The sequence below is a fragment of the Scyliorhinus canicula genome, chromosome 16 (assembly GCF_902713615.1).
Source record: "Scyliorhinus canicula chromosome 16, sScyCan1.1, whole genome shotgun sequence".
Taxonomy (NCBI): Eukaryota; Metazoa; Chordata; class Chondrichthyes; order Carcharhiniformes; family Scyliorhinidae; genus Scyliorhinus; species Scyliorhinus canicula.
The window spans coordinates 120,153,364-120,225,452 of NC_052161.1; the positions used below are offsets into that span (position 1 = coordinate 120,153,364).

General features: G+C 45.6%; 2 protein-coding genes across 5 annotated transcripts in view; both read right to left on the reverse strand.

Moving 5' to 3' along the window:
* Nucleotides 1-6,304: 6,304 nt before the first annotated feature.
* On the reverse strand, nucleotides 6,305-49,458 carry aldh4a1 (aldehyde dehydrogenase 4 family, member A1). Its single transcript, XM_038822288.1, has 15 exons — nucleotides 49,210-49,458; nucleotides 46,793-46,886; nucleotides 40,556-40,648; nucleotides 39,029-39,076; nucleotides 37,999-38,154; nucleotides 36,628-36,777; nucleotides 35,848-35,922; nucleotides 32,889-33,076; nucleotides 29,334-29,407; nucleotides 27,478-27,674; nucleotides 14,880-14,927; nucleotides 14,596-14,748; nucleotides 12,613-12,734; nucleotides 8,344-8,462; nucleotides 6,305-7,576 (listed from the first exon to the last, which is right to left on the reverse strand). The coding sequence occupies exons 1-15, from the start codon at nucleotides 49,248-49,250 to the stop codon at nucleotides 7,464-7,466; spliced, it is 1,671 nt and encodes a 556-aa protein (XP_038678216.1). The 5' UTR covers nucleotides 49,251-49,458; the 3' UTR covers nucleotides 6,305-7,463.
* Nucleotides 49,459-64,742: 15,284 nt separating this feature from the next.
* Nucleotides 64,743-72,089, reverse strand: part of iffo2b (intermediate filament family orphan 2b) — a 64,966-nt gene continuing 57,619 nt past the window's right edge. For 3 of the 4 annotated variants that reach the window (XM_038822287.1, XM_038822285.1, XM_038822286.1), the window contains exons 6-9: nucleotides 70,480-70,600; nucleotides 68,829-68,918; nucleotides 68,536-68,666; nucleotides 65,577-65,795 (exon numbers count right to left, since the gene is read on the reverse strand). In XM_038822287.1, the coding sequence (XP_038678215.1) occupies nucleotides 65,690-65,795; nucleotides 68,536-68,666; nucleotides 68,829-68,918; nucleotides 70,480-70,600 (448 nt within the window). In that variant the 3' untranslated portion in view covers nucleotides 65,577-65,689. Of the gene's footprint in view, nucleotides 65,796-68,535; nucleotides 68,667-68,828; nucleotides 68,919-70,479; nucleotides 70,601-72,089 lie in introns of all 4 variants that reach the window. The other variant, XM_038822284.1, reaches the window with a different exon arrangement.

Here is a 72,089-nt window from a genome sequence, read left to right on the forward strand (position 1 = left end):
TCGATTCCCAACTTGGGTCACTGTGCGGAGTCTGCACATTCTCCCAGTGTCTGTGTGGGTTTCCTCTGGGTGCTCCAGTTTTCCCACAAGTCCCAAAAGACGTGTTGTTAGGTGAATTGGACATTCTGAATTCTCCCTCAGTGTACAGACACCTGAATTTTCACAGTAATATCATTACAGTGTTAATGTAAGCCTACTTGTGCCAATAATAAAGATTATTATTACACGGTGGAGGAGGCTCATAGAACATAGAACAGTACAGCACAGAACAGGCCCTTCGGCCCTCGATGTTGTGCCGAGCAATGATCACCCTACTTAAACCCACATACCCGTAACCCAACAATCCCCCCATTAACCTTACACTACGGGCAATTTAGCATGGCCAATCCACCTAACCCGCACATCTTTGGACTGTGGGAGGAAACCGGAGCACCCGGAGGAAACCCACGCACACACGGGGAGGACGTGCAGACTCCACACAGACAGTGACCCAGCCTGGAATCGAACCTGTGACCTGGAGCTGTGAAGCATTGATGCTAACCACCATGCTACCGTGAGGCTCAGCGGGTCAAAGTACCATCCTCTTGTTTCTAATATGGTCTTTGGATACATGGAGACCATTGACTTTTGCTGGAACTGTCAGTGCCTCCCTCCTCCACCTTAGCATTCTCAAACTTCTAACCATGTTGTATCTTTAGGGCAGCATGATAGCACAGTGGTTAGCACTGTTGCTTCACAGCACCAGGGACACGGGTTTGATCCCCGGCTTGGGTCTCTGTGTGGAGTATGCATGTTCTCACCGTGTTTCCTCCGGGCGCTCTGGTTTCTTCCCACAAGTCCCGAAGAAAAATGAAAAATGAAATGAAATGAAAAACGCTTATTGTCACAAGTAGGTTTCAATGAAGTTACTGTGAAAAGCCCCTAGTCGCCTAATTCTGGCGCCTGTTCGGGGAGGCTGGTAAGGGAATTGAACCGTGCTGCTGGCCTGCCTTGGTCTGCTTTAAAAGCCAACGATTTAGCCCAGTGTGCTAAACCAGCCCCTGGTGCTTGTTCGGTGACTTGGATATTCTGAATTCTCCCTCAGTGTACCTGAACAGGCGCTGGAGTGTGGCGACTAGGGGACTTTCACAGTAACTTCACTGCATTGTTAATGTAAGTCTACTTGTGACACTAATAAAGATTATTATTATTGTCCTGAACTCTGAAAGAATGCTGCACTGTTGGAGCTGTTAGCTTTTGGATGAGACATTAAATTGAGGCCCCCTCTCATGTGGCCTAAAAGATTCCATGGCACTATTAAAAATTACAGCAGCAAATTACTTGGGCGTCCTGGTCAGTATTTATCCCTCGGTCAACTTCACTAAGACAAGTATCTGGCCATTATCATATTACTGTTTGTGGATCGTTCTGTGCATACATTGGCTGATGTATCCTGCACCAGTAACACTTTTAGCAAGTACTTGGCTATGAAGAGATACTTTGGGGTGCTCCGGTGCAGAAGGATCTGGTGTCCTCGTGCAGGAGTTGGAGAAAACTAGCATGCAGGTACAGCAGGTAATGAAGAAAGCAAATGGAATATCAGTATTTAAAGCTAAAGTAAAGAGTATAAAGGTAAGGAAGTATTTACAACTGTACAAGACATTGGTGAGACTGCACCTGGAGTATTGTGAACAGTTTTGGTCCCCTTGTTTGAGGAAAGATATAGAGGCATTGGAGGCAGTTCAGAGGAGGTTCACTAGATTGATTCCGGAGATGCGAGGTTTGATTCCAGAGATGATCAGTTTAAGCCTATACTGTCCAAAACTTCCCTTTGCTGTCCAATGATGTACTTGCATGCCAAACAACATTAAAAAGCTCTGCCTATCACTTGCTGTTTAAAAGAAAATCATTTTTCCAATTAAGGGGCAACTTAGCATGGCCAATCCAACTACCCTTTTGGGTTGTGGGGTGAGACCCACGTAGACACGGGGAGAATGTGCAAAACTCCACATGGACAGTGACCCGGGATCGAACCTGGGTCTTCAGCGCCGTGAGGCAACAGTGCTAACACTGCGCCATCATGCCGCCCGTAATAGAGAGCTAAGCGATCCCACAACCAACAGATCAGATCTACACTCTGCAATCCTGCCACATCAAGTTGTGAATGGTGGTGAACAATCAAACAAATGAGTGGAGGGGGAGGCTCCACAAATCCTTAATGATGGAGGGGCCCACCACATTAGTGCAAAAGGCAAGGCTGAAGCATTCACAATTATCTTCAGCCAGAAGTGTTGAGTGGATGATCCATCTCGGTCTCCTCCAGAGGGCCCCAGCATCACAGATGCCAGTCTTCAGCCAATTCGATTCATTCCACGTGATATCTAGAAACAGCTGAAGGCACTGGATACCGCAAAGGCTATGGGCCCTGACATTCTTCCGGCAATAGTACTGAAGACATGTGCTCCAGAACTTGCCGCACCCCTAGCCAAGCTGTTCCAGTACAGCTACAACACTGGCATCTACCCAGCAATGTGGAAAATTGTCCAGGTATGTCCTGTACTCAAAAATCTGGACAAATTAAACCTGGCCAATTACCATCCTATCAGTGTACTCTCAATCAGCAGTCAAATGATGGAATGGGTCATCAACCGTGTTTCAAGCAGCACTTAGTAATAGCCTGCTCACTGCCGCTCAGTTTGAGTTCTGCCAGGGTCAGTCAGCACCTGACCACATTACAGCCTTGAGAAAACTCTCCACTGGTTGGAGTCATACCTGGTACAAAAGAAGATGGTTATGGTTGTTGGAAGTCAGTCAACTCAGTCGCGGGACATCACTGCAGGAGTTCCTCAGGGTAATGTCCTGGGAATGACAATCCTCAGCTGCTTCATCAATGACCTACCTTCCAACATAAGGTCAGATGTGGGGATGTTTGATGATGATTGCACAATGATAGCATCATTCCTGATCCCTGACACTGAAGCAGTCCATGGCAAATGCAGCGCAACCTGGACAATATCCAGGCTTGGGCTGACAAGTGGCAAGTAACATTCAGGCCACACAAGTGCCGGGCAATGATCATCTCCAATAAGAGAGAGTCCAATCATCGCCCCATGACATGCAATGGCATTAGCATCATTGAATCCCCCTCTAACATCCATTGGCCAGAAACTGGACTGGACTAGCCATATAAATACTGTGGCTACCAGAGCAGGTGAGGAGCTAGGAATCCCACAGCAAGTAACTCACTTCCTGAATCCCAAAGCCGGTCCACCACCTACAAGGCACAAATCAGGAATGTCATGGAATACTCTCTACTTGCCTGGATGTTGTGCAGCTCCAGTAACACTCAAGAGTCTCGATACCATTCAGGACAAAGAAGCCTGCCTTTCCACAAACATTCATTCCCTGCACCACTGATGCAAAACAGCAGCATGGTGTACCATCCACAAGTTTCACTGGAGGAACTCGCCAAGGTTCTTTAGACAGCACCTCCCAAACTCACAACCACTACCACCTTGAGGGACAAGGGCAGCAGATACCTGGTAACACCACCACCTGGATGTTCCCCTCGAGTCACTCACCACCCTGAATTGGAAATATATCGCCGTTCTTCACTGTTGCTGGGTCACAATCCTGGAACTCCCTCTCTAATAGCATAGTGGGTGTACCTACACCACATGGATTGCAGCGGTTCAAGAAGGCAGCTCACCACTACCTTCTCAAGGGCAATTAGAGATGGGCAACAAATGCTGGCCTAGCCAGCGGAGCCCACATCCCACAAAAGTGAATTCGAAAAAAATAGATCAGTCGGTGGGTGTCACCAACCTCTGTAATGGGAGTAATCCTACGTCTTCAGATGATATCACTATGGGACAGGATGAGGAAGAGCCCAAGGCTACAATCCAGGGTAACAGTGCAGGGGTTGGAAGAGAAGTAATTGTTGGAGACCATCCTCTGGCTTTGATTGGATAAATGGAACCAGGCAAAGGCCGTCACACCCAGTTGGTCAATTGAGAGGTATTCAAAGATGATATCATTCACCACATCAAAGACTACAGAGAAGAATGTTGAGAGATAATGCATCAGCCACAGGGAACCTGCTCCTGGCCAAACTTGCCATAAATAGGTCTAGGCAGTGGGCGACCCAAGGGGGTTGCCCGACCTGTCTGCCCCTCAACCCGGCTACATTCATGGCCAGGTATTCCTATGCTTGTCAACTGGCAATGTCTAGGCTGTGTCTGATGGGCCTTATTGGACCTCTTAATCATGTTTTGGTTTGATGTTTTTAAGTTTCATTTATGATTTGGTTTTTGCTCCAAGCAATATCCTTTTAAAGGGCTGCCCCTTTCAGTTGTCCATCAGTTTGTTTGGTATAGTTTAATTGATTATCTGTTTCAACTCAAAATAGAATCATACAGCACAGAAGGAGGACTTCTCGGCCCATCGAGTCTGCACCGGCCCTTGGAAAGAGCACCCTCCTTAAGCCCATGCATCCATCCTATCCCTGAAACCCAGTAACCCTACTAAGGGGCAATTTAGCATGGCCAATCCACCTAACCTGCACATCTTTGGACTGTGGGAAGAAATCTGAGCACCCGGAGGAAACTAATGCAGACACGGGAAAAAAGTGCAAATTACACACAATCACCTGAGGCCAGAATTGAACCTGGGTCCCTGGAGCTGTGAGGCAGCAGTACTAACCAGTGTTGCCCATAGAAGTTAGTCAGAGGCTTTCATTTTTCTCGTTGACTAGGGATTTGTGTGCGGTGACAGGGCTGGCAACCTGGTTGCAAAGACTCAAACATGGGAATTGCCAGAAAAATGTGTCCAAATTTAGAGGTGACAGGTTTAAAGATGAGAGAAAATTGAAGTTGGAGATCATGAAATAGCTTGAAAGGAGATATGAAAGATGACATTGCAAGATGATTCTGAAGCAGTGAGCAGGGGAAAGCAGGTTCTGATTGTGTTTGATGTGCTCCAGCCAGACCTGGCAATGAATGGCTCAGAATTGTGCTTCTGATATGTTCCAAGTCTGAGTCCTTTGAACCACGAGTAAGATGGCCATACCAGGGAGAATGAGCCAGATGGGAGAGTCAGGGTTTTCCTGGTGTCAATATCATCATAGGTAAGGCCCTTTGAAGATGGTATACTATAGCACATAGTTGGTGGTGGAGAAAGTGAACTTTTTAAGGTGGTGGATGGAATGCCAATCAAGCAGGCTGCTTTGACCTGGATTGAGGTTCTAAAGTGTTGTTGGAACTACATTCATCCAGGCAAGTTGTGAGTATTCCATCAGACTCTTTTCTTGTGCTTAGTAGATGGTAGACAGGCTTTGGGGAGTCGGGCGAGTTACTGCAGAATTCCTAGCCTCTGAACTGCTCTTGGAGGCAGCAGTGCTAACCACTGTTTATCTGGCTGGTCCAGTCGAGTTCTGGTCAATGGTAACCCTCAGGATGTTGGAGGAATGTATTCCCATTGAATGTCACGGGGCGATGAATAGATTTTCTCCACTTGGAAATAATAAGACAGGCATTTTTGTTACACAAATATTATTTGGGATTTCTTAGTCCAAGCCTGGATATTATCCAGATCTTACTGTATCTGGGCACTGACTACTTCATTATCTGAGGATTTATGAAGGGAACTGAACACTGAATCAGTAGCAAATATCCCCACTTGACCTTATACAGAAAACAAACATTCTCCACGCGCCGGGTCAGAAAGTTCCCGCCACGCTGCTCCGAGTCCAGGCTGCGACTCTCCGGCAACCGGAGAATCGTCGCCAATCACGGCCACATGGTCGTGGGCTGCTGAAATAGGCCCGAACTTCCGCTGAGTCCCACCGGCGTGGCTCCAACCTGGTACCACCCGGCGGGAGCTCGGACCCGCAGCCGCGGTGAACATCCTGGTGGAGTGGGGGGGAAATCTGACTCCGGAGGGGGCCTCCACGGCAGGCGCGATCTGGAGGGGGCCTACCTCCTTTTGCACGGGCCCGCTGCAAGGTCCCTGACAGGTTGCTCCGCCCCGGCACGGAGACGGCAACCACACGCATGCTCGGAGACGGCCAGCGCGCGGACCCGTGCCGGCCAGGCTTTCGGCGCCAGAGCAGCGCGCAGCACTCCGGCGCCGTGCTAGACCCTGAAGACCGGTGAATTGCTGGGCCAGGAGGCCCATTGATGCTGGCGTACACCACTCCGGTGTTTATGCCGGCGTCAACACTTGGCCGGGATGTCGGAGAATCCCGGCCCTGGTATTTGCAGGAAATGGAAGCTGGAATTGAATTCTGTTCGATCATCAGCGACAAGAATGCAAGAGAAGCAGGAGATTACAATTCAGGTATTCTTCAAATTTATTCAGCAAAAAAGAACTCAGTTATCAGCTACTAATTCATAATGCAGTCAGTCACACATTCTTTCACATAAACAGCAAGTACTCCTCATTCTTTGTGTCTGAAATTCTTCATTCGTGAATATTTGTCTAGCACGTAACATTTTGAATCACACATTTGGCCCTATTACAAATGGGCCAATCTTTCAGCAGTTTAGCTTTCTATAGAGCTTTTAAGTTATTGCTAACAAGGCACGGCACTGTATCCCACGATAAGTTAAACCGGTTCCAAAATCACCCTCATATATTGTTCCTGCTTGAGAGATCGCAGAGATTGCTGGTCCGGTTACAGCATAAAATAATGAAATTCATTTAAAATAAAGACAGAAAGAGGCCAAACTATTCAGAACCAAAAAAAAAAGAAAATGTATAATTGAAAACAATTCACCATAGAAACAAAATTGATGAACATTCTGAAGTCAGTACATTCCTAGTTTTCCTTCAGTGCTCCGTTCCAGCAATTTACCATTAGTCCAACATTTCTGTTGATTCACTGGATGCTTAACAATTATTGCAAGTGTACTGAGTGCTTCCTACTGTGCAACTCGAGTTGAGATTTACATTAATGATTTTTTGCAGCTAGTGATTTGTCAAACAGTTATACAGTGGAGATAAGATTTTTTAAAAAACGTTTACATTTTCATATAAAAGCAAAATATGGAGGATAAAAGGAAATCATTAGTAAGCACCCATATATTTTTCGTCAGAGCATCAGTCAGATATTTAATTTTCAATGAGATAAAACCCTGCTGTGTCAATACTGTGAATTATACTGTTTAAACATACTCTGGAAAAAAATGCACAGAATATTATTAAAATTACACGCACAGTTACTAAAACGTGTCCTCGCTTAGTCTCCAGTCTTTTATTTTAAAACCCTGCTACTGACTTTGACCTGTGTTGAGCCAAACTTTTGAGAATTTAATCTTCTACACCACTCTGAAGTGACGGCGGACGGAAGCAGCATTTCCCAGATGCACAGCTGGATATGAAGTTCAGGTAGTGGCTTAACAGTCAAAGGTGTTTTAGTAAAAATGTTTCAGTATTAAATTGTAACAATGTTCGATTGGGGCACATTGGTGCTGCCAATCTTGTATCTATTCCATATAAGGATATTTCCATTTGGCCAAGGGGGTATGTGTCTCCTTCACAGATTGTGGTGATGTCCAACGGAGGATGTAGTGGGGACCTCCAGCCTTGTCATTCGTTCCTTGAAGAGAAGAAAAAAGCTACACTGTTAACGGTGACTCGATTTGTTTAATCATAATTGGGGTTTACTGCATTGTTAGGAAATCCTCTCCATTTTCCATGCGTCTGTGGAGAGTTGAAGCTCTTGTGAATTTAAAAAATATATATAAATTTAAAGTACCCAATTCTTTTTGTTCCAATTAAGGGGCAATGGGGGGGTGGGGGGGAACTCTTGTAATGCTCAAGTAACACTAGCGCAAAGTTTAATTTCTATTTTGCAGGACTTAAAAACATGTTATTTTCAAACCTTCAATGGTCGACAGGTCTTTAGGTATGTGTAGTTCCCTTGTACATGATTTTTTAAAAAAGGGAACTTTAACAAAAAACACCGGATGGTTTGGCAACAGGAAAGACCTTTGCAATAACAAGCAGGCAGGCCAAAAGTTTGAATTTTTCCCCCAGTATATAAATAAAAACAAGTACCTCTCACAATAAATTCAACTACCACCATTAACCCAGGTGCGATAACATTCAGGCTGGCAACTTTAGAGGATTCAGTGCCAAAGACACAATTAGCAACATAAAATTCATACTTTAAAAAACTATACATGTGCTAAAAATAAAACATTGTTTCGGGGATTCACGAACAGAGATTCACATCCTGAACGGTAAATGTGAGACTTGAAAGGAATTTGAAGTAAATGGATGTTGGCACTAAAAATATCCCAACAGAAATATGACTCTGTAATGTCATCAACACACAGACTGTTCTAAACCCGATCCACTCACCAGAGATACGAGATCCTCCAAATGGCTGCTGTGCCACAACCGACCCAGTTGACTTGTCATTGATGTAGAAGTTTCCAGCAGAATACCGTAGAACTTTACATGCTTCAGCTACAACATTTCTGAAATAAAGCAGGTTTTAAAATAAAATGAAAAGGTCAATTGAATGGGAAGGGGGTTCCTTTTAAATGAATGCGGATCTTTTTAAACCTTGGGTGATAGGGCAGCACGGTGGCCTAGTGGTTAGCACAACCGCCTCACGGCGCTGAGGTCCCAGGTTCGATCCCGGCTCTGGGTCACTGTCCGTGTGGAGTTTGCACATTCTCCCCGTGTCTGCGTGGGTTTCGCCCCCACAACCCAAAAATGTGCAGAGTAGGTGGATTGGCCACGCTAAATTGCCCCTTAATTGGAAAAAATAATTGGGTAATCTAAATTTTTTTAAAAAAAAATTTTTTATTTTAAAAAAACCTTGGGTGATAGCGTCAAACAGGCTTTAAACATCTCTCCTGATTGAAATTGATGCAAATTAAAATTGGGCCAGGTGTATAACTTGCGGTGGATATGATGTTGCCAGTTGCACCTTGTCACCAGAAGTTAAAGGTGTGTCAGCAGCCTGGAAATTTGGGATTGAGCAGTTGTGACGAACCCCATGAGGAAAACAAAATTGACCGTTTAAATCGGTAGTCAGAGTTCAGGAACTACAGTTCCCATCAGGGAACCCCTCAGAGATCCCGCCAGGGTTTCTGCGCCTGCGCTAGCTGGAAAATGGCCACATGTGTGCCGTTGGTCCATTTTCACTGCTTTCAGGCCAGTAAACAGCGCTGTGCACAAGCAGTTCAGTTTTGAATCTTTTCATACCGGAAAACCTGCTTTGCACTGAAGGAAAAAAAGACCAAGAGTGAAAACGGTCAAGAAACTTGGAACCGGAGTGCCATTCCAAGGAATGTCCTAAGGAGCAGGTCCCAAATAAACAAAAAGATCCCAAAACAGGGTGTGGGGCAGAAGACAATTTCAATTTAAGGAAGGAGGACAGGAATCAGAAATGGGTCCGAGGATCTGAGCAGGAACCGAAGGTTGGAAAAGGTGCCTTTTGGAGCAATAGTGTTCTGCTTGGCATAGCTAAATATCCGGGATTGTCATACTGTGGGGTCTCTTGTGGGATTAAAAACACTTGCACTTGGGAGCAGTGGTTAGCACTGCTGCCTACGGCACTGGGGACTGGGGTTCGATCCAGGCTCTGGGTCACTGTCTGTGTGGAGTTTGCACATTCTCCCTGTGTCTGCATGCTTTCACCCCCACAACACAAAAATGTGAATGTTAGGAGGATTGGCCGCACTAAATTTCCCCTTAATTGGAAAAAAAAAATTTGGGCTCTCTAAATTTTTATTTTTTAAAAACTTGAACTTAAATGGGATGGGTGAATCCTGTACAGAAATCAGTTTGTGGAAGTACTGGGCATTGGAACAGGACTACGTGAAATATGTTACAGAGGTTGGGATTTTAAAAATAGCTTTAATTGTTGCGAAGACTTTTCTGGGTATCATCTAAAATCTTTGACTACGGCTATACTTGGAGAGTTGGCAGATAAATCTAAGGTGGAAATATAAGCAGGATCTGCTAAAGTTGATATGATTAAAGTAGTTAGTAAAACTGTAGGAGTGGTACAGGGGTGTTCCCTCAGAAACTACTGGAAAGGGAGATTTGGCTCAGGATACCCTTTGGAGCAATGGTTTCCTGCTTGGCGCAGTCAAATATCTGAGAGCGTGTGGGCAAGGTGAAGCTCGAGTATCCAGGGGAATGGAGCATCGGAAGGAGAGTTTGAAACTCTAAGTGGGTCCTTGCTGAAGATGTCCAAGTGGAAGCTTTGTCTGGGAGAGAATTCCAAGGCAGGTTTTTAAGTGTGTGGAGATTAGAAGTCCTCATGAGAAAGAGAGAGAGAGAGAGAGAGAGAGAGAGAGCGACTTTCAGTGAGACCAGGTTGGCTCACGGTGCAACAGGATCTGGTGAGGGTTGATGAGAAATCAGTAGAATTGGTTTTGGTGGCCTCTGCCACTTGATTTGGAGTGTTCTGCCTGACCCAGTCGCCTATTAGTTAATATGTACCACAAACCTACCCTGAATAGTCAGTACAAAATACATTTTGCAAATTATGTTTTCTTTATGACTTTGTATGTATCTGTACAGATATAAGTGGGTGACTTGACTCCTATGTAGTGAAATTGTTTTTGCCTAGTGTACTATAGTTAATTCTTGATTAATCGATGTTTATTCTTTTGTTAAAAGCTCACCTATGAATCTGTTCAGTAACTGCCCACCACGATTTCTAAAAAGAATAGAAGTTAGGATCCATCAAGCCAGGTTCCATCTGGAATCCAACTTGTCCAGTAGTAACATCATCTGGGATCCTAACACAATGGAGTACATTTTCTGGTGCCATCTACTGTGGTAAGCATCGCAAGCAGGACATGAAAATCTGACCGACCATTGGAAGGTCCGTTGACCTCGGGTGGGAATTTCAGCCCAATGTCTTCCTATCGTCTCACTATTTATCAACATTGTAAATGACCCCCATCTTATAGAAATGCTGTTCTTAACCTTAATTAATAATCTTATAATAATCTTCATTTCACAAGTAGGCTTACATTAACATTATAATGAAGTTACTGTGAAAAGTCCCCAGCTGCCACATTCTGGTGCATGTTTGGGTACACAGAGGGAGAATTCAGAACATCCAATTCACCCAACAGCACGTCTTTCGGGGCTTATGGGAGGAAACCGGAGCAGCCGGAGGAAACCCACGCACAGAGTGAGAAGTACAGACAGTGACCCAAGCCAGGAATCGAACCTGTGACCCTGGTGCTGTGAAGCGGCAGTTCTAAACACTGTACTACCGTGCCGCTTCATATTGGAAATTAATTAATGTTCCTCGTCACTCAGGGTTGAGATGTTGAAGTAAAATATTTTAATTAGAGGGGCAGCACGGTGGCGCAGTGGATTAGCCCTGCTGCCTCAAGGCGCCGAGGTCCCAGGTTCGATCCTGGCTCTGGGTCACTGCCTGTGTGGAGTTTGCACATTCGCCCCGTGTCTGTGTGGGTCTCGCCCCCACAACCCAAAGATGTGCAGGGTAGGTGGACTGGCCTCGCTAAATTGCCCCTTAATTGGAAAAAATGAATTCAGTGCTCTAAATTAATTAGAATTTTGGAACATAGTAAGGGGTGAAAAGGGTAATAAATAAAACATCCGCATGAGTTCCAAATCACTAATTGCTACATTAGTTCTTTCTATATTAGACACCCAGTACAAAGACAGTCGCTGTATGAATTGTAAAGACGTTCTCAACAGTCTTGAAGTATCAGCTGAGATTATAAACAGCACTAATTAGCTATAGCAAGCTCAGAATCCCTCTCCCACACACCAGTGTTTAGCTCAATTCACTTAACAGCTTTGCAGTCCAGATTCAGTTTAATTTCAAAGAAATAAAAGACGGTATTGACCAAAGATATGGGGACAGATCTGGAACAGTCTGGTTAGAATTAAGAAACAGCACAGCAGCTATTACACTGCTGGATGTCAGTGTGTGCGAAGGCGATGGAGGAACTAATTTCAAAAAGCGTAAAAGGAATAGAGGAGTGTTAATGGTGGAAATCAATTATCCTAAAATAAAAACAAATTAGGGCAGCACGGTGGCACAGTGGTCACCGCTGCTGCCTCATAGTACCAGGGACCCGGGTTCAATTCCAGCCTCAGGTGACTGTCTGTGCGGAGTCTGCACGCTCTCCCCGTGTCCGTGTGGGTTCCCTCCAGGTGCTCCGGTTTCCTCCCACAGTCCAAAGATGCACAGGTTAGGTGGATTGGCCATGCCATGCTAAATTGCCCCATAGTGTCCAAAAGGTTAGGTGGGGTTACGGGGATAGGATGGGGTCATGGGCCTCGGTATGGTGCTCTTTTGGAGGGTTGGTGACTTGACGGGCCAAATGGCCTCCTTCTGCATTATAGGGATTCTATGATTCTGGGGAGAATCTTACGATCAGAAGAAAATGACTTTTTTTTTTGAAGTCTGCAAATGACAATGGCCGAAATGTGACAGATGCATTTCAAAATGTACGGATTGATCATTTTTAAATAAGAACTTTTGCCAGTGATTTTAAATACTGGTCTGAACAATGGAGACTGGCACAGGCTCCTTACTCTCTGTACAATGCACGGAACATTTACTACCACTAATCATAGTATCAGGATATGCTCTCCAGCACCCTGCTAACAAAAACTCACTTATCCTGTGCGAAGACAGCACCAGTGAGACCAAAGGGCGTGCTGGTGTCAATCAAGTGGAGAATTTCCTGATATTTGTTGTCAGGGTAAACATATATTGCAATGACTGGTCCAAAGATTTCCTGAAAGCAAAGAAAAATACAGTTAGATCATAATTCATGGTTATGCTCTTCTTGATAGCTCTATGACAGCAGCAGAGACATGAACCCCAGTTTTAACTTAGGCCATGCAGACGTGTGACAAGCTTTTTCACTGCATCGTCGAGAGGCCAGAGCCATTTTAACACCCTTGTGCTCGTCAAGATCTCCAGGGATTGAAGAGGAGACCGACAGTCAGGAGGGGGATTCTTGGCAGCTGGTAGCCACATTTTGGTACGTGAGGAATCAGCCTGCAGCAGCCAGGTAAATGGGTTGAGGGGAAGAAAACAAATTGGACAATGGTTATGGTTCTGGTGGGAACTAAGATCCTGCTCAACAAGAAAACAATAAATATAAACTTTTACCTGGGCTGCTTCTAGTTCTGGATCTATTTTGTGGCAGCTTTCCGTTGTGGGTCTGCACCGTGCAAGACTCACAGCCTGGCATTAAACTGGCACTGTCGTTCGGTCAGTGTCATTGTACCTCAACATTGGAATACTATTGAGGCTGGTACCTGTCTGCAAACCCTGGGAATTAAAACAGTAGACAGCAGCGCTGCACAACTAGGGAGGCAATAACTCTGCCCCCCATGCCAAACCCCTCCTTACACATGTACTGTTCTAGTTAAAAATCACAGCTTTACAGACTGCAGATCAATCACTCCCCCCAAACAATCACATCCAAAATAATATAGCTTTCCAATAAACAATATTTTGCAATTAACATGGGAGATTTAAGGGGTTAGACTGCAGATATTCTCAATATCTGAGCAGGATCAATTTCCTTGGATGTTCGTGCAAATGTTTCTAAAGCAAATTTTGATAACTCTAAAACATATTCAAAATGAACTCATCGCACGTGAGGGGCGGAAATATCCCATGTCCCTGTCGGCAGGTTCAATGGCGGGTGGTGGGAAAGAACTCATTGGGAGATGCAAAAATATCGGTTTCACTCTTGAATTGATTGTGGCATCTTTCGATACTGGTCACTATAGCCAGTGTGAAACAGATTTGCATCCCGCTAATGGGATGCAGATGAAGGCCCGACCCGAATTTCCCCCCCACACCTGCTTCTCCACAATGCCTGTGGGAAAATCACGCCAGTCCAAAATATGTCTGGACCAACATGGTATGCAAAAGTCAGGATTTAAGAATGCCTTGGGTAGCTCACGGAGATCCAAGGAGAAGATGGAGGCCTCCATGGTCTAGTAGCTGGAGCACCACGTAGAGCACTGGGTGGATGGAGCTTCATCCAGGTGGGCAGGGGCGGCCCAGTGCTGCAGTGGTTAGCACTGCTGCCTACGGCGTAGAGGACCCAGGTTCGATCCTGGCTCTGGGTCACTGTCTGTGTGGCGTTTGCGCGTTTTCCCCGTGTCTGCGTGGGTTTCACCCCCACAACCCAAAGATGTGCAGGGTAGGTGGATTGGCCACTCTAAATTGACCCTTAATTGGAAAAAAATAATTGGGTACTCTAAATTTAAATAAAATCCAGGTGGGCCATCCAGTCTGCCCCATTAGATGTCAGAAAATTCCTGACAGCATAATTAACAATGTCAGAGACACAAGATTCTGCGGAATTTCACATCTGTCTCTGCAGCAGGAAACACTCCCTGTCCCCTCCACAGGACTTAGTCTGGGATGGGAGAATTCCGCGCGAGGATATTGCTACAACATATTGATACAGATATATGTACTTATCACACTTGAGGAAATCACTGCATTTTGACAGGTATATGTGACTCTTCAAATCAGTCGATGTAATCTATTTAGAGAGGTTTTGCAATGTCAGCTACCTGACTTTCTTTTGAAAGTCAGATATTCCCTCATTAATTGGCAGAAATTCTTACCTCTTTCATGATGGGATCATGAGGATCCTTTGACTCGATAATTGATGGCTCCACATAATAACCAGTCTTGTCATCACACTTCCCACCTGCAATTATTGTTAGATTCGGGGATGACTGTGCATGTTCAATCCATTTCTTTATCCGAGCAAAGGACTGAGAGAGAATTTACAAAAAAAGAGAAAATCATCTCGCTGCAATACGTGGGACACATCCTTCGAAAACATGAAGGATGAAAACTTCTCTATTTGTCTTAGAATGAGGCATGTTGCAATAATGATCTTTACCTTGTCATCAATAACCGCTGAAAAGAACGTTTCAAAGTCATCCACTGGCTAAAAGAGACAAAATGTTATCGAAAAACAAATTAGTATTAGTGTGATTTGACTCGATGCTCAACTCACAGCTCAAAACCAATGCAAGAACCATACATAATATAATCAACATAATCCAGATATATTGCAGACTTGTAGAAAAAAAAATCACTTGCCAAATCTCAAACGTTGGGCTCTGTGTTTAGATCTAATTTCGACCAATTGAATTGTAGTCTCCTCCATTTGCCAACTGGAAGATTCCCAGATTATTTTAATTTTCACAGCCGTAATGTCATTTCCAGCACTGACAAGGCAAGATTACTAATGTGGACACTGGAAATGCAGCATTGGTGTAATAGATATTTTATAGAGGCTAACTGGGGCACACTATTACTATGACTGCAACTTGCATTTATATGGCCACTTCAGCACAATGTCCCAAACTGCTTTACAGTGGCCAAAGGCATAGGTGAAAGGCATTCCCAACGGGCCGAAAGCATACTTTGGGATGGGCTGCGAGGCTGGAGGAACAATGTTATGAAAGTATTTAAATACAAGAACCAGGATTTTCCATTTCAGGTGTTAGTAGACCGGGATCCATTGCAAATCAGAAATGATAAGTGTGAGGGGCTGTGTGTGGCGTGGGGTACAAGCGGCAACGTTTTAGATGAGTAGAAGTTTATGGAGGATATTAATCCAATGGTTTCCAGCCCAGCATTACGTCAGTCTGGATATCACAGAGGCATGGATGAGGGTTTCAACATCAGATGGACTGATATATGAGTGAAGATAAGAAATGTTACAAAGATGGAATTAGATGGTCTTTGTAATAGAAAGGACCGCACATATACAGGTGACTGGGAGAGCAGGGAGGTGAGCAGATGTTGAAGATTAAGGAGAAGTGGGAGGGGAGATAAACTGGGGAGTATGGAGTGAGGCGCTATGAGGGTAAATTTGACCTCCTCGTACGCAAGAATAAGCTTGATGCAGTTCAAGGTGGTACACAGGGTGCATATGTCTTGGGCAGGTATGTCCTATGCTGCCCCCCCTGCTGTTTGCATTGGCTGCAGAGCCTTTGGCCATCGTGCTAAGGAGCTGGGGGTTGTGGAAGGGGTAGTGAGGGAGTGGGTGGAGCATTGGGTATTCTCATATGCTAATGATCTGTAAATGTACATATCGGAACTGAGCACATCGGTGGAGAGTATAATGGAGCTGCTCCAAAGATTTGTGTCATTCTCAGGGTATAAACTGAAGCTAGGCAAGAGCAAGTATTTCATGGTCTCCCACCTGGGAGTAGTGGCGGGGGGTGAGTTGCCATTTTGTCTGGCGGCAACCCACTTTAGGTACTTGGGGGTGCAGGATTGGGGTGGGCTCTGAAGATATAATTTTACTAGTTTGGTGGGGAGGGTGGTGAAGGCCGATTTGGCAAGGTTTGACAACCTCCCTCTGTTACTGGCAGGCCGGGCGCAGGCAGTTAAAATGAATGCAATTTTTGTTCCGATTTCGACCAAAATCCTTCTTCACGGAGATGGATAAATTGATCAGTTTATTTTGGGGGGGGCGGCAGGATTAGGAAAGTGGTCTCGCAGAGAGGGTGACAGGCGCGCGCGGGGGGGGGGGGGGGGGGGGGGGGGGGGCTATGCATCCGAAATGTATACTGTTACTGGGCAGCGAATGGGTCCCAATAGGTTAAGATAGAGGCGGGCTCGTGTAGGGGTCAGGGTTGCGGGCGCTGACAACGGCGCCGTTCCCAATGGCACCAGGTACGTATTCGGTGAGTCTGGTGGTGGTGGCCACTTCCAAGATCTGGAGGCAGTTTAGGCAACATTTTAAGCTAGGGCCGATTAGGGGGAAATCATGGGTTCAAGTCGGGGAGGATAGATGTGAGATTTCAGAGATGGAATTAAAGGAAATTAAGGATCTGTTTCTTGGGGGACGATTCGCGAGCTTGGAGGAGTAGGGAGAGAAGTACAGATTGGCGCAGGGAGAAGGGTTCGAGATTTTGCAAGGAAGGTTTCCTGACCTTCCCGATAGCACTGGCCTCCTCGCTGTTGGGAGGTGGTACTGTCACCGGGGAGTTGAAGGGGGTTGTATCGGCAATGTATGGGAGGATCCTGGAGGATAGGGTGTCCATGGAAGGGGTGGGGTTAAGGTGAAGTGGGAGGAAAAGCTGGGGGGGGGGGGGGGGGGGGTTGGAAGAGCGACTGTAGTGTGAGGTGCTGCGAGGGGTGAATGCCTCAACCTCAAGCGAGAGGCTGGAGCTGATACCATTTAAGGTTGTGTATAGGGCACACCTCACAAAATCAAAGATGTTTGAGGGGATGGAGTGTGTCTGTGAGCGATGTGGGAGGGCCCCCACAAATCATGTTCATATGTTTTGGTCCTGCCCGAAGCTGGAACGGTATTGACAGGAGGTACTTGGTACTATCTCGATGGTTTTGCACATGGATGTGGAGCCTGGTCCCCTAGTAGCCATCGTAGGTGTCGGATTGGCCCAAGTTTCAGGCGAATGCAGGGACAGTCGCTTTAGCCTTTGCCTTTCTGATAGGCGGGTCTTGTTGGGATAGACGTCAGCTTCTCCGCCCTGTACCTAGGCACAGAGAATCCCGACAGCGGAGAATCCAGCCCATTATCTAGCTTTGAGCATTCTCACCACTGCATGTGCAAATGGAAAGAGTTAAGAGGAAATAAGAAATATATAAACTACAATTTACTGCTCTAATGTTGGCCAACTAAGATCTTTGAAATCAATTTTGAATTGGTTTGGATATTCGTGAAGACATTTTGATACTGGGTGGCAACTGGGGAATGCACACCGGTAAGTAATCCATCTTAGAGCTTTATGATGGAATGTGAAAATGTACACTAATCATCAATAACAATGTAATAGGTTGCAGATTTCTTTTTTTTAAATTTTAGAGTATCCAATTCATTTTTTCCAATTAAGGGGCAATTTAGCGTGGCCAATCCACCTAGCTTGCACATCTTTGGGTTGTGGGGGCGAAACCCGCACAAACACAGGGAGAATGTGCAAACTCCATACGGACAGTGACCCAGAGCCAGGATCGAACCTGGGACCTCGGCGCTGTGAGGCTGCAGGGCTAACCCACTGTGCCACCGTGCTGTCCGAGGTTGCAGATTTGTAGACTGTAGTCAGGTTCATCTGAAAACACAAAGTTCAGTCCTCTCATAGTGCAAACTATATTTTGTAATTAAAAACAAAAGTTCATTAATGTGCAACGGCTTTTACTTAAAGCCAGAGGAGAATCAGGAGTGTGTCCACTGGCGCTAGGAGCTTCGCCAGGGTGGGATTCTCATGGTTTGACTATGCAAAAATGTGCATAGCACCAAACAGGCTGGTTTGAGGGAGCAAATGAGAGGAAAGAGACAGTGCTTTTGGCTTGATTCTTCACTGAACAGCCTGGCCTGCTTGTCAGCTGTCAGGGAGAGCAGTTCAGAGTGAGAAGGCCACTTCAGAGTTTAAACAGACCAGGCCAGGATGAAGACCTTAAACGGAGGGGTGCCCGAGATACCCATTCCACGCGTGATATTCAGGTTACCCAGGGTTGGAAGGGGCAGGCCAGACACAGGACCCCATCCTGGGGGAGGGTCCGGGGTCAGCCGCTTACCCACTGCTTGAGCCCGCCCACCCAACCCCCAGGACCTCTGTGGGGCCCCTCCCTCTGCAGCCTGGCTACGGCAGAGGGGCGCATTTGCAATGGGCTCTCCCCCCAGACTGCACTCAGCAATACTTACACCACAGGATGGCGGGGTGGGGAAGAAGAGAGAGAGAGAGAAAATTGGCCTTCCAGTCCATTAACTGCATTCAAATACAGGCAAATCAGCTGTTTGCATGTGCCTGATGTGGTCGGTGGGGCAGGAACAGGAACTGGGAACAGGTCTGTTGTCTGGCGTCGATCCCATTTTTTTTGTTGTTGATAAATTTAGAGTACCCGTTTCATTTTTTCCCATTATGGGGCGATTTATCGTGGCCAATCCACCTACCCTGCACATCTTTGGGTTGTGGGGGCGAAACCCGCGCAAACACGGGGAGAATGTGCAAACTCCATACGGACAGTGACCCAGAGCCGGGATCGAACCTGGGACCTCGGCGCCGTGAGGCTGCAGGGCTAACCCACTGCGCCACCGTGCTTCCCCTGCCGATCCCATTTTGAAATGAAAAAATGAAAATCGCTTATTGTCACGAGTAGGCTTCAATGAAGTTACTGTGAAAAGCCCCTAGTCGCCACATTCCGGCGCCTGTCCGGGGAGGCTGGTACGGGAATCGAACCGTGCTGCTGGCCTGCTTTAAAAGCCAGCGATTTAGCTTTGTGAGCTAAACCAGCCTCTATTTTTGGCCCGACTCAGGATTCCCGATCTTAGTGGCAGGGAACAGAGAATTCCCCCAATGTTCAGTGTGCTCACATTCCTTTAGACACCATTCTAAAGCAGGGCGTTCTTCCACTCATCTTAAATATGTTAATTCCTCGCTTTAAAAAAAAAGGACGGAGGAATGTGATCTCTCTTTAAAAAGAGCGGACAGAGGAATGTTCTGCCGGAATGTTAAGCATTCTGTTTCCATTATCACCAACAGTAATTTATAGCCTAATGTGAGAAAATATTTGAAATAGTTGGTAGTTGACTTGGATCTAAAAAGGGAAAAGGCAGGTTAATGTTCGAGTTCACCCTTCAACAGAAGTCAGTTCTACAGTGCTGTTTCAATGATATTCCGCCTCTGAAGAGACTTAAAATAAGTTTCATTCAAAATAATTAAGGTAATATCAAGAATGTGAAAGGGACTGATATAGATAATTAGTTGTTTTCTGCAGGTAGAACATGGCTGCTTGGGATTATTGTTTTTTTAAAATTATTCATCCAAGGACATGGGCTTCACTGGCTAGGCCATCGTTCATTGACCCTCCCTAATTGCCCTTCAAGGTGATGGTGAACTGCCTTCTTGAACTGCTACAGTCTATGTGGTGTTGCTATACCCACGGTGCTCTGGGGGAGGGAGCTCCAGGATTTTGACCCAAGATTTTTGTAATTCAAAAGTTAACATGGATTGTTGTAAAGTTCATTGAACTCGAAGTCTCCAAGACCAATTTAATTTTACCTATCTTAAAACTTTCTGAGAGGAATTAGCATTGGCTTGTGTCGCAGATTTACAGCAGGCACCGAAATATCATAAAAAGTATTCCCACCCGTGGGTGGCATGGTGGTGCAATGGTTGGCACTGCTGCCTCACGGGGCTCAGGACCCGGGTTCGAGTCTGGCCCCAGGTCACTGTCCATGTGGAGTTTGCACATTTTCCCCATGTTTGCGTGGGTCTCACCCCCCACAACCCGAAGATGTGCAGTGTAGGTGGATTGGTCACACTAAATTGCCCCTTAATTAGTTGGGTACTCTAACTTTAAAAAAAAATATTCCCATCCAACCAAAATGTATCACAATTAAAATTCTGTAGGAATGCCTCCAAATCCCCTTGGACAATAAATCATTCTTTTAGTTTCACATCTTCCTTCAGCAGGTTTTGAAACTGCCACTGCTGCAAACCTACTCGTTCTTTAGACCATTTTCTCCTGCAATTAATAGTGAGGGGCTGGTTTAGCTCACAAGGCGAAATCGCTGGCTTTTAAAGCAGGCCAGCAGCACGGTTCGATTCCCGTACCAGCCTCCCCGGTCAGGCGCCGGTATGTGGCGACTAGGGGCTTTTCACAGTAACTTCATTGAAGCCTACTTGTGACAATAAGCTGAAGCCTACTCGTGACAATAAGCGATTTTCATTTCATTTTCATCTTGGGTATGCCTGAAGGTTCATTTGTGACAGCCTGTGTCCCATTGAACTTGTTTTCACATATCGCAAGGCCTATATTTAGGGCAGCTTTTATAAAGATGCTTTTCCAATTTACTGGGGTGACATTTCTGCAATTAAAATGAACACAATTCTAATCTTTGATAATCAATAAGTTGACACAGCTTTGAATGTTATTTTATTTGACCGTGAGGTCGTTAGTTTCAGCTCTTCTTAATATACTGGCTGGAGACGGCGCCTTGTGCCAGTGTGCTAAAATAATTCTTCATGAACACTACCAACTTCCACATAGATGTTCCAGTTTCCGTTGTGATGAATGTCGGAATTTCAGATATATATTGTATTGTATGGATTTGGTGCAGTAAGGGTTAAAAGCCTGGGTCAGTGTATGTATGCCTGTTGCACTACAAGTTCTGGTTTAAAAAGCAGACACTTTGGCTACAGAGGTACAATTAAAGCATCGTAAAAATGGACTTCCGGTTGCAGTGATGCGGAGCTAAGCCGCATGTACGGCAGCTCCCGCTATCAAAGGACTTTCGGGCCCGTTTTAGGGCCCCAAACGGCGCTGTTTTGCGATTCCTGGTGGGGAAAGGTGCTTGGAGGAACATTCCCCGGAATTTATGGTGCGCACCCGGAGTGGGGCAAAGAAAAAGGCGGCGGCAGCTCCCCAGAAAAAGCGGGGGAAGGAGGACAAAATGGCGGCTGGCGGAGTACCCGAGGATTGGAGGCAGTGGGCGCAGGAGCAGCAAGCTGCTCACCTGCGCTGTTTTGCGGAGCTGAAGGCTGAGTTGCTGGACTCCCTGCAGGCGACTACCAGCAAGCTGTTTGAGACCCAGACAGCCCAGGGGGCAGCCATCCAGGAGTTGCAGCAGCAGGCCGCTGATCGGGAGGAGGAGGCCGTGGTCCTCGTGGGGAAGGTGGAGATGCACGAGGCACTTCACAAAAAGTGGCAAGACCGCTTGGAGGAGCTGGACTTTCGCACGAGGCGCAAGAATTTGAGGATCCTGGGCCTTGCGGAGGGGCTGGAGGGGTCGATCTACCGTCCTATGTGGCCACTATGCTGAATTCGTTGGTGGGGGGGGGGGGGGGGGGGGGGGGGGGTCCTTCCATCTGCCCCTGGAGCTTGAGGGAGCCCACAGAGTGCTGGCCAGGAGGCCCAAGGCGAATGAACCCCCGCGGGCAGTGCTGGTGCGGTTCCATCGGTTCACTGACCAGGAGTGTGTGCTGCGCTGGGCCAAGAAGGAGAGGAGCAGCAAGTGGGAGAACTCGGTAGTGCGAATCTACCAGGACTGGAGTGCGGAGGTGGCTAAGCGGCGGGCCTGGTTTAACCGGACGAAGGCGGTGCTGCATAACAAGCAGGTTAAATTTGGAATGCTGCAGCCTGCGCGTCTGTGGGTAACATATAAGGACCGGCATTACTACTTCGAGTCCCCAGAGGAGGCGTGGGCCTTTGTGCAGGCGGAGAAGCTGGACTCGAACTAGGGTTTGGAGGTTGCGGGGTCTTGTGTACTACGGTTGTTGCTGTTTTTGTAATTTTGATACGTTTTTTCTATGCTGGTTTTTGCTCTGTTTCCGGGTGGTTCTGTTGGGTATGGTTTTGTGTTATGCGGGGGATGTTGGGGGTTTGTTTTTTTTTCTGTACGGGGCTGGGGGATGGGGTGGAGCTGGAATTTGGGAGCTGCGTCAGAAGGGTGGGGTGGGGCAGTGTGAAAGCGGGGGCTTTCCTCTGGTTTCCCGCGCTGCGGGGCAGGAGGAGTGGAGCTGGCGGTGGGGGCGTGGCCTCTACTGGTTTTTCCCGCGTTGGAGTGGTGCCAAGGAGGAGTGGCAGGAGGGGGGACGACCCCATGTCGGGAGGGGTCGGGTTTTGGCGGGAGTTGCCGGGGTCAGCAGAAGTCAGCTGGCTCACGGAAGTACCATGGAGGGTACGTCGCAGCTAGGAGGGGTCCTAGCCTGGGGCGAGTAGTCGATGAGCTATGGCTAGTTGGCGGGGGAGGGGGGCGGGGTGCCCTCTGATCCGGCTGATCACCTGGAACGCGAGGGGGCTGAATGGGCCGGTTAAGCGGGCTAGGGTATTTTCTCATTTGAAGGGGCTGAAAGCGGACGTGGCTATGCTCCAGGAGACCCACCTGAAGGTGGCGGACCAGGTTCGTCTGCTGAAGGGGTGGGTGGGGCAGGTTTTCCATTCAGGTTTAGATGCGAAGAATCGGGGGGTGGCAATTCTGGTGGGGAAGAGGGTGGCGTTCGAGGCGTCTGAGGTGGTGGCGGACAAGGAGGGCAGGTTTGTTATCGTGAAGGGTAGGCTGCAGGGAGAGACGGTGGTGCTGGTAAACGTGTATGCCCCGAATTGGGATGACGCTGGCTTTATGAGGCGTATGTTGGGCCGCATTCCGGACCTGGAGGCGGGGAGACTTTAACACGGTGCTGGATCCCCCACTAGACCGGTCCAGTTCAAGGGCGGGTAGGAGGCCGGCGGCGGCCAAGATGCTGAGGGGGTTTCTGGACCAGATGGATCCCTGGAGGTTTGGGAGGCCAAGGGCGCGGGAGTATTCCTTTTTCTCCCATGTGCATAGGGTTTACTCCCGGATAGATTTTTTCGTTCTGAGCGGGGGATTGACCCCGAGCGTGGAGGAGGCTGAGTATTCGGCCACAGCAATTTCAGACCATGCTCCGCACTGGGTCGATCTGGAGATGGGGGAGGTGCGGGACCAGCGCCCGCTGTGGCGTCTGGACGTGGGGTTGCTGGCTGATGAGAGGTGTGTAGGAGGGTCCGGGGAAGTATTGAGGGGTACCTTGAGACCAACGATACGGGGGAGGTCTGGGTGGGGATGGTTTGGGAGGCTCTGAAGGCAGTGATCCGGGGGGGAGCTGATTTCCATCCGTGCCCACAGGGAAAGAGGGTGAGGGAGGGACTGGTGGGGGAGCTCCTAGATGTGGATAGGAGGTACGCGGAGGCCCGGGAGGAGGGATTGCTGGGGGAACGGCGTAGCTTGCAGGGCAAGTTCGACTTGCTGACCACCAGAAAGGCGGAGACACAGTGGAGGAAGGGGCAAGGCGCAGTTTATGAGTATGGGGAGAAGGCGAGCAGGATGCTGGCACATCAGCTCCGCAGGTGGGATGCGGCTAGGAAAATTGGTGGAGTGATGGATAAGGGTGGGAATGTGGTGCGGAAGGGGGCAGAGTTGAACGGGGTCTTTAGGGACTTTTACGAGGAACTGTACCGGTCGGAGCCACCGGTGTGGGGCGGGGGGGTGGAGAGCTTTCTGAACAGGCTACGTTTCCCAAAGGTGCAGGAGGAGCTGGTGGAGGGGCTGGGGGTGCCGATTGAGTTGGAGGAGCTAGTCAGGGGGATTGGTCAAATGCAGTCAGGGAAGGCGCTGGAGCCAGATGGGTTCCCGGTGGAATTTCATAAAAAGTATGCGGACCTGGTGGGCCCCCAGTTGGTGCGAGCCTTCAATGAGGCATGGGAGGGGGGGCTTTGCCCCCGACGATGTCACGGGCGCTAATTTCTTTGATCCTGAAGCGTGATAAGGACCCCCTGCAGTGTGGGTCATACAGGCCAATCTCGCTCCTCAATGTGGACACTAAGTTGCTGGCGAAGATCCTGCCCACCAGGATAGAGGTCTGTGTGCCAGGGGTGATACATGAGGATCAGACAGGATTTGTCAAGGGAAGACAGCTTAACACGAATGTGCGGAGGTTGTTAAATGTTATTATGATGCCGGCGGTTGAAGGGGAGGCGGAGATAGTGGTGGCGCTAGATGCAGAGAAGGCCTTTGATAGAGTTGAGTGGGGGTACCTGTGGGAGGTGCTGGAGAGGTTTGGATTTGGGGAGGGGTTCATCAAATGGGTGAGGTTGCTTTATGAGGCCCCGATGGCGAGTGTAGCTACTAATGGAAGGAGGTCAGAGTGCTTCAGGCTCTACCGTGGGACCAGGCAGGGGTGCCCCCTGTCCCCCTTGCTTTTTGCACTGGCAATTGAACCTCTGGCTATGGCGTTGAGGGAGTCGGGGAGGTGGGGGGGTCTGGTGCGGGGTGGGGAGGAACATTGGGTATCGCTCTATGCAGACGACCTGCTGCTGTATGTGGCGGACCCAGTGGGGGAATGCCGGGGGTGATGGAGCTGTTGGCTGAGTTTGGGGGCTTCTCGGGCTATAAGCTGAATCTGGGTAAGAGCGAGGTGTTTGTGGTGCACCCGGGTGATCAGGAGGAGGGAATTGGTAGGCTCCCGTTTAAGAGGGCAGTGAAGAGTTTTAGGTACATGGGGGTGCAGGTGGCCAGGAGTTGGGGGACTCTCCATAAGCTTAATTTTACCAGGCTTGTGGAGCAGATGGAGGAGGAATTTAAAAGGTGGGACATGGTGCCGCTATCGCTGGCGGGTAGAGTGCAGTCCGTCAAAATGACGGTGCTCCCGAGGTTCTTGTTCCTTTTTCAGTGCCTGCCCATCTTTATACCTAGGGCCTTTTTCAGGAGGGTGACTAGCAGCATCATGAGCTTGAGTTGGACGCATGGGACCCCGAGGGTGAAGAGGGTCTTCTTGGAGCGGGGCAGAGATGGTGGGGGGCTGGCGTTACCCAACCTCTCGGGGTATTATTGGGCAGCCAATGTGTCGATGGTGCGCAAGTGGGTGATGGAGGGGGGAGGGGGCAGCATGGAAAAGGTTGGAGATGGCGTCCTGTGGAGGCACAAGCCTGGGGGCCCTGGTAACGGCGCTGTTGCCGCTCCCTCCTACGAGGTATACCACGAGTCCGGTGGTGGCGGCTACCCTCAAGATTTGGGAGCAGTGGAGGCGACATTGGGGGGAGTGGGGAGCTTGATGGAGGCTCCGCTAAGGGGGAACCATCGGTTCGTCCCGGGGAACATTGACAGGGGGTTCCTGGGGTGGCACAGAGCGGGCATCAGAAAGCTGAGGGACCTGTTCATTGACGGGAGGTTTGCGAGCCTGGGCGAGGGGGGTGAGGGACAGGGTGCTTTCGGGGGTCTGGGTCGGGGATGGGAAGGTATCTGATATCTACAAGGTAATGCAGGAGGTGGAGGAGGCGTCAGTAGAGGAGCTAAAGGCTAAGTGGGACGGGGAGCTGGGGGAGCAGATCGAGGATGGGACATGGGCGGATGCCCTGGAGAGGGTTAACTCTTCCTCCTCATGTGCGCGGCTTAGCCTCATCCAATTCCAGGTGCTGCACCGGGCCCATATGTCCGGGACAAGGATGAGTAGGTTCTTTGGGGGCGAAGACAGGTGTGTCAGGTGTTCGGGGAGTCCAGCGAACCATGCCCATACGGAGTTCTGGAAGGGGGTGGCGAGGACGGTGTCGAGGGTGGTTGGATCCAGGGTCAAGCCAGGCTGGGGACTTGCGATTTTTGGGGTTGCGGTGGAGCCGGGAGTGCAGAAGGCGAGAGAGGCTGGTGTTTTGGCCTTTGCGTCCCTAGTAGCCCGGCGGAGGATCTTGCTACAGTGGAAAGATGCGAGACCCTCAAGCGTGGAGACATGGAGGGTTTTATTAAGCTGGAGAAGGTCAAATTCGCCCTGAGAGGATAGGTACAAGGGTTCTTTAGGCAGTGGCAGCCTTTCCTCCATTTTCTGGGTTTGGGGGGGTGGGGTGCCTCGATATATGCGTTGGTACGGACTTGGGGGTGTTATGCTTATTATGTTGTTTTATTGTTGTTTATTACTGTTTGTTGTTATATATTTTGTAAAAACTTTTCGATAAAAAGCATCGTAAAAATGAGATCATAATTCATTCCAACCATGGGTATTCATTAAAGTTGGCCTAATGGATTTTTTTTTAATATAAAGAAGGATGTCTGGGGAGTAGATAATTAGAGACAATGTATTTAGCTTAGTAAAATGACTCCTGGGTTGGCTAATTGTATTTAAAAGTGTATTTTGACCAGAGATGGGTTTTACTTGAGTGAACATAAAAGACTGTTTAAATATACCATATCCCTATTTGGAGCAAAGTATCAAAGTACCTCAAAGTCTGACAAGTTAAATAAAACATTTGGGTTTCTGTCTGGTATCCAGCCAACTGTTGGGGTTCAGTCTGGGATCGGAATATTGGAGAGGATTATCAAGTCCATTGTAAAAAATTTCAACAATGGAGCAAAACATGCAAGGAATCCAACAAGGGGGCAGATTAAGAGTAAACAGCAATATGAAAAATAAATTATGGGAGGTGACCTTGGAGCTAACTTGAAAAGTCTTTGTTGAAGTGAGTGGACACACAGTTTGATAGAGGAATTCTGGAAAAGAATTCCAGAGGTCAGGGACATGATTCTTTCAGTCCCAGCACTCTCCAGAGGGGGGTGGGGGGAATGCATAGCAGTTTAAGCTCAGAAGTACAAATTGACAAAGCTGCATCATCGTGTTTTTCAGAGATAGGGTGGACGCTATAAAACAATTGTGCCAATTGTGAAATCCTAAAAGCGCTCCCTCTTTGAATCCTTGGAGATAAACAGAAGTGTATTATCTCTGTATATTTAGCCAAGACATGGTTTCTGACTGCAGCTGGTGTTTGAGGCTCAAGGTACATGAAAGCCAGTAAGCCCCAAAACATTTCACCTGTCACATTGCCTTCTCTCTAAAATCCACAGGCCTTTAAAGCACAAGCTTTAGTTTCATCTAATTACTATTTCCTAATTTACCTCATCTTACTGTTTTCAGCTTTGGTGATGTCCTGCCTTATGGGCCTTGATATTTCACCTGGGATTCTCAATTGTTTAAAAAAGGACAAGTTGTTTTAAATTTTGGCTCGGTCTTACTTACATTTCCCACTTTAATTTTCTTATGTTCTTCCAGGAGATTCTTTTTAATTTCAGGCCACAATGAATCAGGCACATACATCCGTGAACAGGCTGAACATTTTTGCCCTCCATACTCAAAGGCAGCACGAATGGTACCATTTACCACACTGACAACATCAGCTGATGAATGCACAAAGTGAAAGTTCTTACCACCACACTCTGTAAAAAAAAGAAAATAAGAATGTTTCTTAGAAACATGCTGGCTTTGGAGACCTGCAAGTGTGAGTGAGCAACAGCTAAGGGTTAGACAACTAGGGCCTTCTGATCTTTCATGTTGGCAGCGTGATTGAGCACAAGGCAAATCCCGAGTTTACAGTTTGAAAGTACTCTAGTTTTAAATCCTGATAGATATACCAAAGTAGCATGACAGCTGTAAACGATAAAAGGCACTGAGCTAGAGCAGGAAACAGTAAGTTAGCATAGTGGTTAGCACTACTGCTTCACAGCTCCAGCGTCTCCGGTTCGGTTTGCGGCTTGGGTTAGTGTCTGCACGTTCTCCCCATGTCTGCGTGGGTTTCCTCCGGGTCCCTCCCACAGTCCAAAGATGTGCAGGTTAGATAGATTGGCCATGCTAAATTGCCCTTAGTGTCCAAAAAGGTTAGGCGGGGTTTCTGGGTTTAGGGGATAGGGTGGAGGTGTGGGCTTGGGTAGGGTGCTCTTTCCAAGGGACGGTGCAGACTTGATAGGCCAAATGGGCTCCTTCTGCACTGTAAATTCTATGATTTTATGAAAAGATGGGTTAGGTTAAAATTTGCATCCTTCCCAAGCTTTTCATCCAGGGGTTCCTGAAGTCGTGTGTTAGCACTGGGATCTTAGCAAACGCTTACAGCTCAGAACAAATCTGCGAAAGCTTTCATAATTCATGTTTTCCTGTGGTGTTGGCCTTCAATTTTCAGTTTGGTCATCATTCGAATTATGTTGGGCTCTTAACCACTTACTTCTGTATAAAACCAAAGAGAAAATGCTGGAAAATCTCAGCAGGTCTGGCAGCATCTGTAGGGAGAGGAAGGAGCTAACGTTTTGAGTCCAATGACTCTTCGTCAAAGCTAACAGACAGAGAAAGTGGGAAATATTTATACTGTGGAGTGAGAATGAAAGATGAGTCATAGCCACAGAAACCCAGGGAAATCGGGTGCTAATGGCTACAGACACCAAGGGGAAAGAGTGTTAATGGCAGTCCCCAGAGAGAACAAAAGATGTGAAAGGTCAAACAGCAGGGAAACTAACATCAGAGGATGAACTGTAGATGTGGATGGAGGGGAAGGGGGAAGCAAAGAGGCAAAAGGTTAAGGAAAGGTGGATAAGATGGGGGGGGGGTTAAATATATATTAAGAAAGAAAGAAATGGTAAAAGACGGTTAAAATGAAATGGGATGAAAACAAATGGGTCGAGATGGGATAGAGTTGATCATCTGACGTTGTTGAATTTGATGTTGAGACAGGAAGGCTGTAGCATGCCTAACTGTAAGATGAGATTTTGTTCCTCCAGTTTGCGTTGAGCTTCACTGGAATAATGCAGCAGGCCAAGAACAGACATGGGGGCCATGTGACCAAACGGAGACTAGGTGATCGCTTTGCTGAGCATCTTCGGTCTGTGCGCATTCAGGACCCTGACCTTCCCGTTGCTTGCCATTATAACAAAAGACCCTGCTCCCATGCCCACATGTCTGTTCTTGGCCTGCCCTGCCACCTTCCACGATTTGTGCATATATATCCCCAGGTTCCTCAGATTCTGCGTCCACTCTATCATCTTTTATATTGTCTCTCCTCATTCTTCCTCCCAAAATGGGGTTCAATAGTTACGGAAAGATGCTCCTACCTCCGATCAGGCGAGGAAAGGTACGGTACTTGTCCAGTTTCTGAGACACCAGCTTCCAAAGTGTTTTAAATGTTCTGACGAAGAAAGGGAAATGGGCAAGTAATAAAGATATATAAAACAATCTTTACATTTGTTTAGAAAGTACCGAACAGTTTTCAACGTATCACACATCATAATCTGTAAATAATTTTAAGTATAATCTTACAAAGGCTTAAGATTTTTTAAAAATCACTCTTCTACCCTGATCTCCCTAGTCCTCAAAACCTTTAGCTACCAATCTAGCCTTGGCCTTATAGGTTCCACCTGGTAGGATCTGTTCTGTACAGATCCATCTGTGTGAGAGCAGGTTCACCTCTATCGTCAACCACTGAATACACCCAAAATTCTTTCCAGCTTTGTAACTCGGAGTTTAGCCTCTTTTATCACCCTATATTCTAATCTATTAGTAGCTACAACACCTCTCTATTTCCATCCTTTGTTTAACAAGGCTCTCCATTACCCATACTACACTGTCGCCTTGTCAGATTCCGGCTTCTTTTCCACTGTTGAGATCTCTCTAGACTACTCCTAGTCTACTAGAGATTCTTTATGCTTGACACGGTCTTTTCCTCCTCCTAAACATATCTCCAGAATCAATATTCAAACTCAAGCTATGTTTTTTTTTACACTCCTGTCTTGTAATTCTTGTTCAATCCATAGTCCTCACCTCAATCCCTCATTTAGCCAATTTTTATATTGGCTCAGATACTTCCCTCCTCATCCCACTCATATCATGGCCTTCCTTCCAGTTGCCTTATCCTTCTGGCCGGTACACCACCTGTGAACCTACTTTAAGCAAGATATCCCTACCATGAGATTCCTTTCTAATGTTTTTCCACTGATCATTACGCATCTTGGTATTTCCGGAGCTCTCCAATCCCGTCCCTCGGGCTCTAAATTGTAGAACTCATGGGTGTGCGAAATGCAAGGTGCCTCATTGTCATCACCGGCTCCCATGTTCTGAGTTTGAAAGTTCCCTATTACTCGTGGAAGAATGTGCTTTTATATTCTGATTCCCATTTGTATTAGAGTTTTCCCATCACATCTAATAATTTTTAAAACCCACACAGCCACAGGGAGAATGTGTAGACTCCACACAGACAGTGACCCAAGCCGGGAATTGAACCTTGGGACCCTGGAGCTGTGAAGCAACAGTGCTACCCACTGCTCTACCGTGCAGCCCACATTTGGCTGATCTGCCGGTATCTTCTGAAACATTTCATCAAGTATGGCATGGTTCCTCTCACACAAGCCATTGCTGACTGGACTTTCTGCTGCGGTGTGCATGACAATATTCAAGTTCTCGCACATGTCCCTAAATTCTTCATTTGCAACTTCACCTCCATTATCTGTTAAGAATTTTGTCGATGACCCAAGGTTTGAGCCGACCCACTTTTCTATGACTTTTACCTGCTATTGTCTGTTTATCCTTGCTGTTTATAATGGTAGATATGCTGAACCTGGTTGCCATATCTACAAAATGTAACAGATAAATACTCTGATCCTTGTCCCATTCCTCAGGTCCATGACTACTGTTAAATTCCCGGGCTAATGGGACACTTACAACTAGGTGGGGTAATATCTTCCGATATTTGATACATATATCACATTGAGATGTGATCTGTTCTACTTTAAAAAATAAATACATTTAGAGTACCCAATCCAATTATTTTTTTTCTAAATTAAGGGGCAATTTAGCGTGGCAAATCCATCTAACCTGCACATCTTTGGGTTGTGGGAGTGAGACCCATGCAGACACGGGGTGAATATGCAAACTCCACACAGACAGTGACTCGGGAACAGGACCGAACCTGGGTCCGGAGTGCCGTAGGCAGCAGTGCTAACCAGTACACCACCGTGATCTGTCCTCCAAGTGATTCCTATTCTTATCCACAACTCCAGCATTCTTTAGCAGTAACTTTAACTTATGTGATGAAAGTTGGGGAAATTGTAGAAGCAATTTCCAGATAATTCTCTCCTTGTTAGCTAGGCTCTGAATTCCAGAGGTCAACAATACGTCTTTAACTTCTTGACGAGAAACATCCGATTTCCTCAACGGAATTCAACAACGTCTAAATCCAGTGCACTGTGAGTTCATGGTTTTACCAAAAATAAATGCTTTGTCATTTGTCATGTGAGAGTACCTTTAAAAAATGGGTGTTTATAAATGGGTATGTATATAAATATCTGTAGTGGGTGTGCCTTTAAGAAATGGGTGTTTACTACTGAAGTGATGTCAGAGAGTGGGTGGAGCTGGGCTGCCTGTCAGATTTTAACTTTCGTTTTAGGCTGTTTGCTGCAGGGTATGTTTTAGTTTTGTTTTCAGAGCTTGATAGCTGCAGTCACAGCCAGAGGGTGTATGAGTCTCTCTGCAATTCAAAGACTGTAAATCGATTCTTTGGTGATTTAAAACTAATAACTGCTCTCAGTAGAGACTTTAACCTGATGTGCTTCAGTTTAAAGTTTTTTAAAAAAGTCTTATGAATGTTAAAAGGCCAGCTTAAGGATTACTTAGTGTTGTATTCTTTGGGGGTTATATTTGAATTGATGGTTGCTAAGATGTTCACTGTATGTTTTAAAAAGGTTAACTTGAGTTCATAGAATAAACATTGTTTTGCTTTAAAAATTACTTTTCCATTTCTGCTGTACCACACCTGTAGAGTGGACCGTGTGCTCCCCATACCACAATCTATTAAAAGTTGTGGGTCAGGTGAACTCCATGATACTCTTTGGGGTTCTCTAAACCCTGGCCCTTAACACATTCATGTCCAATCACATCTTTCCTTTTTTTTCAATCAAAGACTTCCACAGCAATAACGGTATGTCACGCTGAACCACGTCAATGCTGATGAAATGGCTCATCCATTAATTTCACACGGGAGGACTACTCTCTTGAAAAACATTAATACAGTACTGTTCCAGAATCGAAAGCAGGGCGTGCTTCCATGTTCCTCGACTATCTTATCTGCTTTGTAAAGGGTTTCCACAATTCAGCCAATCAACCCCACACACTGAGATACAGCTACTATCTAGCATAACTGAATGAATCAGCAACCAAGGTACTCATGGACCGACTCAAGTTTGTTGTAAATAATACAATATTTTCTTGCCATTCATCCGCATCATCAGCACAATCAGAACCGTCTGTTTCATGAGCTGCTTCAAATACCTGGCCCCATGGGATTTGGACAATTCCTTATATACCAATATTTAGGGTCACGCTGGAAACACCTGATAACAAAATGCAAAAATGGACTCAACACTGATCCTACAGGTATACCATTTCTGACTCTCCTCCAATCCTAGACATGGGGCCATTGAACTCCATCTCTTCACCACCTCCCCATGGTCTCTGTGCTGTCAGACCACTTTTCCATTCAATCTTACATGAGTTGCAATTTCCTCTAAACATTGGGATGACAGAAGCCAACATAACACGGACGTGCAGTACTTTTGGACTTTTTCTACATTAAAACAGCTCTATAAATGCAACTTGTTAATATTGTCATTACTTACGGGACACTACCAGTGAAGTTGATTCCTGCCAAATGTTCAGATTCTGTAATAGTATCCCCAAACACTGGCCCATTACTTGGAACAAACTGGATGACATTTGGTGGCAGTCCGGCTTCGAGAAGTATTTTGTACACCGTGTAACTCGCAGCCATAGCTGTATCACTGGGTTTCCAGACCACCACATTACCCTAAAAGAACAATGGAACAGATTATAACCCTGCTGGAAATTCATAATTTAAGTCCAAAACTACAATATACGGTGGAAATAATAGCATGGCACCCAGAACAATTGTCCAAGGAAAATGCAGTTCATTGGAAGCAGTTGGCATGGCTGAGGTACTGAGGAGAGCTATTCATGAAAGAGGATTCTACCAATGACACAGTAAAACAGGAAAGGATGCCTGAATAGAATAGGATAAAAATACATTAAAAAGGCATTTCAGGGCAGCAGGACGGCACAGTGGTAGCACTGCAGTCTCATGCCACTGAGGTCCCCGGTTCGATCCCGGCTCTGGGTCACTGTCTGTGTGGACTTGGCACGTTCTCCCCGTTTGCGTGGGTTTCGTCCCCAAAACCCAAAGGTGTGCAGGTTCGGTGGATTGGCCATGCTAAATTGCTCCTTTTTTTTATTTTTTTTTATTATAAATTTAGAGTACCCAATTCATTTTTTTCCAATTAAGGGGCAATTTAGCATGTTCAATCCACCTACCCTGCACATCTTTGGGTTGTGGGGGTGAAACCCACGCAGTCACGGGGAGAATGTGCAAACTCCACACGAACAGTGACCCAGAGCCGGGATCGAACCTGGGACCTCGGCGCCGTGAGGCTGCAGTGCTACCACTGCGCCACCGAAATTGCTCCTTAATTGGAAAAATGAATTGGGTACTCTAAATTTAAAAAAACAAAAACCCATTTCAAATGTAGGCAGTGCTCAAATTAAAAAAACCACCCAGTATGGATGGGATGCATCATTATTAGCTGAGGGAACCAAGGATGGAAATCCTTGGATATGGAAGTGGTGCCAAAAGACTGGGGAATTTCAGACTTTGCCCCCTTGTTCCGAAAGGCAGCAGAGATATGCTGGACAACTACATACCAGCCTGATCTCAGCAGGTGGGAAACTTTTAGACAATGTAACTAGGAACAAAGTTAATTTTCATTTGGAAGAATGTTGGTTAACAAATTATTTGTCAAAGGCAGTCACGCCTAACAAACTTAATTTGGGTTCTTTGATGAAATAACACAGAGGTTTGTTATGGGTATAGAGATAATATTTATAGACTTTCAAAAGGCATTTGATAATGTACCATACTATAATGGAAGCCGACGAGATTAAAAGGGACCATGACAGTATGAATATGAAATTGGCTAAGAGACAGAAAGCTGGAGTGCTGTTGAATGGTTGCCTTTTAAACTGGAGGGATGTATACAGTGGCGTCTGCCAAAGTTGGTTTTGGGACCACATCATTCTCCAACACCTCGGCTAAATCATCCAGGTGGGTCGAATTACTTGCCTCTGGTTCAATTTTTAAATCGAGGTGTAACCAGAGAATCACCGGTAATGGCTTCTCTTCCCTGTGCCATTATCTCTCGAGTCACCAAGGGATCTATCTTGGTTCTCTACTTCTCAACTCAATGCTGCCCCTTGATAAAGTCATCCCAAAATTCATCAGGCTCCACACGTACACCAACAATACCCAGCTAAACCCATTGCCACCTCTCAACTGTTCCACTCTCTCCAATTTCTCAGTGCTTATTCAATATAAAATGAGCAGAAATGTCAGTCAATTGAATATTGGAAAGACTGAAGCCAGTGTATTTGGTCTCAACCACAAACTTGATTCCTCCCCTGCCGTTTTTGAGGCTAAACCAGACTGTTTGCAAGGTCAGTGTCCTATTTGACCCTGAGCAGAGCTACTGACCCCATAATCCCTTCCATCACCAAGACAACCTACTTTCACCACCTTGCTTAACCACTGATGACCTTGTCTTTGGCTCCTGTGACCCTAAATTCTGGATTGACCTCCTCAAATCCCACCTCATTTGACCAAGCCTTTGTTCACCTCCTCATGGAGTGGAATCAATTTTTTTTGTATGATTTACACACGTAGAGAACCCTGGGACATTTTTATTATATTAATAGTGCACATAAATACAAGTTAATTTAATTAAATTCTACAATATCACAACATGTTGGGCTGTAATCTTCGAGATCCTCAGCATCTGATGGGGATACCTCAAAGATGTGCTGGGAATCCCTCACGGACATTCCCAGGCAAGCATTTGCATGCCAATTGCCCATATCTGTTAACTTTGTCTGAATAATTGCCCTGTGCTGGGAACCATTCCCCTCACCTAGAGCTCCCACACTTTCTAGCCAGACCTCCTAGTCCCTCAAGCCCTCACCACTCACCCTCATCCCAACCGCCCAGCCCCATGATCTCCCCATGCCCGATCTCCAAACCCCACCCCGACCACTCAAATTCTACCACCGCACCGTCTCCCTGGTCTGTGAAGTTCACTGGTCCCCTTAAACCTACTACTTTCCAGGAGCCATTTCAGTTCAAAAAAACTCCTTTGTCATTGTTTGATCTAATTAGTGATGCAAGACACAAGAGACAAAGTTCATTTGTTCAGCAGCTTCACCCTCATTAGCACCTTTAGTTACTAATTCCAAGCTGAAAGTAGATTCAGACTGTCACAAAGTAACTTCAACCCATTATCAACTAAGAAAGTAACCAACTGCAACGAAAAATAATCCCCGGGGTTCAGTTAGATCACATCACTGCTTGTTATTCAGTTCTTAAAAAGTTGAGAAATCCATTCATTCATTGTTCTGGGCTAAAATTTATGAAAACCTTTTGGATTCTGTCTGGAACAGGAGATTATCTTACGCCTAGCCTGATCAACTTTATAACCTTTTTCTTAAAAAAGAAAATTGCTGATCCTTGTCTCTCACCATAAGTGCTGGAGCTCCTGCCAGGTTTCCACCTATTGCAGTGAAGTTAAATGGAGAAACAGCGGCGACAAAACCCTGGAAGAAGAAAAGTGGTAAAAGCACAGCATCAGAAATCAATGCATAAAATGCCTTTATGGATCATTTGCTGCAATGCATGTGCAGTAAACTGGCAAAGCTGGCCATTCATCTGTAATAGAACTTGCACCATTTTCATTCCCACTGATATCAATGGAAATTAAAACCAAGAGAGTTTGAGAATGGGCAGGCATTGTCATAGAATTTACAGTGAAGGAGTGCCATTCGGCCCATCGAGACTGCATCAGCCCTTGGAAAGAGCACCCTACCCAAGCCCACACTATCCCCGTAAAGCCACCTAACATTTTTGGCACGAAGGGCAATTTAGCATGGCCAATCCACCTAACCTGCACATCTTTGGACTATGGGAGGAAACCGGAGCACCCGGAGGAAACCCACGCAGACACGGCGGGGAGAACGTGCAGACTCTGCACAGTGACCCAAGCCGGGTATCGAACCTGGGACCCTGGAGCTGTGAAGCAACTGCGCTAACCACTGTGCTACCATGCTGTACTCTTTGCCAGTTTAGCATATGGTTTTGCTCCCTCATTACATCCCTACCATTCTATCAATTTGGTTTTTTTAAAACGTCATCTCTTTTAGTTAGGGCATCATGATTGGCACAGGCTTGGAGGGCCGAAGGGCCTGTTCCTGTGCTGTACTTTTCTTTGTTCTTATGCCAGTCTCTCCTTTTCGAACACTGACCTCCAGACTCCGGTACAGCGTACTGTTGGTGCTTGGTGGTTCACTGATTGGCTGTTCATGTTGAAGTTCCACAGCATATTTAGCATTGAATCGGAAGAAGTCTATTAGTTCTGCAGCTGCATCAATCTCTGCTTGAATTACTGTTTTACCCTGAAGAGGAAAAACAAAAACTCCTTTATTAGTGTCATAGTGAGTATTAGAATTTTGTAAAGATTATTTCTCACACGCGATGTTATTTTGAATAACAGCAGTGAGGTTCTCCCCACTCTCTCAGTCAATACTCCTCCTTCAACCAACAGAATAAAAATAAATATCTCATTGAGGTTTGTGCAATCTTGCAGTGCAGAGATTGGCTACTGCATTCCCTGCATTACAACACATTACGGAGTGATTTCTGGATGTTTTAAGAGGCAAGTTGACTGTAAAATGCTATCACATACATAGAATCATAGAATTTACAGTGCAAAAGGAGGCCATTCGGCCCATCATGTCTGCACCAGCCCTTGGAAAGAGCAGCCTACTCAAGCCCCCCCCCCCCCTCCCTCCACCCTATCCCCGTAACCCCACCTTTTTGGACACTAAGGACAATTTGTCATGGCCAATACACCTAACCTGAACAGCTTTGGACTGTGGGAGGAAACCGGAGCACCCGGGAGGAAACCCACACATACACGGAGAGAACGTGCAGACTCCAGAGACTTTGACCCAAGCTGGGAATCGAACGTGGGACCCTGAAGCTCTGAAGCAACTGTGCTAACCACTGTGATACCGTGCTGTGCAATGCTAAAACATTAGGCAACACTTCTTGAATTGCAATGTATGACACCATAATCTTCTGCTTTTTTAAATGACTTCCCGAACACAGTATGGACAAATGACTTCCCAAATACAGTACTGACAGAGAGAGAGTAGACATAGTAAGATCAGAAGCTGTGGGTAGTTTAGTGCCAGTTTGGCATTGTTTGCCAGAAAGAATATGAGTACAGAGTACAGGAACTAAGGACAGTCACAATCTCAATGCAATGGTATGCAAAGAAAGGAAGGACCTTCAATAGTTCTTGAATGATAGCAAAGGTCTAAGAAAGGGAGTCCAAACAGACAATCTGGATAAAAGATTTCAGGGAAATTCAGGAGACACACAAGAAAAATTGCCATAGGTGAAAGGCCGAGGATGTGGACACTTAATTGCAAATTATGTCTCACTTTTACACTGAAGTAAAATGATAACAGCTACCAATACAAAGTCAGCTTCAGACCATTGAGCAAACTCCAAAAAGTGCCTCAAAAAAAGTACTTCACTTGCTGTAAAACACTTTGGAACATCTGGAGATAAATGAATGTTCCTTACTGATGGGGGTCAAATCTACATACTTGTCCAAACATGGTTCTGGCCAAAAGCTCTGCCCGTCTCAACCCACTAATCAAGTCAGCAGCTTTAAAGAATATCTGTGCTCGGTCTTCGACAGGTTTGAGATCCCATTCTTGGTGGGCAGACAGCGCTGCATTAATCGCCTTGTTAATTAAATCCTGTAAAAACATTAGAGGAGAATCGGTTTCTATTTCACGGGGAAAAGAATCAGGTGAAATGCAAACACCTAATTTCACTTTTAGGTGAACTTATTTTACACCAAAGGGCAATCAATTGTATGAGAAAACAATTCCTCCATTCTCAATTCAGAAAGATCATCTTACTGACGTGCTACGTAATTTCCCTTTAGGGAAAAGGCCTTCGCCAGGGCACTGCTCCTTTATCACTGCAATGGGAATGTCAGTCTGGATAATGTACAGTAAGAAGTCTTACAACACCAGGTTAAAGTCCAACAGGTTTGTTTCAAACACGAGCTTTCGGAGCACGGCTCCTTCTTCAGGTGAATGAACCGGGTGTTGTAAGACTTCTTACTGTGCTCACCCCAGTCCAACGCCGGCATCTCCACATCAAGTCTGGATAATGGACTCAAGTCTCTAGAGTGGGGCTTGAATTCACAGCTGTCTGACTCGAGGAGAGAGTGCTACTCACTTGAAATATAACAATTTAATACGTAACTTCGTAAATCAACAAAACTTTGGACTGGAAAATAGCATCCCATTAGTGTGTCCTTCTTACTGTTGTTCTTTTAAAAATAAATTTAGAATACCCAATTATTTTTATCCAATTAAGGGGCAATTTTAGTGTGGCCAATTCACCTACTCTGCACATCTTTGGGTTGTGGGGGTTAGACTCTCGCAGACACAGGGAGAATGTGCAAACTCCACATGGACAATGACTCAGAGCCGGGATCGAACCCAGGTCAGAGCCGGGATCGAACCCAGGTCCTCAGCGCCGTGGGGCAGCAGTGCTAACCACTGCGCGACCATGGCACTTACTTCATACTGTTGTTAGCCTCCGCTCTTGTCAGCTTACCTTATCAGCGTAGCAGAATTTGGCCACTTTGTGTGAATGATTAAATGGCTAAAATAAAGAAAACATAGACAATCTTAATTCATATTGAGCCTATGTAGATATTGAAAACATAAAATAAATCAAATAGTTCCTGCAACATTCAGACTCTGTGTGAATCCAATCATCAAAAACCCATTTTAATTTAAGGGAAAAAAAAAAATCAAATAAATGTGGATTTTGATCCCCAAAACGCAGGCAAGAATCCAGTATAGTTGGCTAGAGTTACACCACAGAAACAACCAATTCAGTCCAACTGGTCGATCCAGGAGCCTACTCCCACATTTCATCTCCCCTATCAGCACACTGAAATCAAAATTTGACCTTAAATCACTGCAAACCCACTTTTGGGTTCCACTCCAGATTTTTTTTTTAAATTTAGAGTACCCAATAAATTTTTTCCAATTAAGGGCCAATTTAGCATGGCCAATGCACCTAACCTGCATATCTTTGGGTTGTGGGGGTGAAACCCACACAAACACGGAGGAAATGGGCAAACGCCACACGGACAGTGACCCAGGGGCGGGATTCGAACCTAGGACCTCGGCACAATGCGGCTGCAGGGGTAACCCACTGTGCCACCATGCTGCCCCTCCTCTCCAGATTTTGTCAGGGTTCCTTCAATTCTCCTGAGGCATACACAAGATAGTGGAGCTATTTGCCAACATGTAGCTGGAAGTTTTGTTCATGAGTGGACATGTTTACATGCCAGTGGACCTCACACTGGAGTTCCTCTGAAGCTTTAGCCTGGGTCCATGAGGGACCCAGTTGCCACGTGTCACCATGAGGAGGCATAGCCGAGGACATGCTGAAAGGCTGTGTACTGTCAGGGAGTGGCTAACTCATTTGGCTCTTTCTCACTTTGCTGCTAGCCAGTGGTGTAGGCTGAAAGTGAGGCACAAACCAGCACACAAAAGCCGAAAGCATGCTGACCTCTCTTCACCCACACACTAAATGTATAACATTAGCCTGTTGAAGACACTAGTGTTACTCCGGAAACTCTGTATTGTATACTTTGGTTTTAATATACTTTTTTTTTGTTAATGAGTACTCTAGCTAGCCGAACCAGTACTTGGGAAAGTAGGGCTAAACTGTTGGGACAGTCTACACCTGAACCATGCTGGAGCTAGTGAGCCACATAACTATGAAAGTGGAGAGAATTTTAAACTAAAATTGTGGGGGCAAGGGATCAAATTTGGAATGATGTGACAAATCAAAGGGTACCGAAAAAAAATGTGTTTTTTTAAATTTAGAGTAACCAATTAATTTCCTTTCCAATTAAGGGACAATTTAGCGTTGCCAATCCACCTGCCCTGCACATCTTTGGGTTGTAGGGATGAGACCCATACAGACACTGGGAGAATGTGCAAACTCCACACGGAGTGACCCGGGGCTGGGATTGAACCTGGGTCCACAGCGCTGTGAGGCAGCAGTGCTAGCCACTGCACCACCCCTTGAATAAATGTTTAATTCCATACTGGTGATACTTACACATAGCTGGTACTGTATGTCATTGGTCCAGACATGTTCTCCACCAATCACACAGGGGACCTCAAGTGTCTTTCCCTTCAGGTCATGCAGAGCCTGACGAAAAAAAGAACCTCATCAAATTTAAGGACAAGTAGATAAAACACATACTAATTCCCAAATCGAATACTGTCACACTTCATACAAAAACAAAAAAGCACTTCCTCAAATCTACAACCTACGACCTGCATCCAAGTTGAGTCACCTTCAGCCAATTCAACTCGTCTTCGGACACTATAGGAAAAATGTGAACACATTGGAGAGAGTGCAGAAAACATTTACAAGAATGGTTCCACGGATGAGAAACTTCAGCTACGAGATTGGGATTGTTCTCCTAGGGAGAGAAGAAGGCTAAGAGAGATTTGATAGAGGCGTTCAAAATTATGGAGGAGGCTGGACAGTGGATAGGAGGAACTGTTCGCCCTTGTAAAAGGATCAAGAACGAGAGGACACAGATTTAAAGTGATTTGCAAAAGAAGCAAAAATGATGTGAGAAAAGTCTTTTCCACACAGCAAGTGATTCGAGTTTGGAACGCACTACCAGAAAGTGTGGTGGAGGCAGGTTCAATGAGACAGTCAAGAGGGCATTGAGATGACGACTTGAATTGAAACAATGTGAAGGGGTATGGGAAAAAAGCAGAGGAATTGCATGAAATACTCATTTGGAGAGCCGATGCAAACACTATGGGCCAAATGGCATCCTTTTGTGCTATAACAATTTTTAATTCTGATTCTTACTTACTCTACATGTAGGCCCACAACACTTCAGCAGTAATGGCAGGACGTGCAATCATCACGACCTTGCTCTCTGGAATTCTCTTCCCAACAGCTTACAACATGCTATAGCTCCCCTATCTTCTAAAAGTTTCTTCAAGCCATCTCCTCAACCACAACCTTGCCCAATTCCTGCTTGTGCTCTGTGGACATGTGGTTGGTCAGTAAAAACAGAGTGATGGATGAACAGTACTCAGTGCAGGACGTAATACATGCTTTGGAGTCTTAAACAAGCTGGGAGTTCATGGAGGATGCAGATGGAAAGGCTAGCAAGGACAGAATCAAAAGTATTAGACTTTGGAGGAAAACACAGACACCGACAAGCGTTTCAGCAGTGGAAGCACAGAGATAGAGGCGGGTAACGTTACAAAGGTGGAAGCGGTATTGATTACTCTGTTGTACACTGAAGACGGTACAGGAGGATGCTGACAAAATTATGCTATATTTAAGCTGGAAGAAGTTAGTTCTAAGTTTCTGCCATAATTATTTGTAATGGGTTAGTTGACTTGACAATGTATGCTAATACTGTTCTTTTCTTTCCACATGGCCAGGAGATAGGCTTGACACATTGCTTTGCTTCCCCTCCTTTCACTGGTTAATAGTGATTAGGAGTTCCAGGGAAAGTAACACTCCACTAACGGAAATAAATGTAAAACAGGAGACTATCCTAATAGAAATTTATATACTAACTATTTCTATTGCTAGAATCCAAGGGGAATTAGGGCTTCTTCTATTCTAATGGATTAACAATGGAGTCCACAGATTCTATCTATTTTCTGCTATATCATTGTTCCCTCAGTAACTAGAGGTAATGTAGCTTAGTGGGCTATCTATAGATGTATTTTGACAATCCTGTCGAGAAACTAAACTTGATCGTCAACAGCTACCCTCTGAGCAGTTCCTATCGGAGGTCGGGAAGCTATAAGTTCAGATACCAACTCCTCAGAGGATAGTTGTGTAACATCATCAAAGAGCCTCTGTTCCTTGTAATGATCACATGTGCAATTTTGGTCTCCCTACCCAAGGAATGGTATACTTGCCCTAGATGAAGTGAAACAAAAGGTCCACCAAACCAGTTCCTGGGATGGAGGGGTTGTCCTAGGAGGGAAGATTATCGGGTCTTTATTCTCTGGAGTTTAGAAGAATGTCAGATGGTCTCATTCAAATGTATGCAATTCTTTTTTTTTTAATTTAGAGTACCCAATTCATTTTATCCAATTAAGGGGTAATTTAGCGTGGCAAATCCACCTACCCTGCACATCTTTGGGTTGTGGAGGCGAAACGCACACAAACATAGGGAGAATGCGCAAATTCCACACGCAGTGACCCAGAGTCGGGATCGAACCTGGGACCTAGTGCCCGGAGGCAGTAGTGCTACCCACTGCGCCACCGTGCTGCCCACAAATGTACACAATTCTTACATGACACAAGGTAGGTGTAGCTCACCGAAGGAGGTGAATCTTTGGAATTGTCTGTTCCCAAGGCTGTGGAGGTTCAATCACTGCATATGTTCAAGATGGAAATCTATAGATTCCTACATATTAAAAACATCAAGTGCAAGAAAATGGTGTTGATGTACAAGATCAGCCATGGTCTCATTGGATGACAGAGCGGTAGTGAAGGGCTGAATGGCGTACTCCTATTCCTACATGTTCTTATGATTTGATTGTCAGTTCAATCAAGGTAAAGGCTTGCATGGGGGAGGGGGAGGATTCTTCCTGAAATTAAACTTATTGCAGTTAATGTAGAAATATGCAGATTAGTGAAAATGGTGAAAGATGGGTGCTAAAATTCAAGATCTGCTTGAAAATTGGAACAATTCTCCAGCAACTGTAAGTATGAGTAATTTTATTACTAGTCATCAGTGCATTCGTAATTTCTATGAAAGGCGTTATATACCGTTGAAATCTCAGTATTTTGGGGAAATACTTAAAAACTTGTGAGTGAGAATATGTATTCCCTCAAAATTACATTCAGTCCCCAGAGGTGGACCAGTAAGGAAGGTCATAATGCTCATGAGGTCAGGAGGTTTCTGCACAATCAATGTCTAATTCACTGCACTTGAGCAAAATCAAGCGTGTTGTGGCACTAAACTATAAGTATAATCCTTTTATGAGGAAAATGTGGTCCAGTAACGCCCTAGCAATATTCTGTTCTTTATAAAACATAAAGGGCATTATTTTTGAGAGGAGTCGATTATTGGGAAAGATTGTGGATAATGTCTTATTTGGAGGATCTATAGAAATGATAATGAGTTCATTAGCTTCGAATAGCTTCATCTTGGGCCATCACCATGCTCAGAATTACATCTAGTATTTGAGGAGATCTGTTTCAAACCCCAGAGAGGCAGAAATCAGAGTGGTCATACACAGTGATCAAGGCTGTGCTATTCGGATGGCGCAAGATAAAGCTGGCAAAATCAGTACTATTACCTGGTTACAGTGGCTTACCTGCTTATTGCCTGGGGAATGGAATGTGGTGTAGGGGAGCCTAATAAGATTTGGGGTAGCAAAGGAGTAAACAACAATCTTTAAGTAGTTAAATAAACTACCCATCTGGCAAGAGGATGGAGGCAAATTGTTCCTGCAAAAAAAATTAAGTTATAAATTTCCAGCACAATTATTTATATTGCGGCGGCACGTGGCACAGTGGTTAGCACTGAGACAGCAGTGTTGAGGACCCGGGTTCGAATCCCGGCCCTGGGTCACTGTCCGTGTGGAGTTTGCACATTCTCCCCGTGTCTGCGTGCGTTTCGCCCCCACAACCCAAAGATGTGCAGGTTAGGTGGATTGGCCATGCTAAATTGGAAAAAATATATAATTGGGTACTCTAAATTAGTTATATTGGGTCAGCTGACTTGGCAATGGTATCATAGAATTTACAGTGCAGAAGGAGGCCATTTGGCCCATTAAGCCTGCCCCGACCCACTTAAAGAGCACCCTACTTAAGCCCAAGCCTCCACCCCATCCCCGTAACCCCACCTGACCTTTTTTGGACACCGAGGGACAATTTAGTGTGGCCAATTCACCTAACCTGCACATCTTTGGACTGTGGGAGAAAACCGGAGCATCCAGAGGAAACCCACGCAGACACGGGGAGAAAGTGCAAACTCCACTGTACTAAAACTATTCTCGTCTTTCCATATGGCCAGGGTATAGGCATGTCATGTTTGGGTTACACAATTTCCTTCAGTTCAAAAATTAATTATTGATCAGATACAGCCATTGTGCCTTGAAAGCACAGCCATTGTGCCTTGAAAGCACAGCCACCCTACTGCAACAAATATTTTCCTGGTTGTTCATTAATCAGCATTGACGGCAGTTGCAAAGGAAGAAATGGGGAAAAGCTACTCTCAGTAATTAAAGATCCAGTAAGAGGGCATAAATTCCAGATGGTCACAAATGAAGGGAAGGTAGAAGCATTTTTTTTTTCATACACTGAGGCGGGGGCAGGGGAAGAAACAAAACCTAAGGATTTCTAAACAGATAATTAGTTGAGGAAATGTACAAAGAACGTAATGGGGAATGGAACTAAGGAGGTAATCAGTGCAGACATGATGGGTCAAATAGCCTACTCCCTGCTGTAAAAGATTATGAATCCAAGAATTGCCTGTGGAAATGAGTTCACTTGGGCAATCTGCTCATCAGATTATGGGAAGTTGTGGGATAGAAACACCTTGGACAATTTTTCAATTTATTTAAAAGTCAGGAAATTATAAAGTTTTAAAAATGTGCTGAGTATATAATGCTGCCCATTATATCTAGAGGACTGGAGTGGAAGGATGCAAAGGTTATGCTGCAGCTTTACAAAATGCTGGTTGGATCCCATTGGGTATTGTGGCTTTGGAGGGAGTGCTATCTAGGTTTATAAGAATGAGAATGAAATTCAGGGGATAAATTTTGAGATTATACAAATTAGGCCTGTTTTCTCTAGAATTTAGAAGGTTAAGGAGTGATCTGATTGAAGTCTTCAAGATATTAACAGGAAAAGACAGGATAGATAAATAAGCTATTTCCACTGGTTGGAGAGTCTAGAACTAGGGGGCATAGTCTAAAGATCAGGGCCCGACCATTGAAGAGACATGTTAGGAAGCACTTCTACACACAAAGGGTGTTAGAGAGATTTGGAACGCTCTCTTCACAAATGGTAATTGATGCTAGGTCAATGTTAATTTTAAATCTGAGATAGTTCGTTTTTGTTAAGCAAAGGGGATAATGGCCAAAGGCATGCATATGGAGTTAGGTCACAGATCAGCCATGATCTCATTAAATGGGGGAGCAGATGCAAGAGGCTGAATGGCCTACTCTTATATAATTCATGAAGAAAAAAGTAGTTAGCAGATATAATTTGAAATGGGAGTGTAGTGTATGGCACTGGACTATAAACTTGGAATGGCAGGTTGTGAAAATGAATTTAGCTTGTGGGCTGATCTCAGAACAAGACAATGATGTTCCCACAACGCCTTCAGTTCCACCCTACAAGCTGGTATTCCAGTACTATATCACATTATAGCTTCTAAATTCTGTTCTTTATGAATTGATGCTTAGCACAAAGTTTTGAACATTATAATTTTCTGATATTTAAATCAATTCAAAAATTGCTCAAGAGGTTTCTATCCTACAACTTTCAATAAGCAAAACTGTCCAAGTGAGCTCATTCCCACAGGCAGTACATAGAAAGGAGGCTTATATGATTCAGCTAGTCTGCACCAACTATCCTCTTGTTCCACCTTATAAATGTTCTGTGAAGTGGCCACTCACTACAGTGTTCAAAGGTAAGGAAGGAAATTAGTGGTGATGGATGCACTATTTTTAAAAATAAATTTAGAGTACCCAATTTTTTTTCTCCCAATTAAGGGTCAGCTTAGCATGGCCAATCTACCTAACCTGCACGTCTTTGGATTGTGGGAGTGAAACCCACGCAGATATGGGGAGAATGTGAACTCCACAGTGAGCCAGGGCTGGGATTCGAACCCGGGTCCGCAGCACCGCAGTCCCAGTGCTAACCATTGCGCCACATTCCGTCCTTGATGGGTGCACTATTATCACACGGACTGCAGCAGCTCAAGAATTCTGTCCACCACCACTTCTTGCCAACAAATAATGATTTAACAACAAATGCGGCCTTTGGAGCAACACCTACATTCCCGGAATGAATTTTTAAAATTCAAAGCTGTGATAAACCCTACTGGACTGATAACATTGATGCAAAGAGGCTGAATACAAGAAGGTCCACAAGTCCCAATGTATACATGTTGGTGTGCTAAGATGCACTTTGTTTTGAAAGCAATTCCATTGTTCGTTTTATTATTTTGTGCATCCATTTAACTGTGATGTTGATGGGGTTTTGTACTTGTTGGAATTTTATTCATTCATGTTTTTTTAAAGTCATACAAGATTCTTTTTTAAGTAAAACTTGTGACCAAACCTTTTCCAGGGCTTGTCGTTCTGAGCTTCCTTGCTTGAAATCGAAGATTGGTTCATTCTTCACAGCTACTGGAGCTGTGTGTTGTAACCGGAGCCTGCAAATGGTTGCAGACAATAATTATACCACAAACAATTGTTAACATTTAAACATGACAGAACCATCACCGTTGACACCCACACAAATTCCTGCCACTGGTTCAATCCCCATCTCCAAGACATTGGGCACAATTCTCTGGCTGCATTGTGCTCTCGCTTGAGTGCAACGCGGCTGGAGAATCTCAAGAAAGGCCTCCAGCGAACCTCCCGACAGGCTCCACTGCTCCCTCGATTCTCCGAAGTCCCATGAGACATCGGAGTCGGAACCGCGCCACAAATGGGCTTGACCAAACTCCACTCATGGAAGGAGGTCGTAAACCTACTTACAACATACTGTGCCCGGGATACATAGGCCTCCCTCGATTCTCCGGCCCCTCAGGGAGGCTTCAGCCGGGCGCCGATCAGTGCTGGTCCAAACATACGTGGTCCAGGCAGAAAGGCAGTGGAGGGTCTCCCTGGCCATCGGAAACCCATGTGTGGTCAGGGTTGCTCCCTGGCCCTTCCCCTGGAACGCAGTCACATTGACACTGCCCAGCTGGCACCTTAGCACTGCCACCTTGGTAATGCCAATGTGCTCGGATGACACTGCCAAGCCAGCAGGAGCACTGCCTGGGTGCCAGGGTGGCATTGCCAAGGGTCAGAGGGGAAGGGGCCCATGCCCATGAAATGAGTGGGAGAGCGCATGGCAGGTAAGTAGGGGCCTCTGGGAGGTTGATAGGGTGATGGGTGGGGGTCCTAGCAGAGAGGGGGTGCTGCAAGGTAGTTTGGGGGGTGAAGAGCAGGGACCCCCAGTCATCCCTCACTTGGGGGAATATGGGGTAGTGTCTATGTGTGTGGGGGGTGGATGTAAGCTCACTTAGAGATTGGAGCACCCATTCAAAATGGCGGCTTGATCTCAGAGTTCAGCTCCCCAGTGCTAAAAGAAAATTCTAAGTGTGGGCTAAACTGGTGAGAAACTCCCCAGGGCCCAAAAACATGACTAAGAGTCATTGAATAGCAGTGGGGAACTCGTTGGCAGGAAACCCCCTGCCACAACCTTTTTGGGGAGAATTGCGCCCATAGTCTCAAGTTGAACCAGGCTACTTGCAATCTCAACACCCTGCAAGACTCTGAGCTGAGATCTGACCCAATATCCTCCCCGTCACAAGGTCTGGTTACCTTTAACTCTGTGCATATCATTTTCTTTTATTTCTGCCTCAACCACCCTGCTGCTGAAAGACTCATACATGTCCACGTCAGGCAGCACGGTGGCGCAGTGGTTAACCCTGCTGCCTCACGGCACCGAGGTCCCAGGTTTGATCCCGGCTCTGGGTCACTGTCCGTGTGGCGTTTGCACGTTCTCCCCGTGTTTGCGTGGGTTTTACCCATGTGGGAAGCTGGCCAACAATGCATCGAAAGAGGCATGATTAGGGTTTCAGCAGATAAGCTGCCAGGCTGGACTAGAATCCCTACAGTGTAGGATGCCATTCGGCCCATCAAACTTGCACAGACGTTTCGAAAGACCACCCTACATAGGCCCAATCCCCTGCCCTATTTTTGCAACCCCACAAGGGGAAATTTAGCATGGCCAATCCACCTAAACTGCCTGTTGGAGGAAAGCCAGGCAGACACGGGGAGAATGTGCAACCCCCTCAGAGATAGTCGCCCACGGTTGGAATTGAACCTGCGCCCCCGGCGCAGTGAGGCTGTCGTGCCAACCACGGTGCCCCCCATTCCAATGTTTCGCTAGTTGGCCTACCCTCACTATCCTGACCCGACTTTTCATCGTTCCTCACAAAAATCTTTTGCTCAAAGGGCCTCATATTTATATTTTGGCAGTGTTTCAATGAATGACCTTGAGAGATCAGTGAACCAGCTGCAGGGGAGCCGAGTGTTTGCTCAGTGCAAGGTGCTGCCTCAACCCAATCCTCGATTACACGTTTCGCAACCAGCCGATTGCCCCCACTCCCCGCTCGGGTGGGAGATCCCAGTCAAAGCCGGTGCCGAGCTTTCCTGCCCCGGCCCCGGCCCCGGCCCCGGGCCGCCGTCCACACCCGGCCCGGCCGCCCTGGGCTGCTCGCGGGGTCTCTCCGTGTCCCGGCACCGGGGAGCCGCGGGTAGCTCAGGGCCCCCACTCCCCTCACACTCACTCACTCCCCTCAACCTCACACTCACTCACTCACTCACTCCAACCTCACACTCACTCACTTCAACCTCACACTCACTCACTCCAACCTCACACTCACTCACTTCAACCTCACACTCACTCACTCACTCACCTCACACTCACACACTCCACTCACTCCCCTCACACCCTCACCCACTCCCCTCCCTCACACTCACCCGGAGCGGCTCTTCAGCAGAAGCCGGCGGAGACCCAACATGGCGCCCGCTCCCACAGCGACTCTCCTTCAGGTTGTCCTTTAATCTGAGGGCCGCTTGGCTAATTGTCCCGTTTATTCTTTTCTTAAATTGTTGCGGGTCTCTCGCTCCCGCAGCAATCTGCAGGACAGCCTCCGGTGTTGGCGCCAATCCGATGGATTGACTGGAGGGGGCGGAGGCGATGGTCTCCCGGTCAGAAGGTCCTGCCCACTGGTTTCCTAATCCGACAGCAAATTCTGAAAGGGGGAGGGAGTAAAATTCAGCACTGCAAACACCAGTAGAGAAGGGTAAACAGAATTAATGTTTCACAAAAGAGAGTATCCCTCTTATTCCCACCTGTCTCGTCCAAAAGACGCTGAGCCAATGCAGCCCTGAGGGTCAGTCAAGGTTTTGGTGCTCAGGGCCTCTGGAGTGGGACTTGAACACACCAGCCATGTGGTGACACTGAGGACCTTGGACTGGGGCTCCAGAGCCATGGTCAAGGTCAGTTATGGAGTGCCAGGTGTCAAACCGGGAAGCTGCCAACCAAAGCAACTGTGCCCGGATCGTCAGCCCCCACTATCCAGGACTCTCTGTTCTTGCAAACTACGACCCATTTCAGTCATCCCTTCTCAAAAACACTTCAGTGTAGTTACTTCCCAAATGCGTGCCCATTTCCTCAAGAATATGGTCCCTACTGAAGTCACAAATAACACCCTATGTAACTGTCACCGTGATAAACTATCTCTCCTCATCCTTCGTAAACTGATGAATGTAGGAATTTCAGATTTTGGTGTTTAAAGTAATTTGGGCATTCTGAATTCTCCATCTCTGTACCCAAACAGGTACCGGAATGTAGCAACTAGGGGTTTTTCACCGTAACTTCATTGCAGTGTTAATGTAATGGTAATGGTGGGGGATTAAGAGGGGACAGAGGGAGCATCGGGTGGCGTTCTATGCCGATGACCTCTTGCTGTATGTTTCGGATCCATTGGAGAGTATGGGAAGGATTATGTGCCTGCTGGGGAGGTTTGGAGGGTTCTCAGGGTACAAGCAGAATGTAGGGAAAAGCGAGGTATTCCTGGTTAATGAACTGGCACAGCGGGCTAAATTAGGGGGGCTGCCATTTCGGTAGCAAGGGATAGGTTTAGGCATTTGGGGATTCAGGTAAGAGAGGTAATGGCTGGGGCTCCATAAGTGGAACTTAACAAAGCTGGTGGAGGAGGCTAGGGAGGATCTTAGGAGATGGGACACACTGCACTTGACGCTGGCGGGGGGTCCAAGTGGTGAAAATGAATATTCTGCCGATGTTCTTGTTTATCTTTCTACCAAAGGCCTTTTTTCGGAAAGTTGACACGATCATTTCTGACTTTGTATGGGCGGGGAAGGTGCCGAGGGTGGGGAGGACCTTCTCTTGACAAAGGATGAGCCTGATACAGTTTAAGGTGGTGCACAGGATGCATATCACTCGAGCAAGAATATTTAGGTTATTTCAGGGGGTAGCAGATGAGTGTGAGAGGTGTGGGCGTGGGCCAGCAAATCACGCACTCATGTTTTGGGGTTGTGAAAAATTGGAAAGATTCTGGGAGTGTTCGCGGTTTTAGCCAGGATAGTGGAGGAGGAGGAGGTGGACCCGGACCCTTTGGTGGTGATATTTGGGGTTTCAGAGAAGCCAGTGCTCATGGAGAGGAGGAAGGCTTGGCCTTCGCCTCTCTGATTGCACAGCGGCAAATTTTGCTGGAGTGGCGGTCGGCATCGCCACGGGGGAGCGGCTTGGTTGGGTGACCTGTACGACTTCCTGCGATTAGAGAAGATAAAGTATGAGTTAAGGGGCTCTTCAGGGGGGTTTGAGGAAAGGTGGGGGATGTTTGTGGCCATGTTTGAGGGGCTGTTCGTCGTGGGGGAGGGTGGGGTGAAAAAGGGGAAAAATCTGTACAGACTGTAAAGTTGATTGTTGGGAAGTATGTTTCCCGGGGTGTTTATTCGCTGTAACCTAACTGGCAAACCTTCAGGAGCCACGCTGGCTAATGTTTGTGACCCATACCGGCTGACCTTAGTGACCCATGCTGGCCGACCTTCGCGACACACATTATTGCTTACCTTTAATGTGGCAGGTGAGCCTGCTTGGTCCTCACAATCTCACTTGCTTTGTCATTGAATGTTACATTTCTATGAAGGAGCTGACAATTTAAGTTCTCACTGCATCCTTTGAAAAAAATCAAGAGATTTGTCCTCAAACTCGCTATGCTTAGTCTTCAAATGCCTTTGAAGATTTGAAGGTTTTAGCCTTTCATTTGCCAGTACTTTCCTGCATATAACAAACATGGGCTTTGCATCCTGATTTGCATTAGCATAATTAAAGTCACCTCAGTAAATCACTTTCTATTGTTTTGTTCCCGATTTCAGTTTCTTCTTAATTGTTTGTTCACCAGAACCTGGAGCTCTGCATACAGCTCACACCGGTACTGCTTTGTCCTGCCGTAGACTCTTCCAAGAAGCTCTCTTCAGCAGAATCAATTGGGAGATCCTGGCCTGTTGTGTCTCTAGTCCTCTTTTCCTTATTACAAAATAATCCATCTTCAGTTCTTCACACAGTCCTGTTGCATGCTTGCTGGCAGCTACAAAATGGTGGAATCTCTCCACCATGATTTTGTGCCCAAAGCACAAATGTACAGGGCTCATGGCATCAATGTATGTGTCTGATGGAAAGACTCGATCGTTCATATTTAACCACGGCGGTCTTCTCTTTTTTACTTTGAAACTTTATTTTCAATACCTGATTTTTCCAAGTTTATGACTTTTTACTACTGAAAATGTAAACAATTACAGTTGAACATACGCATCCTTATATTTACACACAAACTTTGTTTTAAATATATTTCCATTTCTTTGGAAGTTTAAACAAGTACAGAAAAAAGTACAATCTTGATTTTATTTAACAAACTATGACTTTAGACGAGATGAAGTAACTTGTCAAACACATACAATGTGGACAGCACGGTGGCGCAGTGGGTTAGCCCTGCTGCCTCACGATGCCGAGGTCCCAGGTTCGATCCCGGCTCTGGGTCACTGTCCGTGTGGAGTTTGCACATTCTCCCCGTGTTTGCGTGGGTTTTGCCCCCACAACCCAAAGATGTGCAGATTAAGTGGTTGGCCATGCTAAATTGCCCCTTAATTGGAAAAAATGAATTGGGTATTCTAAATTTATTTTTAAAAATATACAATGTCACAATATTTCTTGCTGGTTCCACTGCATTGCACAATCCAAACATCCAAGTAATTATCCTTCTCCATTCTCACCAAAAGCTTTACTTCCTGATTTCCAGAGAGTGGGAACAATACGTGATAACTGTAGGTTTCTTCCAGCGTTGACACGTCAGCCATATTGACTCGTTTGATCAGTATTCTTCGCCGACAAACCTGGCCTGGCTTCCCTCTCACTGTCCAGTAGCTGCATCCACCCCAGTCACAGGCCACTTCCCGACCATTTCTTCACGTTGCGGCAGTGCAAGCTGAAATTATGCCGGCCATTCAGCAGCTTGACCACGGAGCCGCAGGTCGCACATTGCCGATCGGTGGTGGGGGACAAGCCGAGCAGTGTGTGGAGGACAAGCACTAGAGCGGAGCTCCAAGCTGGGCCACAACTGTTAGTGTCGCGCGCCCAAGTGGACGCCCATCAGCCCCCATCCCCACTCCCCCGCACACGGTGACCAGCACACAGCCCAGCCTCGCCCCACCCCCTTAAACACCACAACCAATCGGGGACTGCTTGCGGCCGGCATTCTTTAAAGCCGATCATGGCTGATGGGGACTTCCTCCAGTGAATGGGAACGCTACAACTGATCGCTCCTTGACCCTCCCTACACCCGCCCGTGACCCAGCGTTTGAAAAACCCTGGGCTAGCGTGTGTGTGTGTGTCTGCTACAGTCATGTTTCAAAAGAAATCCTAGTTTGAAAGGTTGGAAGCCAGGTGCGCAATTAAAGCATCATAAAAAGCTTGTGATCGAGGAATTTTGTTTTGATTACTGGGATTCCCTGTGGAGGTAATTGGATTTCAGCTTGGTAAGATGATGTCATTGCTGGGTGGAGCTAAGGCATCAGGCATTTTGAGAAATAGTTCCGTTCTGAGTTGCGTCCAGAAGGGAAGCAGTTTTGCTCTCACTGCAGCTCAGTTAGATGAGATTACCGGTTTTTAAAGCAGTGCAGACTTGTCTGAGAGCAAGAGGGAGTTGAAAAAAGTTGAAGTATGGCATCTTATGAAGAGTTTCTGCATGGGTTTGACAGGAGTCAGATCTTTTCTTTAAAGCAATGTCAAGAGAACACTCTTTCTCAAAGAGCATCTCTGTAAAGCAAGTATTCCATGTGCCATTGGTAGTTAAAGTGGATTGAGAGCGGAGATTTTGTTTTCTTGTTGTTTAAGCAGGAATAAAGAACAGCTATTGTACTCACTGTATTGAGTAGTATTGTTTAAGGGGTAATTGAAAACTATTTTTGGTGTGATGTTAAAGATTTTAATACTATGTTAGTAATATAAGTTTGTTTTAATATACCATATCCCTATTTATTTGTGCAATCACTCCTGGAGCGAAGTATCCTTTCCTCACAACCGTACAAAATTTGGGTTTCTGTCCAGTAGCCACTGTTGGGGTCTGGTCTGGGATGGTAATAACTAGCTGCAGTCTTTGACACTGTTGACCACATCCTCCTCTTCCATTCTAAGCAGGCTCACATGTTGCATTAAATGGTGGATTGCAAAGTCTGGCCTACATGGCTCGTGGAGGTCGGTAAAAATGGGTCCCCGGAAAGAAAGTTTGAAAAACACTGGGATACATTGTGCTCCTTCGAATCCGATGTCCCAGCTTCCAAATCAAGACCACTAAAGTATGGCAGCCATTTCTCAAATTTAATTGGGAACGCACCTCCCATTTTTCTGCAAAAGAACAGGCTCAAACACTCCTTGTTGGCCCCCACTTCCCGAGTAAGTCAGGATAGATGACAAACTATGCAGCAGGATCCTCTTCCATTGTCTCTCCTCAATTGTCCAGCAGGATTGCACTAATGCCATTTTTGATTATTCGCTTGTGGTCAGAAAATAACCTCCAATGGTTTCTCTTCCCTTTCCTGCATAATTACCTCTCATGTCCCCCAAGGATCTATCCTGACAACCCTGCTTCCTATTTCTCATCAACCTGCTGCCACTTGGTGACATGCATAAACACAACTTCAGGATGCATATACATCATTGACACCACCCATCGACCTCTCCCAACACCTCCACTGACTTTTTCTTGTCGTGCAGCTTGTCCGACATCCAACTAAATATTGGGAATATTGAAGCCATCGTCATTGGTTCCAGCCACAAACTCGGCACAACATTGAGGGCCGAACGGCCTGTTCTGTGCTGTACTGTTCTATGTTCTTCTTGGCCACTGTCTCAGGCTGAACCAGATGTTATATAAATGCGTGCTGTTGCACTCTGATGCCCCCAATAGATTATCATGCATTGTATCTACTGAAACATTCATGTGAAAGATCCTGGTCAACATAAGAAAAAATTGATACATTAGATGTCACACCCTCAAGCTGTCATAAAGCCAGTGCTACAACCAATTAAGCACTTTTTGTGGAACCAAATTTATTGTTGCCATGTAAGAGTCATGACAGCTAATTCTGCACAGCAAGATCCTGTAACTCAGATGTTCATATTGGCCAGGACATTAGGGTGATATATTAGAAATAGCCCCATGATATATTTTATACTCACCAGACAAGAAAAAAGTCTTAATTTTAAAGATCACAGATCTGCCACAGCAGCATCACTCAGTACTGGGAGTTTCAGCCTGGATTATGTGCAAAAGTCTCAGGAATGAGACTTCGGGTGGCACGATGGCACAGTAGTTAAAACGGCTGTCTCACAGTGCTGAGGACATGGGTTTGATCCTGTGTGGAGTTTGCACATTACCCCGTATCTGCGTGGGTCTCACCCCCACAACCCAAAGATATACTGGGTGGGTTGATTGGCCACTCTTTTGAGGTCAACCAAATAGAAGAAAGGAAACAAACTTAGGGACAAAGCAAAAAGGGGCACTCCTGTTAGGGGCACTGCCTGAATTTAACAGATCAATGGAAACTTAAAAACATCAAACGAGAGTGCAATTAAAGGGGCTGATAAAGCATCCCAACTCCTGCGGTGCCCACCGGGCATGGAGGCCTCGATGGTGCCATGGACACCGCATGTTCCCTGCGCCCTTTCTAGGGACACCCGGCCACAAATTTAGCAGTGGAAGAGGGTCAGACAGTCTGGTCGGATGACCACCTTGGTCGCCCGCTGCCTGGACCTATAAATGGCGCGCTACGCCAGGCCCAGGAGCAGGTTCACACGGTCCCCACCTTCCCTGCTCCTCGTCGAATCAGGTGGCTGTAGATTAGGAGCGTGGGGCTGAAGTGCAAACAAAACTTCAACCAAAGGTTTGTCAGAAACATAAAAAGGGAGTGCAGCCTAAAACACGTAACATAGACATGGTCCATGGACTCCACCAGGCCACAAAGATGACAGGCTCCTTGGGAGTCTATAAACCGGTGCAATCGGTAATTGCAGGGCCCTGCTGCATGCAACACCCTCCATCCCAAGTCCCCAAGATTGAAGGGGAGTATTCCTCCAGAGAGGGACCACCAGTGGGGAACTCTGCTGCCGGACAGCAACAATGTACGCGATGGCGTGTCCGGAAGACGGGTGAGGCGAAAGGTGTGCAGCAGCAGCCCGTAGAGGAAATTCCTCCGCACAGTGCGAAAAGGCACGGAGGGTGTTTCTGCAAGGCGGCTAGGATTTTGCGGCATCAGCCCCCGAGGGAGGTTTTGGGACCTGTGGCCAATGTGGAATCCCGTCCGTGCAGGGGTTCACTCAAATGGGAAACCACCGCACACCTGCACGACCTCCAGAATGCCATTGATCTGAGCATGACTGTTTGAGGTCTTGGATGGCATTTGGCCGTGAGCTGGACGTCCACCGCCATGTGTTGTGCTAACTGGTGGGGTATTATCCAGCCCACTCCCCCGCCACCCAGCACGTCCCCAATCCTGGTCACCCCGGAAGCCACAGCTCGCCCTTCCGCCAGCCACTCAAAATGGTATTGGCGAAGGGTGGCATGGGGGTGCAGTGTTTAGCACTGGGACTACGGCGCTGAGGACCCAGGTTTGAATCCAGGCCCGGGGTCACTCCATGTGGAGTTTGCAAATTCTCCCCATGTCTGCATGGGTTTCACCCCACAACCCAAAGATGTGTTGGTTAGGTGGATTGGCCACGCTACATTGCCCCTTGATTGGAAAAGAAAAATAATTGGTTACTCTAAAAAAAATTTTAATAATGGTACTGGCAGATTCCTGAGTAGCCGCCCCGACGGCCACCACTCCTGACAGGAGGGAGCTGTGGCGTGAGGCGACCATGCTCCAGACTTTGAGCAGGTCCTGGTAAAAGACGGGCAGCGCCTGCTGAGGGTAACGAAGATCCTGCAGATCTGTGACCAGGAGCTGCCTATCATAATTCAGGCCGTCAGCTCAACGTAAAGGTATCGCTGCAGGGTCTGAAGGCGGAAGGTTGCCACCTGGGTGCAAAGGCCTGGCCGCCCTCCCTAAGCGGGAGACTCAGAACCCCAGCAGTAACCCAGTGCAGTCTCTTGTCCCAGAAGAACTCTACAAGCATTCTCTGGATCTTTGTGACAAGGTCAGGGGGAGAGGTCAAAGTGACCAGCGGGTACCATAACAATGAGGCTATCAGCTGGTTTATGACGAGAACTCAACCCCTGTAAGACAGCAACTCGGTGCTGTCCTGTCCAGCATCTAAAGCAAGCAGTGACCTTGGCCTCCAGCTCCTGCCAGTTAGCCAGCCAGGATTCCTCAACCAGGCAAAGATGCACTTGCAAGGAGAGGAGGCTGGTCCTGCTCCAGGTGAAAGGCCTGAGCTCCTCTGGGGGGGGGGTTTGCACCTGTCACAGACTAACCAAGAGTCCAGAACAGCTGGCCCAGTTGATCCTGCGGCAGAGTACATGAAGAGCACGTCATCAGCGTAAGCCGAGAGGAACACCCCAATACCCGGCCCACATACAACCAGTCCCGACAACCTCATCTGCAAGTAATGGCCTAGGGAGCAACTACGCAGGGGTCCTGGGATAAAGTATGGCGACTAGGGAGATGCCCCCCTCATGGCGCAGGGTCTCTGTTACCCTGCTGCCAAAGAGGGGGGAATCTCCACCACCGGTGGCCTGTTGCTTCACAGCACCAGGGCCCGGGTTCGATTCCCGGCTTGGGTCACTGCCTGTGCAGTCTGCACGTTCTTCCCGTGTCTGCATGGGTTTCTTCCGGGCGCTCCGGTTTCCTCCCACAAGTCCCGAAAGATGTGCTGTTAGGTAATTTAGACATTCTGAATTCTCCCTCTGTGTACCTGAACAGGCGCTGGAATGTGGCGATTAGGGCTTTTCACAGTAACTTCATTGCAGTGTTAATGTAAGCCCACTTGTGACACTAAAGATTATTTTAAAAAAAGTCATGAAAACATTGTATTTATAACAGCAAGAAGTCTTACAACACCAGGTTAAAGTCCAACAAGTTTGTTTCAAATCACTAGCTTTTGTTGATCCTATTCCTAATAAACTGCTGATCACCCATCTTCTTCTACCTCTGGCTGATATTGTAAACAGCTCGGTCTCTCTTCAGGTGCTCTATATTAGTACAAGATTTTGTTGTTGGCATCTTCCTGAACTGCTATTATATTTTTTTAATTATTCAAATTAAGGGGCAATTTAGCATGGCCAATCCACCTGCCCTGCACATCTTTGGGTTGTGGGGGTGAGACCCACGCAGACACGGGGAGAATGTGCAAACTCCACTCGGACAGTGCCCCAGGGCCGGGATCAAACCCCGGTCCTGGGTGCTAACCACCGAGCCACCCCTTTCCAAATGAATAATGGGAAAATTGAAGCCATTGTTTTCAAGTCCTCGCTCCAAACGCTGTTCTCTAGCGACCTACTCCACCTCTCTGCCTGTCAACAGTTTGAGATAAAGAGTCTGTTCTCAAACCAGATGTCACATTTGACCCCAAGATGAACTTCTGACCTCACATCAGACCACCTATTTCAACCTCTGTAACATTGCTCAACTTGAGGACGGCACAGTTACTAGCACTGCTGCCTCATGGCGCCGAGGACCCGGGTTTGATCCCTGCCCCAGGTCACTGTGTGGAGTTTGCACATTCTCCCAGCATCTGCATGGGTTTCACCCCCACAACCCAAAGATATGCAGCATAGCTGGATTGTCCATACTAAATTGCCTCTTAATTAGAAAAAAATAGAATTGGGCGCTTTGAATTTAGGAAAAAAAATCCATTTGGACACATGCATAGATCAGTATTTTCCAAATAGTGACTGTCATAATATACACACAATTATATGATGGTGCACAGACAGACACTGATTAACACACAGGATGACCAATTAACACACAGAACACAGCAGCCAATCACCAGACAGGACACGGCCACTATAAAGCCAGAGGGCACTAGTTTTCCCACTCTCTTGGGATGCAGCCTCTGAGACAGGCAGAGCCCATGAGCAACAACACGAATATCCACCATGTGGTAGCAAGATAGTCTGGTCAGGTTAGCCTCAGGTCTCCAGTCAACTCAGCATAGTGTCAACCCACAGTTCAAGTATGTTTAAAAGTTGTTAGTTCAATAAAATAGAGTTGCATTTCTCCAAGTGTTCTCTGTCTTTCTCACTGCTGTGGTAAATGCGATCCTCGCAGACCCAGCATACCCAACACATCAGTGACACACTGGACCTTGTGAAAGAATATATTGGCCATGGAGGTGGTGCTGCATAGCTGCACTCAACCAATACTGAGTTTAGATGGTTAAATGGAGGACAAAAGTTGCAAGGGCTAGGCTTGTAGCCTATAGATTAAGAATGTCTAATTGAGGTGTTTATAGTCACCCCTAGGTGTTTACAACACCCCCTAGTGGGTGGGGAATTTCAGAGCAAGGGAATATACCTTTAAAATTAAGAGCTAGGTCATTCATAGGTGATGTAAAGAAACAAGTCATGTAAAAGGTAGGGGAAATCTAGCAGTCACCCCAAAAAGCTGGTGGGGGCAGGGGGGAGTCAGGAGCAAATCAAAATTTGCAGAACTAAATGGATACATTTTTGTTCAGTAATAGGTATGAGATTATGGAGTCAAGGTAGATGATTTAGAGTTAAGATACAGATCAGCATGATCTAGCCTCTAGCTGAATGGAAGAGCAGACTCACGGGGCTGATTACCCTCATCCAGGTCCAACAAGTGGCATCTTTGTCTTGTGTTATTTAAGAAAATAAAATGCCTTTTGTTCTGTGCAAAAAAAATACTCTCTCTTAAGTTCAGCCAAGATCGTTTGGCAATGGGATTTCAGTCTGTAGCAGTTTTGTACTCCGTTACCATGCAAAGTTTGTATTTTTCCACTTTCCTTTGTTGCATCTCACTTACGTCATCATCTTTCTAAAGAGGAAGTGTGCTTCCAAAACATGGCATCTACATTAGAGGAAAAGTAGACCGTATCTTATCTCCTGGTTAGAACTAGAACCCAAACTTGGAGATAATTCAGCTGGGATGATTTGCCTGCGCAGATTAAATAAATACATTTTATGTCACCAGTTTCTACATTTATGCAGTTCAGAATCCCCAATTCCAGATATGCACAAATCATCTGTCCTCCATTGGCCCATATGATTTGGATTAAAAGAGAATTGAATCGGCAGCACGGTGGCATAGTGGTTAGCACTGTGGCCTCACGGCACCGAGGTCCCAGGTTCGCTCCCTGCTCTGGGTCACTGTCCAGTGTGGAGTTTGCACATTCTCCCCATGTTAGCATGGGTTTCGCCCCCACAGCCCAAAAGATGTGCAGGGTGGGTGGATTGGCCATGCTAAATTGTCCCTTAATTGGAAAAAAATGAATTGGGTATTCTAAATTTATAAAAGGAATTTAAAAAAAAAAGTGTATTGAATGTTTTCAGTCATTATACCACTCTGTTTAAATAGGGTGGAAATGTTGGAGGGTTCCCCACACAGGAAAGTTTAAACCCATCGGTGAGAGCTGACCATTGATTCCCAGGTTTGGCTTCTATTAATGATGTGCAGCAGCACATTTCACTTTGCTGCTTGTTTCACATTACACCTGGAAACGAGGAAGGAAATGGCAAAAGACAAAGACAATTTTAGTACTTCTAACCTTTCACTGTTGGGCATTTACTATCAGAATTCTCTAACATGTTCACAGAACATGTTGCAGCATATGGGCGGTACTGTAGCACAGTGGTTAGCACTGTTGCTTCACAGAGGCAGGAGTCCAGGCTCAATTCCCGGCTTTCATCACTGTCTGCAGAGCCTGCACGTTCTCCCAGCGTCTGTGTGGGTTTCCTCCAGGTGCTCTGGTTTCCTCCCACAAGTCTCGAAAGACATGCTTGTTAGGTGAATTGGACATTCCGAATTCTCCTTCAGTGTACCCGAACAGGCACCAGGAGTGTGGCGACTAGGAGATTTTCACAGTAACTTCATTGCAGTGTTAATTAAGCCTACTTGTGACACTAATAAAGATGATTGTTATGATATTGATCATAATTCAACCAGGGCAAGGCAATGCCTGGGACTTGAGATCCCCCACAGGATGGCTGCCAGGGGATTTACTGAGAAAATATAGCAATTTCACTGCCTTGTCCCCAATACACATCTTTTGGAGGGAAAGTGGCCAACCAACTCCAATAACATTTATAGATAATGTCGTGTGATTCATTCAACACGATAGCTGCTTTTTTTGTGTTTTTAGAAATTAAAAAAAATTACAGCTGCAGAAACAAAATCGATGCAAAATTGTTGCAGCACAAGGGCACGCGTAATCCAACTAACGGCGTCAAACCCAATGCCGAACAGCAACTGTAACCAAACACCAGAAATTGCACACATGGGAGATGTTATTTTTCCCACCCAGCGTCATGATCGCCTGATAATAGAAAGCTGCAGTGTCTGCAAAGACGAGATAAATTAATCATCCACTTTATTGCGACCGTTTGCAGTTTAATTCCATACAGGTATTAACTGAGAATAAATTGACAATTTTGCACCTTTGATATACCTCTATGGGACTCTACGTGGCTGACAGTCAGTCCAGTAAATCGGTGTCCCATTTACACTTCCAAATAAATTAGATCACATCCACGTTTGCACAATATATTGGGATTGTAAATAAAATGGCTGATGCCGAGTTAATGCATTATAAAACTCCAGGTTTCCATTTGTGCATCGCCACATGGTGGCGATAGCCGCGAGAATTAGAGCCCATTGACATTTCAGTTCTTGCTCACCAGCGGTGATCTTGTTCATCTGTCGTTACAAATATCCAAATAGAAATAAAACTGAAATGTTAGCATATTTTAAATGAAGACAGCAGTCAGATTACTTGTTGCATCTAATCCCATTTCACATTAACTGTGAACAGCCTTGCCAACGAGGAAAAGGTTCCGCAAAGCAATCGATTTAATAACCACCAGTAAGTCACCCTTGCCATGGGTACGAGCTTTTAAACAGGGGAAAAAAATATAGGCAACCACGAGAAGCCAGTTGTAGTCACAAAATAAATTGCACCCAGGAGTGGGAGGGGGCACAAATCGCCAAGTCAAATCCATTAAACATGCAACAGTCCCCGAGCCTTTCATTCATTAACTGCACAGACCATCATGACTAAAGCAAAAATTGGAGTGTGTGTAATTTATTTTCAGTCTTCTGCGCACAATAGATTCGAGCAATCCGCATCCTGATTAGATACCAAATCAACATTGCACAATCTCATCCCGTCAAATAACTGTTTCAGCAGATAATTAATATTCTAATTCTGGGATTCAATGTCAAGACAATTGCTTTGAATATTCATGTAATAAAACGTATTTAAACTATTTACAATGCTTTAAAATTGCTACGCCTAACTCCCACGGAATTGTCCCATACAGTGGACTGGCCTCAGGAAAGGACAGATCAGAGACACACAATATGCCAGCTGAGCACTGAGACTAGAGTCAAAATATTCATTTGTTTTTGATTATCAGTATTCCCGATCTTTGCTCTGTTCACAAGTAGCTAAGTTATCGTTCATTATTTGAAGAGACGACTAAACAGTAATGATAAAGCATGTTGACCATCAAAAGCTTGTGTGACATTGAGACAAAATATAATTTAGTTTTTCACCTGAATCAACCAGACTGGATAAAGGCTTTGACTGCGAAAGTTGTCAGCCCAGTGGTTAGGTTGACTCAAGGACTGGGTGGCACAGTGGCGCTGTGGTTAGCACTGCTGCCTCACGGTACCCAAGCCCCCGGGTCACTGTCTGTGTGGAGTTTGCATTCTCTCCAACCCAAAACGATTTGCGGCTAGGGAATTGGCCATACTAAATTGCCCCTTAAATGGAAAAAAATTGGGTACTCTAAATTTTAAAAAAATTGACTCAAGGATCAGAAAAATTGAAAGGCCACCACAGTAGGAGTTGTGGAAACAAATATTTTTAAATAATTCCATCAAAATACTGAAATAATTGCAAAACATAAAAATGGTTGAGAGTTAAGTAAATTATCAACTCTCATTAGAGAGGCTAATTTTTTAAGATTAAATTTTAATGAAGGTAGATTACTTGGATACACAATTTTTTAAAATCTAAAAGTAGTGCACCCAATTATTTTTTTCCAATTAAGGGGCAATTTATTGTGGCCAATTCATCAAACCTGCACATCTTCGGGTTGTGGGGGTGAAACCCACACAGACACGGGGTGAATGTGCAAACTCCACACAGACTGTGACCCGGGGCCGGGATAGAACGCGGATCCTCAGTGCCGAAGGCAGCAGTGCTAACCACTGCACCACCCCACATGAATAGTTAAGATATCAAAGGAGGAAGTACTTTGCTCTCCTGGATTGTCACAACACCCATTCTTAGAAAAGCATCAATACAGCTGCCCTATTCACTTACTGGAATACTGATGCAGATAAAGACTATTAAAGCTGTAGTGTGAAATAGCCTTTCTCCAGATCTCTTCAGTTTATACATTATTCAATTCAAGTATCAAATGCAAATATAGTAGTTCCACAATTCTAGCTACCATTACACGTTATACAAGGAACAGGCTTGTTGGGTCATTTCACATTCTTATACTTCTGTGGTTGCTAAGGTGAAGGATTTAAAAGTTACTAAACTGTTCTTTTTTTTCCCATTTGGGCACCAGCATCGGCATTATTCCTCAGACAACTGCAGAACAATTCAGATGCCAAGTAAAGCTCTTTGTGCTGAGCCAGAACAATTCTCCCTTTACTTACAAGTCCCCCAACTGCAGCATCAGTGCCAACTTTAACCACAATATCATGGCCTGAGATAGTCAATTCGAAGCAGAATTTACGGGTGACAGGACAGCATTTAAAACTGACTTCACCAAAGTACTACACTACTAATGTATATTGTCATTAAAATGTAGTTTTGAGAGAAATATAGGAGTTCCTTAGCTATTTGAAAGATGGGAGCATATCAAGCAATAATTGGCTTCAGGGATTGTTCTCTACAGAACACTCACTCCTTTCTAGCTATAGCTTTAGATAGGAAAGATTTTGGAGTATGTACAAAAATAGAACCTTCATTCCCAGAACTTCACCTAATCACTGAAAATGCCTTCCAAATACCACATGCTGATAAAAACCTGAAGCAGTAGAGACATTCCCACAAAAAAACTAAGGCAAATATAAATCAGAGGCTTGGTTATCTAAGCTGCTGAAATAAACCAACCAAACAGCATCTCAAAATTAGCAGAGATGAAGCCTGGTGGGAGGTTACTTGCTAAATTGATTTGTTAAAGAATATGAAAAATTAAAATTCAAATGGTACGGTGGTGGGCACTTAAAAATCAAATATACGCAATAATGTTTTAGGTTAAGGACAGCAGTTTTTTTTTGTCAACATTTCCAACTCTATGACTCGAAGTCAGTGTTAATGATGACAATATATTCTACACCATGGTCAGATTCCAGCACGGGCAAGCCCCATCATTTTATCACGGATACACCCCAGGTAACACAATCGTAAGAAACCAAGTGCTTACTTTACAAACTGAGCTAGTGTGCATGCCAAACTGATAAAGGGCAAAAAATACACCAATTAAATAATATTTTTGTGCCAAACATCACCACTTGTGGACGGAATAAAGCTGCTTGTGAAACAAAGACTCCAAGATCAGACGCCCATGGTGTTGCCTGGTTCTGGATCTTCCCATAAATAGTTGCTGCTGGTTCATGGATAATTTATTACAACACGTTAAAGACTACTGTTATCCATAAATAACATGCCTTTCCATCAGGATTGTTGAGGTATTGTTTTGTTTAAAACTGAATTGGAGAAGGATTCTAAGGATTGCAAATTGATGTTAAACGCCAAATTTACAGAACAGAAGCACCAAAGTCATCAATTACTCATGGTCATTGGATCATTTACTCCTGTTATTTCCATTCTGTTCAACTTTAAGGCAGATTCCATCTAGCTTCTATCTTGGGCCACAGAGCGTAGATATGAAATCCAACGATTCAGAAAAAGGGTAAAAATCAAGGTGCTCTGGAATACATTACGGTTGCGTCAAATTTTATTTCTTGTGGGAGTAATGGTTAAGCAATTGGATAAATTATCCAGTTTTTGATTTATAAATGTAATCCAATTCTTCAGAAATAAAGAGCACCCTACACAAATATCGATGACAACTTAATACAATAGAGGCGGCATTAAGATATTAAATTCAGCCTAGTGAAACAATGATTCTGTACAGGTCACAATAATCCAACCCTTTAGCAGCATCGGTTTACAGAGAACAAAGACAATAGAGGTTTACGTTCATAACTTTCAGTGCAGAATGAATAGACCATGCCAAACAGTCCAAACTGTTTCAGCATTTGCTTATGTAATTACAGCAGTTTAATCAGATTCAAATTGTTTACATTAAAGACCTGTAGAAACCCAGAATGGCCAGTGATCCCATCTACCAAATAACATGAACACACTTCGTAAATAAACCACTCCTTTAACCCATTGTACAATTAACAGCTACCACATGCATTTCAAAAGATACTTTAGTTTATTTCAGAAATGCTGTGGAGTTAGTCTCCCCCAGGGAGATGAAGGCTCGTGATGTGTAAGGCAAGCCACTTGCATAGTAGTCAACATCACGGTGGGTTTCTGCACCAGTTGGAAGTCCTCAATGTCTTTCCAATTTTGTCTGATGGTACTGTTCTGTACAACACCAATTGCTCAGGGCTTGACTATATGTACATGTAAAAAGCCCGTTGCACCCTAGCAAAAATAGGGTTAAAAGGTAATTCCTGTAGGTACAGGCAGATCGAGTCCATTTCACATGCATCCCATTCATCAGCTCACAGAACTATCGCCTTCACCATCTCGTTCAAACTCATCAGTGATTTCATCTGTGTTCCCTGAGTCACTGCTTGCTGCAGAACTGATTGATGGGGATTTTCTATTGGAGAGATAGAGAAAAGAAAGAATAATCTTAAATTAGCCATTAAAAGTTAACAAAGACAAAGTCAGACACTCAGATTATAGAATCTCACAGGACAAGAGGGGGCCACTCAACCAATCGGTTCTTTGAAAAAGCTATCAAGGGCAGCACGTGGCGCAGTGGTTAGCACTGCAGCCTCACGGCGACGAGGTCTCAGGTTTGATCCCGGCTCTCGATCACTGTCTGTGTGGAGTTTGCACATTCTCCCTGTGTTTGTGTGGGTTTCACCCCCAAAACCCAAAAGTTGTGCAGGGTAGGTGGATTGGCCACGCTAAATTACCCCTTAATTGGAAAAAATGAATTGGGTACTCAAAATTTATATAAAAAAAGAAAAAGCTATCACAATACTCCCCCGCTCTCTCCTTATAGCCCTGTAATTTTTTCCCCTTCAAGTATTAATTCAATTCTCTTTTGAAAGTTGCCATTGAAATCTGCTTCCACCATCCTTTTGGGCAGTGCTTTCCAGATCCATAGTTGAATGGCATGCATGGTTTCTTGCATGCACAATTTGGCCAACAGGTTAAGCAGATTAAAACAGATGCCATGAATTACAAATCTCTAGAACCTGCTTGGCAAATTACATTGCTTCACATTCGCTCCCCCCATTATTTTTAACAACTTGCTGCATTTGCATGTGAAATATCTATTAAATTTGTCATGGAAAGTTGTGTTTAGTACCTTTTCTTTTAAATTTTTTAAAATATCGAGTACCTAATTCCTTTTCTGCATTTAAGGGGCAATGTGGCGTGGCCAATTCACCTACCCTGCACATCTTTTTGGGTTGTGGGGTTAAGACCCACGCAGACGTGCGGCGAATTTGTAAACTCCACACGGACCAGTGAGACGGGGCCGTGATCGAACCTGGGTCTTCGCCACTGTGAGGCAGCAGTGCTAACCACTATGCCACCGTGCTGCACTGGGTTTAGCACCTTTTCAACAACTGATCATTGTTAATCAACTTTTCTACCTTAGAATTTGAACAATTTAAACCGTGGAATCTCATTCCTTCAGGTGTTTGATCTTTTCAGAGATTTTATAGTCAAATTTAATTTTTTCCATATTTTTGCTTTATCGCTCTTTGCTCTCAATCCAACCTTTCTTTCCCTCTCTATTCTTCTTCCATAATTGGACTAATTCACCCTATTTGCCTCAGCTGTTTCACAGTTTCTTTCTCAATTCTTAAATTGAAAATGTTGAGGAGATGGACAGTTGGTCCTATTCACTAAGGTTTCAGATGGCCCATGCCCTTGCCATGCTGTTATCAGCTTGCACTTGTACCAAAACTATGGTACAAGACCTCTGACCGAAGAGTGCAAAAAAAAAACTGAGCACATTGCCAGACACTCCAGTTCAACAAGATCTGGCCCATTATTAAAAACTTGAGTGGACACTGTGGAAAAACCATCCAACTCCTGCTGAAACATTCACAACACTGATCTCCACATTAAAACATCACAATGTCAGGTCTAAAATCAGCCAGATAAGAATAATGTTGAGACAGGGTACTTCGCAGAGTACCCTATAATCTTTTTTCCAATTAAGAGGCAATTTAGCATGGCCAATGCACCTATCCTGCACATCTTTTTGGGTTGTGGGGGTGGGACCCACGCAAACATGGGGAGAATGTTCAATGTCCACATGGACAATGACCCAGGGTCGGGATTTGTAGCCACCCGAGTTGGCCACTTCCCCACACAAAATGGAGAAACGCAAAGACAGCAGGGAAATTGGACAATCCTAGAGAAACAAGCAGTTTGCAGACTTTTCCTGTGTATTCTGCCTCCAAAGATAGCATTCAGCACTGAAACCAGCAGTTATACATATTGATGAGCGATCCCCGGGAACAATAGCTACAACAATTAGCTACATTTAGGACACTCAATAGCAAGTCAGACTCCTCGGCGCCAACAGGAGTCCGAAACAAAGGAGACAAACAAGCCAGGAAGAACCGCCCAGTGATCGAGAAACGGCCACAGTATTGGGGAATTCAAACCAATCGATTGGTATGGGATCCAACCGATTGGAAGCAAGCTCGGGGTCCGCCCAAAAGGGCGCGAAGCCCGTGACCTATAAAAGACAGGTCCCAAGTTCAGTTCGCTCTCTTAGCCGGCCCTCCCAGCAGAACACCTTAGCAGCTCTCGAAGAACTTGACCGTAAGAAGGAGAGGCCTGGCCGATTGCTGCACCACCAAGTAAGTGTCATACAATGCACACTACGAGATAGACACTCCTGACCCCTTAGTCCATACCAGCTGGAAGCCTGCAGATCCAGTACAGAGCAAGAGGCGATTGTTCCCTGATCCGGCGGGTTCCCTTATCAAGATAAGTATTGGCCTATTAGTGGTAGTAGTAGTTTAGTCTTTTAGTATTATATGCATGAGTAGTGAATAACTGTGTATTAATAAACGTGTCTTGTTTTGAACCTTACTAATTGGTGTATTGAGTCATTGATCCGAACTTGAACTTGAACCTCGTGGTGGTATCATAAGGATACCTGGCGACTCTAGAGCTAAGTAATAAAACAGAGCCAATTGAGTGTAAAGCACACTCACCAGAACGAACAACAGATTGAACCCGGGTCCTTGGCACCATCAGGCAGCAGTGCTAACAACTGTGCCACCCTGTGTAGCAACTTCCTGCACTTAGTAAGGTTAGAGCGATTTTAAGGTGTACAAGAAGTTTATCATGGGTTCGCTTACCTGCCTCCTGACTGTTTAATGAGCCGACGACAGGTTTCCATTTGCACATCTAGACCACGCTTCATGCTGCACATTTCCATGTATTCGTGGAGGTGGCGGTTCATATCGCTTTTGGCACTGGTTAACTCCAGCTAAACCAAAAGAAGACACAGTTAAAAGTGAAGTGCAATAAGTGGATTGGGGGTGGAAGAGGAGACAACTCATGCAGTAAGAAATAGGTAGTGGTGGAGCAAGTGGATGCAGAGCATGAGATTATTGTTCTGAAATTTGAATGTTCACTGAAAAGGTCTCACCTCTATTTGGCCAATGGTTTCCTGATACTCCTTTTCTCTAGTTTTGAAGAGCGATTCAGTTTCTTTGATCACAGTTTCCAATGTTTCATCCTTTGAGTAAAACATTAACACATTTTTAATGCTTTTTAGTTTTTATAAATAAGAAAAATCCCTGTGGGATCACAAACATACATACTCTGTGCTTGAGACCAGAGTGTTTGAGACCAGACTAGATGAACATTAACAAGTGACCCTTCACAAAGTTCGAGATCAGCCTGAGCAGCAAAAATCAAAACTTCCATTATCAAATCACTTCTGCAAAGAAAACACCTCTTTCATGCCAACAAATATGATCGGATAGTTATTACCACTGATATACATCTTCTCTGTATGCAATTGAGATTTAGAAGCAAGACCTAAAGTGACACGAGTATCTTTGGTATCAAAGTGTTTCCCCTCTCCATCTATAACCTGCCCCCAATTCTGCCTCCTCTGTCCAGAGACGCCCGGGCTATTGGAGGGGACATATTCTGTACTATGGCCTACACTAAGGCAGCAAGCACCACTGAAGATGGAATTACATTACCCATAACTGGCAGTGTTACACCACTCAGATATAGATAACATGGGAGTACAGGCTAGTACTGTAATCTCCACATAATGTGCCATCCAGGTAGCCTGGACAGGAGGGAAAAGAAAAATCAGAAACTGTGAAGATAGAGGCCAGATTAGTCAGCCCATTCTAACGGTCGCAAACACAGAACTTCTGGCAGATAGGAATAGCGGGTCTTTCACTACCTTGTCAGCTGCAAAATGGTTAATAACAACATTGCAGAAGATGCAAGGAGTGAAAAAAATTACCCGACTTGCTCACATGCAAATCATACATCGGAATAGTCAAACACATGACCCTGAAATACTGCATCTGGGGTTCAAGTGGTCACTTCACCAAGATGCAAGGACAAGGAGGGCACTCCTTAGGAGAGAGCACTCCCAGGAGGGACTCTCTCTGCTTTCTGCATTTTAGATGGGTAAACTACTTATTTACTTTAAAATCACCAACGGTTCCAATGAAATCTTCAGTGTGAGGAAATATTACTCCAGTTCAATCAGAATATCTGGGGCAGACATTCAATCTACTCAAGAGCTTCACTAATGAATGACACCCAAATGTAATGCAGAACTTGATATGTTAGGCAAGTTGGTTTGACGTTGACTGCAACTGGATGCAGGGAAGCTAGAAACAAACGTCTGACACAGGAGATGATCCAACACCGTTTTATTTAACTATGAACTGCTGTACATGTTCAGCTGTGGGTTGACACTCTACTAATCCAACTGATGACCTCTTACTGGCTTGACCAGACTTACTAGCTGCCGCATGGTAATAGTGCTGACTAACTGGTGCACTCTGACTGTCTCAGTAGCTGGGTCCTGAGAGAGGGAGTCTTGTGCCCTGTGGGCTTTATAGTGGTGGTGACCTGTCTGGTGATTGGTTGTTCTGTGTTCATTGGTCATCCTGTGTGTCAATCAATGCCTGTCTGCATCTCATTATATACATGAGTGGATATTATGACAGAACTGTAGCCCAGAAATTTTTAGAACATTCATAGCATGGCAAATTCCACCTCTGCCAGGATACATCGAATTATTCACTTGTGAATACGGGTACCTCTGGTGGAGGTTCCACGATGGCAGTGTACTCAGCAAAATCTTCCCAAAGCAGCAGGGTCTCTTCATTTTCTTCCCAGCTCAAACTGTCACAGTCATCCTCAAAGTCAAACGTCTCTCGCCTGGAAAGAGACAATATTAATTCCAGATGTACAACGGGTAAAACAGGTAGTGTTCCAAATGGTTTCTTAACTCCCAAAGCCATTAAGGAATCAGCAAGAGCAGGGAATAATATGTAAAGTACAATACAACATTTGAGACCATATAACTCCGACAATCAGGGTGATAAAAAGGATTAGAAAAAGAAAAGCAAGACGATTAAAAAAAAAGCTAAATGTTAAAAATGCTGATTGAGGGTAAAAGACTGCATCGGAATGGCAAAAAAGAAATATACGGAATAAATTCAAAGGGATAGCTTTTGATTGTGAATAATATATCTCTCAAAAATAGCAGGGATTGAATAAAATAATGCAGTTTAGCTGTAAATGTTGTGAAATATACAAGACAGAAAGCAAGATTCCTAAATTTGAGTGTGTAGGAAATAGACGGGAAGAACAAGAAATTCTAAATATACTCAGGAATGCCAAGAAAGCAGTGAGCTCGACAGGGAAAGATTTAGAGGAAAATATAGCTGAAAACAAAGTAGAAATGTAAAACAGTGGTTAATGTCAGCAATAAAAAAAAAAATCCAGAGAGGGACTAGCCCACAAAAATGACAATGGGATGGTTTGTCCAGATGGATAAATTGTTTGACTATTTAAGTACAGGGCAGCACGCGCGGTGACACAGTGATTAGTACTGCTGCCTCACGCTACATGGACCCGGGTTCGATCCCGGGTCACTGTTTGCGTGGAGTTTGCACATTCTCCCAGTGTCTGCGTGGGTCTCACCCGCACAACCCAAAAGATGTGCAGGGTAGGTGGATTGGCTATGCTAAATTGTCCCTTTATTGGAAAAACAAACTGATGAAAAAATACTACTTAACCATTATTTTTCAAGAGTGTTCACAACAAAAATGGGGGGAGAAATACCAGAATCGGAGGCACAGTTTAAACATAAAGCTAGAATGAAATATTTTGGGACGGTTGTTGAAACTCAAAAGGAAGATAAAGCTCCTGGGCGGGTTTCTCCAATAATGGGGCTATGTCCCCACACCCCCGAGAAAACAGGAGCGAAATCACTCCAGACTTTTTTCTAGAAAGTCCAGGGTGATTCTCCGTTTTTAAGGGGGCTTGCAGGGCTCCCGGAGTGCTCCACACAGCTACGGCTGCTGATATGGGGCCCTGCACTTTTGGCACCGGCCCCGCGCGACATGGTGGACCCACACAACGGGCCAGCGCCGAAGAAGTAGCCCCCTCCAGATTGCACGCACCTGCCAACGATGGCCCCCGATCGCAGGCCTGGCTGTGGTGGAGGCCCCCCTACCGCCCGGTGACGGATCCCCCTGCCCCCCACCAGGCCGACCACCGCAGCCGCGACTTTGAGCTCCCACCGGGTGGAACTATACGTGAACCACGCCGGCGGGAACTTGGCCGGTCTTCCGCAAAGAACTGCCGTGGGGCCTCTTTCAACAGCGCGCGACTGGCAGCGATTCTCCGGTCGCTGGAAGGC

Bases quoted from the DNA above. Each gene is read 5' to 3' on its own strand.
- aldh4a1 (XM_038822288.1), bottom strand. From the start codon at position 49,250: ATGTTGGGTCTCCGCCGGCTTCTGCTGAAGAGCCGCTCCGG. The intron at 14,928-27,477 runs GTAAGTAAGACC...TGTCTCTTTTAG, and splicing joins AGAAAATTAAAGTGGGAAAT to CCAGTGGATGACTTTGAAAC. The intron at 14,749-14,879 runs GTAAAGATCATT...ATTCTCTCTCAG, and splicing joins CAGCGGTTATTGATGACAAG to TCCTTTGCTCGGATAAAGAA.